General features: G+C 42.3%; 1 protein-coding gene across 12 annotated transcripts; it reads right to left on the bottom strand.

Moving 5' to 3' along the window:
* Positions 1–11,618: 11,618 nt before the first annotated feature.
* On the bottom strand, positions 11,619–30,153 carry RLIM (ring finger protein, LIM domain interacting). 12 transcript variants are annotated; one of them, XM_075068791.1, is made up of 6 exons: positions 29,923–30,125; positions 27,064–27,184; positions 26,302–26,600; positions 21,339–21,531; positions 19,544–19,627; positions 11,619–18,427 (listed from the first exon to the last, which is right to left on the bottom strand). In XM_075068791.1, the coding sequence occupies exons 4-6, from the start codon at positions 21,505–21,507 to the stop codon at positions 16,887–16,889; spliced, it is 1,794 nt and encodes a 597-aa protein (XP_074924892.1). In that variant the 5' UTR covers positions 21,508–21,531; positions 26,302–26,600; positions 27,064–27,184; positions 29,923–30,125; the 3' UTR covers positions 11,619–16,886. The 12 variants fall into 12 exon arrangements, with proteins under 12 accessions (XP_074924892.1, XP_032627713.1, XP_032627710.1 ...); XM_032771822.2 differs by having other exon boundaries at positions 26,515–26,600; positions 27,064–27,181; positions 29,923–30,120; XM_032771819.2 differs by having other exon boundaries at positions 27,064–27,181; positions 29,923–30,120.
* Positions 30,154–72,089: the final 41,936 nt, after the last annotated feature.

A 72,089-nucleotide genomic window follows, 5' to 3' on the forward strand; every position in this document is an offset into this window, starting at 1 on the left:
CCACTTGTCTTTTCTCATTCCCTTGGTTAATGAGTATTAAATACAAAAATGGAAGAATTTCAACAGGTGAGATTGAGCGCTACCCCTCCTCCCCCACACACACTCAATCCCTCATACCCAGTAACCTGGCTGTTAAGGCATGCAGTTGAAATAGGTTAAGCATCTGCTCCAGAGCATAGGCTTTGAACTCAGCTCTCCCCCAGCCCAGATAAGTGGTGTAGCTATAAGGCCGGGGGTAGGGGGAGGCCTAGAGGAGAAAGGGCTGGACTTTTTCTCTGTGTAGCTTTGGGGTTGGTTTTGTTTTTCCCCCCACAAGAAAGGGCTGATCTGAATTAAGTGCCTCATTCCAGGAGCAGGTTCACAGCTGAGAAGCCCAACCAGATACAGGCCCTTTTCTCTACTCTGTCAGTTAGGTGCCAAAGGCCCAGATCAATGGGAATTAAATACTTTTGTGGCTCTGGCCCCCTCCGCCAAGTTCCTCTGCATTTCATGCTTAACTAACTTAGGCAGCTGAATACTCAGCTTGCAAGCTTCTGAGAATTCTTTTCTTAGAAGCCTCATGTTCGGCATACAATGCATGGGGAGGCTGGGCACCTAACCGAGGCCACTTGGCAGCCATGCCTAGCCCAGGGCTCCTCAGTTAGTTATGTGCTGCACTACTGAGCAGACCACCACCACCTGGGGGTTGGCCTAGATGACCTCCTGAGGGCCCTGCCAACCCTGATATTCCTTGGGAGTTTATGAGTCTAAATACCTTTAAAAAAGAAACAAAAAAAAAAAAAAAACAGGCCTAAGTGACTGGCCAAACACCTGTGGCAGAGCAAGAGCCAGAACCTAGGTTTCTGGTTTACACCCAGCACCTGGCCCAACCTGCCCTTCTGTTAGGTGTTGCTGCTCACACCACTGTCATTGAAAAAGGTATTTGTCCCTGGGGCTGCATTATGAGCTCAGCTAACATGCATGCCCACAATGGTATGTTTGCCATAGACCTGGGCTCAGCTCCAGTTTATGCCACTATTTAGGGGACTGACAGCTTGAGCCCCACTGGCATGGTGAGGGGTACAGCCCCCAGCCCTGGCTGTAGTTGAAGGGAGGGCAGGACGGTGGCTCACAGCTACGGCCACTGACTGCTGAGTCCAAAGACGTCACGGAGGTCTGATAAAGTTCTGCAAACCTAAATGTACCTAACTCATATCCTTATCCATGAGCCAAACAACAGCCTGGTCTTTGGGGGAAGGCCAGAATTCAACCTTACTTAGTAAGGTGCCAGGTAGGTCAAGCTCGCCAAAAAGCCTATGCTGTCTTCCAGCTTATGACTGTGCTGCACATTATTCATTTAGGCGTGTCGCTGAGCTGCATTTGTTTTGGCCAGTCAGGCGCTTATTCTGACCTCCAGGCATATTGGCCAATAGGCATTGTACAGGCACAGGGCAATGACACATTTATTAGCAGTGAACACTTGTACTATTGTACACAAATGACTCCCTTTAGCATATTCCCAACCCAGTGCATTTGCCTGATATGAGGAAGCCAGAACCACAGTGCATGATAGCATTTGTTCAGGCATTTCATGGTAGTTGGCACTACATCCAGCCCTTCCTAGTAAACTCGCTTATTCATGCTCTGTTCTTGGAAGGGGAGCAAAGGGTGCAGCTTAAATCACTGACTTTGGGCTATTGCTGAGATTGGACTAGCGCCAGGTGTTTGACCCATAGACTTTAAGGTCAGAAGAGCTCAGCGTGAGTATTTAGTCTGACCGCCGGCACATTACAGGCCACAGAACCTCACTCACCCACTCCTGTAATAGACCCCCCCCGCCAACTTCTGGCTGCATTACTGAAGTTCTCAAATCATGGTTTAAAGACTTCAAGTTACAGAGAATTCACCATTTACACTAGTTTAAACCAAAAGAGATGCCAGCTCCATGTGGCAGAGGAAGGCAAAAAAAGACTTTGCCAGTGTGCCCTGGAGGAAAATTCCTTCCCGACCACGAATATGCCAATCATTTAGACCCTGAGCAGGTGGGCAAGACCTACCAGCCAGACACCTGGGGAAAAAATTTTCTGTAGTAACACAGAACCCTTCCCCAGCTAAAGTTCCAGGCGCAGATTGGCGACCTGCCATTGTAGGCAGCCTCATCATACCATTTCCTCCATAAACGTCTCAAGCTCAGTCTTGAAACCAGTTATGTTTGTTTTGCCCTCCACTGCTCCCCGCCCCTGGAAGGTTGTTCCACACCGTCACTCCTATGATTATTAGAAACCTTGATCTAATTTCAAGCCTACACTTGCTCTTGTGGCCATATTAGTGCTTAACTTAAATAACTCCTTACGCTTCATTAGCCTCATTAAAAACTGAGGCAAAGTGTTGTTTAAATGTCGAGCCATGGCTTGTTTATCTTTAATCTCCACCCCATCCTCATTGATTAGCAGTTCCACTTCTTATTTATATGGCAATAGAATCATTTACTAGTGGTTTTAATTCCCTTTGCAAGGTCCACTGCTGATTGGCTTTTGGCAGGTCTCACTTTATCCCTACACATTCTGCCCTCCAGAAGGCAGCTTTCCTCCCTCTCAGTGTTAAAGTCAGGCATGGAGCGTGCATGAACAGCTTCCAACCATCCCTGTGAAAAGCTAAAAACAACCCAGTCTGTCTAGAATGCGGACACAGGCAAAAATATAGGCCATTTTTATACAATACAATATGTTGGGGCAATGCATTGTGGGGAGTAAGGGGAAAAACAGATTTCCTGGGGATGAGGGTGATTGAGTAGAGGGTGTGTGCTGGTAAGCTGCATGTCCACAAAGGTCTATGGACTGTGTATGGCAGCATGTCACCTTGGCCTGTGACCCAACCAGTCCTTGCCTCGGCTCTCCTCCCGCCATACCACCATGAGTAGAGGCCTGGCTGGCATCACTCCACACCATAGCAAGGTCATTTGCAGGCAAAACATGCAGAAATTGAAGCCAGACGAGTCCATCCCTGCTCCTGCTAATGCAAAGAACGTGTGATAACCAGGGGCGGCTCTAGACATTTCGCCTCCCCAAGCATGGCGGCATGCCACAGGGGACGCTCTGCCGGTCGCCGGTGAAGCCATGGGACCAGCGGCCCCTCCACAGGCACACCTGCGGGAGGTCCACCGGAGGCCTGCCTGTCCCCCTCCTGGTGACCGGCAGAGCGCCCCCCCCACCCACGGCATGCCGCCCCAAGCACACGCTTGGCGTGCTGGGGCCGCCCCCGTGATAACAAACCTTTAATGTGTTCAGTGCCACTTAAAAGCTCTCTGCAAAATTGCCCTGCTATTTTAGCTTTCAGTGAATCCATATGTAACATTAAATATTTAAAGAAAGAACCCCTTTAGCAGGATACTGTCAGGACTCAGGCTCCACATTTACCCTGTCTTTTCCTCACCATGATGCATATCTCTCTATGGAGGCACACAGCTTCCAAAAAGCCGCTTGCGTGGTTAACCCAAAAATACTTTGTACTGTTAAATGCTCTCCTGAAACTGGAAATTTATCATGACCCACCTCGAAGCAAGGCCTTAGAACAGAAAGCAGAAGGCAGTGCACTGCTACTCACTGTACCCATCCTAGTAATCTCAATGTTACCTTGTGCGCCCTGCACGCCCCCCCCCCCACTGGTTTATTGTACCCAGGTGTTAGCTCTTTGGGGTAGGACAGGGGTGCCAACCTGTGGCTCCAGAGCCACATGCTCTTCAGAAGTTAATATGCAGCTCCTTGTATAGGCACCGACTCCAGGACTGGAGCTACAAGCACCAACTTTCCAATGTGCCAGGGATGCTCACTGCTCAACCCCTGGCTCTGGCACAGGCCCTGCCCCCCACTCCACCCCTTCCCGCCCCCTCCCCTGAGCCTGCCCTGTCCTTACTCTTCCCCAGCCAGAGCCTCCTGCATGTCACAAAACAGCTGATTGGGAGGTGTGGGGAGGGATGGGGGAGATGATGATCAGTGGGACTGCTGGTAGGTGGGAGGCACTGGGGAGGAAGGGCTGCTGATGTAATATTGTGGCTCTTTGGCAATGTACATTGGTCAGTTCTGGCTCCTTCTCAGACTCAGGTTGGCCACCTCTTGGGTAGAGGGTTGCCTTTCTGATGTACTTTTAAAACAACACACCACCACTTTGCACAGGTTAAAAATGACAACATGTGCACTGCGGTAAAGGATTAAGCCCCTAGAACTCAAATGAGCAAAGAGGTCCATTGAAAAGGCAGCGATAGCAGGATAACAGGGTCTCGGCTGCTACCTTCATGGTCAGAGGGAAGCAGGATATGTTTTGATTTCAAAGATGCTGCTGCAAACAGCTGATGAGTTGGTTGCTCATCTAGACTCATAGGAGAAATAGATGCACACTGAGGACAGAGGCTGGCCCACTCAGTCAGAGAAGAGAAAGTTGAGGCCTTTCCTCAGACTGCTTCAGAGGGCAACCACCATTCTGGTTGGGCTGCCTCTCTTAGCAAGAAAATCATGAACCCAGTCATGGGGAGTGCCCCCGGCAATGCAGTGAGAGCTGGGAGGGCTGATCATTCATGAGTCTTTGGGAAGAAGACACGCATCTAACATGGGACAGGAAGCTTTGAGGAAGGGCCCAGGCTGGGGGCTAGGGTAGTATAAAGAACCTGTCCGGGAGGCAGAGGTGACAGGAGAAGTTTGTTGAGGGGGAGGAGGCGCTCTTAAAACTTTTAGGTTGGAGAATGTTGAAATTTTTACTGATTTTGGATCTAGTTAGTTTTAATTTACACTTGTGTGTTTTGTAGTAAATTAGGCCTCAGGACATTAGCTTTTCGTTCAAAAGCCAGCATCAAGTCCGTCTCACGAGTCACAGCCCTGTTTGCTCCCACATTCGTAAAGTGACACACTCATTTTTGCCTCACTGTCAAACTCCCCCTCCTCCTGGTACAAGTGGTGGTGTCTGCCCTCTCACTCCTGCTCACCATTCAATTCATCACTAAGCTGAAAATGCTGTTCTAACATGCTTCTCTTACATCTCCCACATGGGAACATCAGATTTGTATGCTGCCAGCTCTCCTAGCCCCAGTCTGATATAAACAAATCCCTTTGTAAAGATTAGCTGGTGCAGGAGTAGCAAAGGTTGCCATGGCAGCATATACTATCTTCATTCATTGTTCTGGAGGGAACAGAGGTTTCTTAGTTTAGTGCCTTGGCTTTATCATCACCTTGACCAGTCACGTGGCTATGGACTGTCTCCTCTCAGCTATCACAGACATCACGAGCCCTGCACAATCCCAACATTGCTTCCAACCACAGTTGAGTTTGCTGTGCCCAAGAGTCAACTTGCCTCTGGACCTGGCCCATTTCCCCTGCAAGCTCTCAAAAAATTGCAAAGCTTAGAATATCTTCATTACAGTCAGCAGTCTGGCTGCATGTGGTTCTTGTTTAAGGATAGGTCAAGAGATTGAGAGGTGTTATTCTGCTTTCCCCCAAATTCCCTCTATATCTCAGTTAAAGCCTCAAGGAAGCACCTCTCCCCCAACTCTACACTGATCATCAGCCTACAAAGGAACTGCCATGTCGTTTAAGACCCTTGGTCCATCTAGTCCAGTATCTTGTCTTTTACAGCTGTCATTGCCAAATGCTTCAGAGCCACAATGGACAATATGCACCCTTACCTTGGGATTTGTGCCCTCTACATCCCTGCTCCTGTCCTCTGCTTTTCTTAGCTCTTCTCCCCACCCTCTGTGCTTGGAACAGTTTCTTGTCCTGGAGGTCGAATAGGAACAGCCATTCTGGATTAAACCAGTCGGCCTTCTAGTCCAGGACCAGCTGCTTCAGAAGACAGAACAAAAACTTTGCAAAAGGCAATTATAGAACCATGAAACACAAGGATTTCCATCCCTTCTAAAACTCTTGTTACTCTCAGTCTTTACTCTTGTAACTGTACGTCCTGTCATTCCCCATGTAAATACCCAACCTTTGCTGGAGTCATGTTAAACTCTTGGCCTCAGTGACATATTGCAACAACGTGGGCTAAGTGTGGTTTACATCAAAACGTATTCCTATGTGGCCAAAATGGAGCACTAGAGTGTGGTTCAGAAGACTCAGTCACTATTTCCAGCCCTTCCGTTGGCCTATTGGGTGAGATTGGGCAAGTCACTTCACTGACCCATGTCTCAGTTTCCCCAGCTGAAAAATGCAGATAATGATTCTGACCTCCTTAGTAAAATGCTATATGAGAGTTTGAGCAGTTTTAAATGTTCTGCATTTCAATTGCATTGGCTGTTCTCTAGCTCTTGGGTTATGAGTGTGGAAACTGCTGTTTACCCTAGCGGCATTCTGCACTATTGGGCACTCCTTTACTCATCTCCCTCCTTATGGGAAACAGTCCTACTCTTCTCAGCCTCTCTCTTCCCAGGGAAGCTGCTGTATGCCTCCCTTTATTTTCATCATTTCTCTCTAGCCCCCTTCTCTGGGCACTCTATTTTTAGGAAGGTGGGGTGACCACACCTAAACACGACATGTGCATTGGGAGGTACAGTCAACTCGTAATATTTTTTCAGCAGTATTTTCTAGTCCATTCTTAGTGTTTTGTTTACTTCTTCCACTGGAATTGCAAATTGAGCAGAAATCACCGTGGAGCTGTCAGCCATACAGACCTAGTCTTTTGAGAGGAGTTACAGTTTATTTAGAACCCAACCACCTCTACACAAAAAGGTCACATTATTCCAATGGACATTCATTCCCTTACATTTGTCAACACAATTTCAAATACCATCATGTAGCCATTCATCCAGCTTTGTTGGGTGCCAATTTTATTCTAAGTAGCAGGAATACAGAGTCACAACCATGTTCCTAAAATACTCAGATGTCCCATTGCCACTTAGAGGGTCTTGGCCTACATCCTTGCTTGGACTCAGGAGATAGAAATGTGTACACATTCAATTGCTTGAGTTTCAACAGGACTTTGACACAACTGGGTTAGATGCCTTTGAGAATGCCACACAGTCTCAGAGGAGATGTTTTGGTTCTTAGGCAGATCAAGTACGAATTTTTGCATGTAAATACTTCAGTGCATCTTGCTCTCTATCCAGAGCCCTGCAGCTGAGATGGTGCTGGTTTGGTTTTGTCAGAGTCCAGATTTTGTTGCTTTAAGGAGAGAATGAGAAACAGGCAGCTTCCCTAAGCAGACAATAAACCCCTTTTTTCTTTTCAACATTTCATATAGCACGCTACTGAAGCCAAAATATTTGGGTGCAGATTGCCAAACACCACAAAGACCATGCATCTACTCATTAAACTAACTGAAAGCAGGATGTTTGTGCTGGAAATGCTTGCTTGTTTGTTTAAAGGTTTCACACTATAGCCTCTTTGCTCCTTCAGTTCATATTTGACAATCCAGAATCCTTTTTAAAATTCAGGTGTTTATCAAGTGCTTATGCTGCTAGGGCACATTAGAAGGACACAAGTTTGGCTATTTGAGATCTCAAACTGCTGCCCTGAAAAACGGTTTCTGAAAACTTGTCCTAAGGCAGTAAAACAAAAATCTTCATGTCAAAATTGGTGGGTTTTCAACATCAGTAATAAATTATGGTGACATCCTTTACAGTTGCACAAGACATCCCCCTAATGGTTGACATTTGCAAGAACACTTGTTATATGATTAACAATTACTTCAATACCACTATAAAATTGCTTCACACACGACAGTGTTGCCAACCCTTAAAACCTTACCAGGAATTTCATTGCACTTGATGTTTTTCTTAAACCCCAGTTCCTGGATGCATGTGCTTAAGTGAGCTATTCAAACCTTTTAAAGCTAAGTTCCTAGTCCTCCTGGCTATTGAGAAAAGTTTGAAATCATAACCCAAACTGCACCTAAAACAAAAACAAAAATGTCCAAATTTTATAATTTTTAAGCAAGTCTCATGGTTTTTCCACAGCGTGACTCATGATTTATTGCATCCCAAATGTGTCAATATTGCATATATTTAATGCAACAATGTTTTTAATGTTGGAACGTCAATAACTTAAAATAATGCTTCCTCCAGTTTAAGCTTTGTAGGAGTATGAAGTGTTTTCATTCCAGAATTTCATGTACAGAAGGTAACAGTTTTGCTTCTGAATTAGATTCCTGTAAGTTAGATGGAAGAAAGCTGCTCGGATAACTTATATAACCCCCTATGTATGATCAAACATACCTTCGCGCAGTGCCTTCTCTTGGAGGTGGTAAATTTTGGATTCTCCCTCAAGATAAATTGGAAAGCAAAGTGGTAAGAGGCTGCTGTAATTAAAAGCCAGGCCTGTCCTCTTTCAAGGATTGTTCTGCTATATTGAGTGTCCACCTAGCCCATGGCAAGTCCACCCTGAGTTTACATTCATTACAGAAGAGGTTCCTACCTGTGGTCCAGAGTCCTTGCAACTAGTTGAGTGAGAGCTTGCTAGTGTCAAGGTATGTTTCCAAACGATAAATGGCATTAAAAGCCAAAAGTATATTAAATACTTTCCTCCTATGATTCTTCTATGTGCTTGTGGACTTGTCAAAGGTATTTTACAGGATTTGCAAGGGGAGACAGGCAGAGAAAAATAGCATTCATATTTTTCCCTGTGCCTATCCCCACCCCACAAGGAAATCTTGTTCTGCTCCTAATGCATAAGTGCAAAAGTCATTTTGCTATTGAGAGGTTTTATTCTCATACATCTGCACTGTGAGCCTGAGGCATTAGGCCACAGACTGCATAGAGAGTCCACTACTCCCTGAAGTTGAGGGCATGATGGAATGTCTTTCACAGTCCCTCATGGGAAGTTGAAACCCCCTTTAGAAGATGAGCACTTCAACAAAGCCCTGCATCAATGAAGTTACAGGAAAACATTGCACATTCATTTTGGAGTAAATTACAGTCCTGCTGCAGAGGCTAACAGCCTCAAGAACTTCAATCATCTTTCCCAGTTCACACAAGTGTTCTCCACTTAAAGCACCTACCAAACCTATGAGCAGCTTCCTTCCTTGTGTTCTATACCCATGTGAAAGCACATCACATGGGCACAACAGCACCTTCTCAGCATTCACAACCTCTGCTGCAAGATTGCGGCTCTCCCATCTCCCCTGCTCCATTGACAATAAGATAACCAACATACATACCTGGGAGGTACATTTTCATGCCACTTTTGCAAAGATGCTGAAATTCATGGGAGAGAGAGACACCGAAGTGTGGCTCCAGCCACAAGAGATGAGTAGCAATTGCACCCTTTCTGATCATATCTGGTACAGAGGAGCAGGGAGACAGTCGTCTCTAGATATTTATGTTGATTCCTTCACTGCAGTAATGGAGGACCTAGACTGCCAGGTATGCAGGACCATGTGGAAGCAAGCCTGAAGGGGAGTGTAAAAGGACAATGCAAAGTGGAAGGTCATGGGCCTGAACAGAGACAGGGAGGAGCTAAATTATATAAGGGTTTGAAGGCCAGAAAAAAGAGCTCAAAATTTGATGCAATAAAGGGACTGGAAAATAAGTTAGGTGGGTAAGACTTTTTGAGGGGGGGTTTTGAGACACAAGGGAATTCATAAGGAATAGATCAGGATTGCTCAAACGGAGGTGAGGGGGGAGATGTCAGATCCACCCTAGCCTGAGGGTTGCGGTAGCAGCTAGATGGGAGGGAGGTTCTGCTATAGAAAAAGATTGAGAAGGAGCTCAACGGACTAGACTAAAATCACACAGTATTAAAGATCAAATTTCAATCTATGAACCACTGAAACAGTTGTCCCCCTCTGGGACAACACAAATCACACAAGTCAGGATGAAGTGTATGACAGTTGGGGATAAAACACTTTCGGGCAAGGAGATCTGACTAGAAATAAAATTCCAGAGATTAGACAAATCCAAAACTAAACTATCCTTTAGGAAACACTCCAAATCCTTCCTCTTTCCACCACAGCAAGTATGTCATTTGCAACACTGACTATTCCACTCTACCAAAGCACACCTACCCAATGATAAAAAACAAAGAAAGAACTTGTAACCAACCAACCAACCTACCCAAACAATAATAGGCCAAGAAGAGTTTTTACCCCCAAAAGTGAGGGCAGACAAAGATTCCAGGATGTCACTATTGCTATTGATTTTACACGGAAAATGCTTGGATCCTATAGTGAAGGGTGCTAGTATAAAACCCTAAGATAGAGAGAAGTTAGAATATAAAGGGTATTTTTCTTTAAGAATTTAGAACTGGTAAAAAGACACCTTAAAAAATGAAGTCTGCCCTATATAGAGTAGGTACTGTACAGTGCAGACAGCAGGAGTGAAGCAAACTTCTCCTTGCAATCACATCAACACTAAGTGGGCAGGGCCAGGAGAGATCAGTTTCAATGGTCATTCTATGTAAGAATTCCAACAAGAACAAACAATGCTAATTGTGATGGTGGTTTCTATTAATGTGACTGTTGCCATTTCCCAACAGAGACCAACTCACTTCATATAATGAATATCAGTACCTATCGGAGGCACACTTGAGCCAGTCATCTCGAAATAAAAAGAGGTGGGGATTATGATCCCCATCTGTGAAACAGAAACTGGGGGAGAAAAGCAAAGTGACTTGCCCAAGACTACAAAGACTGTATCAGAGCTAGGATTAGAACTCAAGACTTTCCAATTCCCACGCCTTTGCCTTCAGAAAGATTAGATTATGTCCCTAATTAAACAGATAAATCATCCTTGAAGAGCACTGAAAGCATCTTCACTCAGAGGACTCTACAATTTCGCTCTGCAGTACATTTAAGGGTGCTTTCAGTCCAAATTGAACTCAATACTGTTAGTTTCTGATGCAAGACAATGCTTTTATCAATAAATATCTGTACAAAAGTCAAATCCATCCTTCCTCCCCCAGACATGGCTCTTATAATGTATGTCTATGTAAGCCTTCATATTATCCCACACAATCCTATCACTCTTCTCCGACTCCTCCCTTCCATTTTTACAAGGTGTTACACCTTGTTGAATGCTGTCCTAACAAACACAATTAAGACTCCCCCACCCTTTGTTTCAGATATCATCCCATGTGTCCAGGGTTGGTCATTGCTTCCTACTCATACAGCATGCATGGAGAAGCACCGATAGTTTTCCACATCCTGCAAAAGGTATTTAGTTTCCTTCTCATTCACGTGGAGAACTGCACACAGGTCAGAGATTAATTTTAACAGGAAGCCTCTGGCCATACATGACTTCATGCAAACTTGGCAGTGTTTCTGTGGCCCTCTGCATGTTTCTAGTTTGACTTTCACCACTGACACCAGGTCCCTGATTTCAGTTACTGAATAGCACCCATAAATCACAGCTACTATTTTGAAAGATGATTTAAAACTATGTCCTTGTATTCTATGCACCAACCGATTTAGTGAACTCTTGTACGTAATGAGATTTATTCTTTCAGTTTAGTAGACAAAGAGGCAAATTCTTTTGACAAAAAGCCATAGGTTCCTATTCCTTTCCTGCTCTCCCACTTCATACAACAGGAAATAATGGGGGGAAAAATATTGCTATCGTATTTATCATGAGCTGTTAACCCTGGTAGTCTCAATTACATTCCAACTACAGAATGAACATCCCTCTCCCCCCGGTCCCCAAGGAGCGATGATCAAGAACAAAATTATCACTTCATGCATTTTATTGAGTCTATTTAAATTTGCATTATGACATCTTACATAGGAAACAAACTCTTCCTAAATCTTAGCTATCAAATATGATCAAACTGTTTTATGACCTTTTAGAGTACCATTTTGTACTAAAGTCCAATATAAACAATGTAAAGCACTGTACAAAAAGGAAAATTGTTACATTCTCAGTTTAATACAGGGCTTCCCAGCCAAAAGCCTAACACTCATAGGGAAGGGCTCTTGGGATTTTAATTTAAGTGACGAAAACCAGATAATGGAACCAAATAAGGTTCAATAACAGATTCGCCCATAAGAAAAGGGAAATGTCGGTGCAAGAGAGGTTGGGAAGCCCTGGTATAACAGAATCAGACTAATTTTTACAAAACATAATTTAATGTGCTTTGAGTAAATTACATTACCATTAGATTTGCTTCTGTCTCCTTCCCCTCAGCAATGCAACCCAAACAAAAAAAAACCTCCTGTAGGTGAAAATTTGAAATATTTCTGTGTAGCTCAATTCCCTTAACATGGCTCCAAGTTAACACCTCCTGGCACAGGCATTTCCATTAGAACTGTGTACCTAATCAACTCAAGATCTGACCACATAACCCTAATCAAGTCACATAAATCCCCAGTCGTACTGAGGATGAACAGAAACACCAGATTCTTGCACAGAACACCGCATTACAGTTATAGTAAGGGTCTCAAATTAACAATGCCAAGAAAAGTTAAGGCTGCAGCTAAACAGCTAAACCCAGCCAGCTGAACCTTGATATTGCAATATATGTGCTGATTAAGAACACACACTGTTGGAAGACCCATGGAATACCTAGGCACACTGGTACAAAATGGAAACCAAGGGTCAGCTTTAACTAAATTTCTTTTCTCATCTTAAAATTAGACCCTAGTTACTATAACGCATCTCAGATCATGAACTTCATCAAAGTGTAGGCAAGTATTTTAAGATAAATTTCTTGCTGAAATTATATTGGTGAAACGGCCCTTTGGACACTACATATTCGCATAATCCATGGATAGCGGACAGTCATTACCATCCATTGTGTCAACAGTAGTTGAAAACACATTAATCTGCAAGTTGGCACAATGGCCAATCATGGCTTCTTCAAAATTGGTACAGTATCATGTTAGTGCAGCTGCTATGCATGCACACTAATACTTCCTACAGAAAGTCCTTAAACTTTTAACGAGTAGTTTCTATGCATGCAGTGCAGCAACTACCCTGTCAAATAACACTATTTTCCAAACAAGGATCAGTTAACATAAATGAACTAACTGCCTGCAAAATACTATTTGCAAAAAGCTGTTTATTTTTACAAAAGTGCAAGTAAAAGAAGAACCCCAGTAAAAACCAGTCACTACTTTTCACAGTTCTTTCACTTAATGGATAAAACCCATTAAAAATGTCTACAAATTTGCAGTTTGATTAGAACTATATACTGCACTCTTACAAAACAAAAGATTGTGCACTCGTCTACGTTTTAAATACCTACGGGTAATCCCAAACACCAGAAGGATGGCTGTCCACAATGTGCAAGTGTGTGTGTGTGGCTTTTTTTTTTTTTTTAAATCAGCTTTCCTTATACAAGCTCTAGCAGGGGAGCTCCTTCAAACACAAAACCAACTTAAACAGCAAAGAAATTAATGTTTTAATAAATAATGGAGTCAAAGATGTGTATTTCCCCAGCTTTGACGGAGGGTAAAAAAAGCTTCCTCAAGATGGCACCATAAACTAAGGAGAGAACAGCAATGTATAAGGCAGCTACCAGAATCTTTTAAATTTATCCATCTTTGTACACATGGGCATTAATCCCATCCACCACACCCTGTGCCAAACCCCCCCCAAAACAGCTGTTTTATAACCCTCTCAGTGGCCATGGGCATCCAGTAAAGTGGCTGTAAAAACAGTGCACATCCATCTACAATTCCAATGCTGAAAAAATAGGTTTAAGCTTAAGAAAGCTATAGATGCAAATATGTTAAGAATGCTTGGCACCAAAAGGATTCATATATTTTTAAGTTGATTCAAGAGAGACTAACTTTAGCTAATTGTGAGCACCTCACTAGAGACGCTTCTATACTTTACCTACAAAGCTTGCAATTTAATTTAAAACTGAAGTATTAATATTGGGTTTTAAAGCTTAACATAAAACTTTAATTTAAAAGGAAAGAATGATGCCCATAAATTTCTTGTACTATACATGAATTAACTAAATTACCTCATAATAATAGGGCCTGATCCTGCAACCCTTACTCAGATGAGAATTCCTGCTGCTGGATCAGGCCAATAATTTCCCACAGATTTGTTTTGCACGGGTCATAATATGAAAGTATTCATAAACGCCACTGAGTTACTGGGTGTAGCTCAGTTATACCATTGCTCATTTCCAGAACTATTGTGGACGTTGGTAAATGCCTCATCTACGTAAGAGTTCCTCACTAACAGCAATATCAATCTTGTCAATTGTTTAAAGTCAAAAGAAACAAACCCCAGTGCTACTGGTACAGTAAGAGTTTAAAAAGGAATTTCATTATAAATAATTAAAACATTTGAAACATTCAAAGGATTCTTAATTGAGGTGAACACTGGTTTCTGGTACCTTTTTGGGAACCTCAGACATTTAATCGTTGTTACAATTACATAAAGTTAAAACATTAAGGCATACCCCTTTTAGGCAATCATAATAAAACTACAAGATGTTTGAACTGTATAGTTCTTGGAAACCAAGAACAATCAATTAACAAAAATGTAACTGCTTAATGAGGTATTACAGTATTCCTCCACTGTGTATCACTTGTTGCTAATGGGCTCATACTCTTCTCATTTCTGTCCTTACTCCTCATAACACATCTGATTTTAAAAAGCTAAAAGTGTATTTAGAAATTAGTAGCAAATACCACTATAAAATATTTCAATTTTAATTCTACAGTCCAAGTCAGCAAAGAGTGTTACTGAAAAATGCAAGTGATTGCATACACTTACGTGCACACTACAGAAAAGATTCAAAAATCCAGGTGTCCAATGTTTGAGTAGTAGTTTTGGCTTAAGATTCATTAGCTACATTCATGAAACAAAGTCCAACCAGTAACATTAATATCTAACCTCCAATTTTATAGATGAACACATCTCAGAGAACATTTGAGAGCATGTATTTGTTTATAAATGTTTTAAACACATACGATAAGGAACACCCTTACAATGATGGAGCATTCCACCACAAGGAAAGTGAGCTCACCAGCCAGTGAACTCCTCGAACTGAGAATGACATGAAAACGCACTATTAGAAAAATGAGAGGGCTCCAGAACATCTTGGAATCCTGAACTGGCTGGTGAGTAGTTCAATTATAATGGCTTAACAGCTAGGGTGACGTTCTATGTAACCACCACTCAAACACTGAAGATTCGTTAATGTAAAAAAAGATAGGTCAAGTTTGGTTTTGTCATTTGAGTATTGAGCAACATTTTCGATCTAGCCAGCAAGAGCAGTTCATATCCCTAGTTAACAACTACTATATATTTTTTTTTACTTGAAATAGAACATTGCTCTCCTTGAGAAGCATGTAGCACTGGCAAAGCTACTAAAGAGTCAAGGTTTCTTGGGGATTGGGGAGACGGGGAAGAGGTTTCCCGCCATGTAAGGACTGCTGAGGTATGAACATTTCCAAAGCAGACTTAAAATTGTATAAATGCGTTTATAAGATTTGAATTGTGATAAGCCCACATTAACTTTTAATACAAAATGCAAGTGGAATTTAGACAGTCTTTAACAGTAAAGAAACATGCCTAATATTTTACTTTAAGGAAAATAAGTTGCAAATTCAAACAACTTGAAATTTCATTTTTTAAATGTTCTCCAGTAACCAATAATTTAAGATTGGCAATTTATTTGAGAAACTTCTGTTAGATTATTTCTCAGTTACACCTAAATGTTAATTTCTGTACCACGGCTACTTAGGTCACATGCAACTGTCATTGATTTTTGGAGGCCAGCATGTTAAATCATTAACAAAACTCCAGAAGTCATTAGGGTGGGAGGAGAAAAATTAATTTGCTAATGTTTGTCTGCTGAAAGTTACATACCGCTCCCTCAGTGATTAAAATACAGCTTAATATAAAACTTGGGCAAAATCCTCACTGTATGAAACTGGTACATGCAAGTTTGTATCATTACACATCAGTAACCATACAAAGAAAAAACCAGTCTTCAGAGCAGGTTTCTATTTCTTTTTATCACCACCTTTTTGGTGGCATTACTGAGCCAAGACACTGCAATTATAACATGCAATTTCCACCAGTTTTAATGAAATTAAGATGTCTAATTCTTAACTGTTTTGTGTTACAGTAGCTGCTCACATAAATTAAATAGTACAGATATGCACTGCTCTTGACAATAACATTGACAAAAGCAGCTCGCTTGTATTTAGTTTGCTCTGTGTGTGGTGGGTCTTATATGAAAAGCATTCTCTTCATTTCTAAGCATGGTACAATTTTAATTCTTAATGCATTAGTACAACAGTGCACTGGAAAAGTACTGAGCTTCTACAAAAAAGCTTTACAATTGTAAAACAAAAATTGTGATTTTTTTATTTAAACAAGCATAGGCAATTCTTATATTTCCACAAGATAAATATCCCGATTAAGCTATCAGCTCACTCTACAGCGTGCCACAGTGATGGGCTGGAGACAGCTGTACAATGGGAAAAGGGCTAACATTAGTGTTATCTGCACTCGTGTCCAAGAATACCCAATATGAAAATTAACCAAAATTATATTTAAGGGTGCAGTTGAATTAATTTTACATTCAGTGGGATAGCTGGGTTTGCTTTTAAAAATCCATTATGAAGCATGTGCTGTAGCTAGGATGACTTCTCAGATAAGTTCCTTACAGGGATGAGCTGAGTGCTGAGGTCTTTAAGATTCACAATGCATTGGGGAGGGGATGGGGAAGGAGTTTAACAGTCTTGATGATGAAAAAAATGAGAAATTTATAACAAATAGGTGTCTTTGGGGAAATAAAATTGTCTGAAATTTGAGACACTGAAACTGAATAGATTTGGAGATTCTAATTTAAAGAGATTCCCATTTTAAAAGCTTTAATTCTGAGAAAATGTTTCCATGAGGGACGAAGCAGCCAGACTCATTACTTTACATTGAAGCACCACTCAAAAAGTGGTCATAATGAAAGTGACTTTGTTGCCCATCACTATTACACCAGCTGTTCAGCCACAAATTCAGATCTCATTTAGACAACACTTTCTCTGTTACCAGACGCTAAGACTGCTCTACGACAAATAGGACAAGTGGAATTTTCTGATAACCAGCGATCAATGCAGTGGACATGGTACTCGTGGGAACAAGGCAGTTTACGAAGCTTGTTGCCCTCTGTGTATTCTGTAATACAGACACTACAGGTTTTCAGAGCATCGCTTTCACCAAAATTCCTCCATGCTAGGTTGTCAATTTGTTCTTTGGTGAGTCCTCTTGGCTGGTCATCATCATCCTCATTTAGTAGAAAAAACTGTGCTAGGCTAAGGAACGGTAAAGAGCCACTTTCTTCTAAAGTGACTGATCCCCTAGTATTCCGACCTTCCCGCCTAGCAGACGTTGAACCTCCTTCATTACTACTTTCATATACCTCCCCTGAGCTACCTTCAGTACTTTCACTGCGTGAACTAGTACTACCACTATCACCTCCATTCTGTAGCTCAGGAGCATCTACATTTTGGTTTGGGGCTGGGCCACTAGGATCTGCATCACCATCACTGTACATATAGTAGTTTAATTCTCCAAAACCTGTCATTATCTGCCTTAGAATGGTCTGAATTGCGACCGATGTTGTCTCATTAAAGCCCGTGTTTATGATTCTGCGAATAGGAATCCTAATGGTACTGACATAAGTTCTCACTCCAGCCCGTTCTGAACGTGAAAATGTGCGCCTAAGCCCTCCACGTTCACTTTCATAAGTGACTGTATTGTTTGGTGTCTGGGACCTGGATCGGGTTCGGCTGGCTATGCTGTCTCTCTGCCGATATTCTCCTGGACGGACTCTTCTCACTTGAAGATCAAGAACTATAGTAGGTGGCCTCTGTCCAGGAGCTGCAGATTCACTGCTGCCATTTGTTTCTGAAGAACCTAATGCTGGAGGAGCAGGTCTTGTTTCAGGGGTTGAAAACAGAACTGCATTTTCACTTGCAATCTCAGTCCCCGTTGTATGTTGCCTTAACGTCACATGCTGTCTAGTTCTAGAACTTCCCTCAGATTCGTTTACCAGGGAATGATCAAGTGTCTGAGATGGCATATTGTGAGGAGACCTGCGAGGAGTATCACTTGCTGGATTAATAGGTGACCTACTTCTATCAGTCCTAGCCCGGGTTCTTCGTTGTTCTGGGCTCCTGCTTCTTGCTCTTCTCTGGCCTCTGAGAGGAGATGCTTCCTCAGTTGCTAAATCCTCAGAGGTACTTCTGTCTGAGCCAGGCTGCCTTACAGATGGCGATTCAGATCTTGGAGTCTCAGTGTCACTTTGGCTATTTTCCAAATCCTCACCATTAGAGGGCTCTACAGATTGCTCATTTTCAGCTTCTGGGTTTGGGTTCCCATTATTACGGTTGACATTTATTTCCAAACTAAATCTGAAATCACCACTGTTAGGGTTAGTCCGGCTCACTGCCCTCCAAGACTGGTTTCCTCTTTGCCCGCTCCGTGTGGTATTTCCAGTCTGTCGTACTGAATTAAGCCAGTCTATTATGGAATCTCTATTAGAAACATCTTCTGTGGATTCTGCACCTGTCAAAAGAAAGGGAACTACCAAAATTAGAGAACTGAGGATGTTCCAAATATATAATTATTTAATTAAGCAAGTTACATTTTGAAATATTTAAGTCTTTTAAACACCGTAACGATTTCATCCTTAACAGCTTGATCAGTGTTATGTCCACAAGAGGTTTTCTTTGAGGGAGCATGAGTGGGCATTTTTCTACTGCCCATAATTATGCCTCTTTAGAAGTTGTAGCCAAATAGCAAACAAGTCATCAAAATAATTATTTCTTGTAACAACTAAATGGAAAGTCCGTTTTTTTCAACAGTAAAAAGAAATTAGATGTTTTTTACTTGCTCAAATATTGTCAATTTAATGGCCGAGTACAGCAGCACTTAAATCACAAACCAAAGCCATGTCTACAACAACAAGGTGTACAGAGGCACAGCTGTACCGATACAGTCGTGCTGCTGTAAGAGTACTTGTGTAGCCGCATTATGCCAACAGGAGAGAGCGCTCCAGCCAACATAATAAAACCAGCTCAATGAGCAGTGGTAGCTATGTCGGTGGGAGAAGCTCTCCCGGCGATATAGCGCTGTGCACATGAGCGCTTATTCTGGCAAAATTTATGTCACTCAGGAGAGTGTTTTTTTCATATCTGAGCAATAAAAATTTTGCTGACATAAGTGCTAATGTAGACATTGCCTAAGAGGCCTGGAATACTTGGTTTCCTAGTCTAGCAAACTCATTTAGCCAACAATGAACAATGACAGGGTTCAGTGGGACCTGTGTATAAACCTTTATGCAGGGAGGCAATGTGGCAACCTTGAGATGGAAAGAGTAAAGGTGAGAAAATGTGGGAACCTCAGAAAGCACCCTTGTAAGAGAACAAAACGGAGAGAAATCTAAACAAAAATAAAGAAATGCAGACGCAATCACAGTGCAGCAAAATAGAAGTATCATGTGTTCTAGCTGTAATCTCTTCAAAACTGATCTCAGAAGCAGATATCAGATAATCTTCACTTAATTCTAAAAAACTGCTCACCTCGCACCTGCCTAGGCTTAACATGTTCCATTCCTGCACTCAAGTTAAGATCTATATTGGGTGCTAAAGTTAAGAACTTCCACAAATACAATATATATACCTCTATTCTCATCACCATTTTGCTGTGGTGGACCTTCTTTAACTTGATGTAGCCTTCTCATCAATTCTTCTTCAGTAATTTCACCTTAGGAAGCAAGCAAAGATTTCTAAAGCTATTTTAAAGGCAGATATATAAAGGCAAGAATAATGCATAGCCTAAGAGTTCTTACGCTTACATTCTCTTTGAACTGCAAATACTGTACTAACAAAAATAATGACTGCTTCTAAGTGTTTGCTGAATTCTGACACACCGTGATACCTATAAGTCAGGGTAGCCAAAGTAGACCCTACAGCCCTCTAACACTCTTGCCCTTAGGTAAGACTTGCTGAGGCTCCAGCTAACACAGAGTTACAACCTGCTCAGAAGAAGATGGCGAAATGCTTGCTGGGTCTTGTAAACACGTCAGCAGTATTCTCCATCCTATAGCAATCAAGGCCTCATTTACAAGAGGAAGTTGCACTGGTTATCTAAAAGTGTTATTTTAAACTGATTTAGTTAAACTAATGCAAAAAAACCTCAGATGACACATTTCAGATTAAGAGTTGTTTATTTCAGTTTAGCACAAGTCTATTAGGAATCAGTTTTACCTCAGCCAAAATAAGCCACTCATACTGAAATAAGGCTGTTCACACAGGTTTAACTACATCGGTTTTAAAATTACACCTTTAGTTAAACCAGCGCAATCTTCTTAAGTAAAAACAGCCCAAGTGAGACTCAAATACCTGGCAAGATGCCAATGTATCCCGCAGTAGTCCAGACTTTGCAAGTACCAGTGAACACTAACGTTTTCTTAAAATTGAATTAGCATATGTAGTTTAACCTACCAAGCTCGACACTATTCATATTACCTTCAAGGAATGGCCTACTGCAGTGGTTTTCAAACTTCAGGTCATGACCGAGTACTGGGTTGCAGAATGCAAGACACTGGGTCACCTTGCTTAGCACGCAGGGAGCCTGATGGCCAGCTGGTAAAAACTAGTAGTCCCTACCTGTTCTGAGTCTGACACCACGCTTGGCACGGAAGTAGCCAGAAGCACGTCCGGCTCCTAGGCAGGGGGGCCACAGAGCTCCGCGCTGCCCCTGCTCTGAGCAGTGGCTCCACCCTCCCATTAGCTGGTTACCGGCCAATGGAAGCTGGGGGGCAGTGTCTGCAGACGAGAGACACACAGAGTCGCTTGCCCTCCTTTGCCTAGGATTCGGATCTGCTGCTGGCTGCTTCCAGGGCACAGCGTGGTCCGCGGTGCCAAAAAAGCCAGGAAGCCTGCCTCTGCACCCCGGCTGCGCTGCTGACCAGGAGCCACCAGAGATAAGCATGCACCTCAATCCCCTCCATCAAAACTAAGAGCCCCTTCCTGCACCCTAAACGCCTCATCCCCAGCCTAGCCTGCACCCACAGCCCAGAGCCCTGACCCCCCTCCTGCACCCCAAACCCCTACCCCATCCCACAGTCCCCTCCTACACCTGAACCCCTCACCCCCACACCCCAACCATCTGCCCCAGTCCTGAGCCCCTACCACACCCCAAATCTCTCATCCCCAGCTCCATTGGACTGCAGGTATCAATTTTTTTCAACTGGGTCGCCAGAAAAAAAGTTTGAAAACCAGTGGTCTACTGTGTGCTCAACTAAGCAAAAGAACCACTCTCTACAATGGCATAAAATAGTACTAAAAATGTAATAAATGCTGAAGACACATTCAGCACAACAGTGAGAGGAACCAGGTAGTCTGAAAATGGATGCAGAGGCATTCACATTTGTAAATTAAAGTTTTCATGCTACCTACGTGTCGTAACATACCTGGTGTTCCTAGCAAATTGTTATCCCTCATAAGCCTATAGTCCTCTTCATTCAGGTTATTTACAAAGTGATAGAAAGCTTCTTCACGTTCTAATCGATCCAGCTGACTCCGGCGCTGTGCTTCTGAGTGATCAATACTTGCTTTATCATTAGAATCTGAGCTTTCCATGTTGATGAAAGAGTGGGAAAGTATCTAAAAAAGGAGAAGTAAACTACATATTTTGAAAACCATACATACAAAAGTGAATAAAATAATCTGCAATGCTTATTTACACATTCAATGGAATTCAGCACAATCTGTCATTGAATGTGACCCTGACAACACACACTTAATCACTATCATCTATTTAAATTATTTAAGGAGAAATTTAGTTTGTACCGCAATTTAAATCACTCCTTGGTTCAGCATTTAAATCAATACTTTTGAAAATGCAATGTGTTTAGGGAAGCATAAAAATTACAGACCAAATCCTTCAGGCAATCTTTCGTGCACTCAACATTGCTCAGGAAGGAGACGTCTAAACCCCCTTATAGCATACCCTGATGTTGCAGCTACTTGACAAAGCACAACCTAGAGCAGCCTAAAGGCTGCCTTAAAACAATCCTGTAAAGGACGTGAGTCATCTGAATCCAACACTATGTTCCTTTAAAAGGCAATTTTAATAGGATTAAGCCTCCCAAGTTCAAGCCTATAAGGAAACTGAGTGCCTCGTGTTACTGATCAGAAATCCTTCTGGACAATTAAGCCAAAACAAGGAAGCCTGGTTATTAAATCAGTATACCTCACCAACCATGATGTAAAGCACTGTCTTACACAACTGTGGGAATGCACCAATTACTCATGTGGCTCATTATCTAGCTAGTTTTACGCCTGGTTGAATGCTCCTATACAACATTTCTACCGGAAATGTTTCCTTTTTTAAAACAGCTCCTGAAGCCTCATGAACATACTGAAAGCGAGGTTGGGGAACAAACAAACAAAACAAAAAACACATTCTGTTTTGTGCTTTTTAATCGGAGAGTTTCCATATATAATAGGATTGGTTTCTTGGCCACTTGTCTAGTGCAGTGGTTTTCAACCTGTGGACCCTGGGGGTCCGCAGACTATGTCGAAGACTTCTAAAAAGGTTGCCACTTCCATTTGAAATTTTTAGGGGTCTGCAAATGAAAAAAGGTTGAAAACCACTGGTCTAGTTCATGAAACTGATCTTGTTTTGGTTTCTAAACAAAACTGTCAAGAAAAATCATCATGTCTCTACAGATTAAATCATTACATCTCCTAAATAGAGGAGAGGTATTGCATGATCTTCAAGGCCCATTTGTTTACACACATTAAGGTAACTTACACAAGAGTTACTGTCTTTGTATTCTTCCCTCTCCAACCCCAAAATTACATGTTGGAGGTGAGAAATGGCATTATTGGAAGAAGGCCTCAGAGGAGGGTCTTGCATTTAGATTCAACACTATTAGGGTTACTCCTGGAGGTCTGTCTACATTAGGGCTTTTCACACTGGTAGCTTCACCAGTGCAAACACCTAGTGCAGACTCTGCACCAAGCCAGTTTACCCACCTCCAAGAAACAGTTCTCTTCTACCCCAGCCATTGCAGAACCCTATAAATTCTAGATGCCTATCACTAGGATACTAATAGTACTGCAGTGACAATGGGGTTTTCTTGGTTCTGCCTCGCTACATAACACCATTTCAATAGTGGCAGTAAAGCAGCACCATTACCCTACTACTATGCAACAGACTTCTATGGAAACAACAACTAGATACAGCTGTCCGTCAGGGATTTAATCGCTGAGGCACACCATCCAAATTGTGCCTTGAGTGTAGTGCACAATCTCGATGCCTAAAATGAGACCTAACCACTAAAATGTAAACATCACATTAAGATATTGTAAGCAGCATATTACCATAAAGCAAGAAATGCAAATAAGGGCAAGACACACCATGTCTGCCTATACACTATGATAGGCCTAACACTGGCATCCTATTAAACCTGCGCAGGGGAGGTCATATATAGTATGTGTCACCTCAGTGAGTTTCCTTGCTTTTGGACAACTTAACACGAGATTTTGTTCTTACCTGCGTAACACAGCCTGAAATTTCCCTTCTTCTATCAGTACAGAACTGTTGAGGGAGAGCACAAAATGTCTGGAGGAGCTCATGTCTCTAAGATGTAGTCAGAGCAGATCTGTTGATTATAGCCAACTTTAGTTTATCCAGTAATGAAACTGAACATCTTTACGGAAGCACAGTAAGATTTGTCTAAAGTTCGCTGGAAACAAGAGTCTGTACAGCTACTTGACCGAAACAAGTCAAAGTTTTCTTGAAAATGGTGATGGAAAGTGTTTTTCAGCACTGAATAACCAGATATTATTGCAGTAAACTCTTAAATTGGTATGCCCACTCATTGACAAGTCAGTCAAGTGGATTCCCTGTAGTTACTCATTAACAATCCACTCAAAGGTGCCAGGCACAAATGACTAGTGATGTCCTTACCATCAGTACAAAGCAGCAGAGTCTATGGAAAACAGTAAGCTTTAATAGCAAGAAATGACTGACTATAGTTCAAGATTTTATAATCTCCAAGGGAGCAGTTACTTTACGGTCTCTGGGGTATAAAATGATTGAGAACTAAAGATATTCATTTGGTATTGAAAAAAGTTGCCATTATCAGTTACTTTGCTCCATTACCAGTACTAAAATTATCAATTCATTGACATACTGTGACAACTAGGCCTGAGTAGAAAGTCAATCTACGAAAGAGGGTCAGGCATCACAATTCAAGAATTTACTAAAAGAGCTGTTTAAGAAATTCACTTCGGACCCCATACAACACTAAAATGCTTAAACTCTTAATTCACCTTTATCTTTACTACCTTACACTTATATGGTACCTTCTATCTGAGGATCACAAACTGCTTCCCAGAAACGTGTTAATTGAGCAGATGGCACAATGACCTACCAACTAAGTCCTCCTTGCACGAAAATAAATAAATTGTTTCAGGCCATAGTAAAATAACCCAAAAGCTATCTGAGCTGAATTAATCAAAGTCTTTACACTTTGAAGAAAAAGCAGCGATTAAAAAAAATAAAGTTGTGCTCTTCATCAGCAATATGTAGCAAGCCTCAAACTCCTTAGTAATATGAGGAAAAAAGACTATGACCAACCAAATTAATAAAACAGCAAGTAACGTTAAGAACTGGCTAGAAGGAGTTAATCTTCCCCAAAATGTCTTGTATCTAACTGATTGATATTTTAAGATGAAATGAAAATATATGGGTTTCAATATTTAAGAGTGACATCATTTCATTTGGCATGTACTGGATATTTTCTAGAAAATTAGATTCCTATACATTATGCAGATTTCTTGACTCTCTTCCAAGCAATTTAATGTATAACTCTGAATACACAAAAGGGATGGTTAATAGGTGGAAATAGTTTAGCAACTGTGCTCGACACAGGACTAATTTCTAAACAGTGATTACCTACTACAATACTTAATGAGCTATTACCAACTGACCCACTTCCATCCCACAGGAACTAGTCATCTTTTTTGGCAACCAGAGGCAAATTGTTGTATCAGTGTAGAAGTCAGAGTTGCCCTTACCTAAACCAAACTTCAAGAAACACGTACAAGACAAAACTCAGATATTGACTTGAAAATATATACATTCCCGTAAGTCTCTAACAGGACTACTGACCCTCCTTCATGATGAAAGCTCATCCCTAGCGCCCTGTCAAGAAAAGCTCTCCAACACCAGATAATTCAGATTGAAAGAAATTAAAACTAGCTGTTAGAATATTCTGACCTCCATTTCTCTCAAAGTACAAAAATATTTGCAAAACTTAGGTCATATTTTAAAGTTCCGTATTTAACATGTGACAACCAAATTAATGACTAGACTTCAAAAAACAAACTAGTACAATCTGTGCTCTAAGATGCACAAGAGAAAAAAGTAGTCAACAGTTTTAATGTAGCTATGCCAAACACCAATTACTTTATAAATAATTAGTTGTAATATATTAAGAAACCACACATTTCATGTGTTTTCAACCTTGACATTTCATCATTGTTGTATTCTGTAAATCCTTGCTCTAAAAAACAGACCATAGAAAATGACTGTTGAGTGAACCCAATTACTAAGAGCATTAAAAAAAATATATAAGCATGTGAAGGAGAGGGCTCACTGAGATTTCCATCCCAATCCTGCAACAAGATACACACAGATGGACCACTGTGAGTTTTCCACAGACACAGATGTCTGCCTGTATGCGTCTTACTGCAGGATCAGAGCCTTCAATCCATTCTGAATATCTACAATGTAGAGGCAATAGGGAATTAAATTTTCAAATTTTTGAAGGTCTGCCTTACATGTTGGGCTTATTCTTTGCCTGTTGCTGTTAACTCTAATGGATGTAGTACGAATGTGCATTCTAAGATAAAACAAAACATGTACAGAAAGCTCTTAAAGTATCCATCTGGACATTAAATGAGATGGACAGATACTCATCTTACCCCAAACATTACACCACTCAGATGTCACCAGTACACTCTTGCCTCAAAAACACAAAACAAAAAACAAACAAAACACACATATACACTCTGGAAAAATGTCAATTTGCCAAAGAACACCAAAAAAGTATTTTGTCTTTTTACAAAGTATTTGTATAAAATGCTATTTTAATAAAGGAACAAAGATGTTCCCAGAGCGCTAAGAAGTAGAAGTCATAATAATCAGAATGTCATTTTAATCATAGGTATGACATTGCAATAGAACATGTGTCAATACTTTCACATATCCAATAAAAGGTTGCACTCTTAGAACTCCACTGTCAAATCCAAGGGCTCAAAATGTTATAATTTTCCTTATTAAAATAGCATTTGTCACAAAGACATGTTGAAAATGAAAATAAATAAGACATTATGTTGCTTTTGGTCTTTAGATTATACCACAGAAGAGAAGATCTATTGGACATGAGGTATCACAAGAGGAGTCTCATGAAAATGGTTCTCTCTTGCTCTAAAAATGAGCATCCTGTAAGGTCAGCAAGCAAAACGCCCACTCTGAAGTTAGGAGGAAGTATCACTGTGGTATGTCAGCAGCCAATGTCGTCACTGAAAGGGAGAGCAGCAAAAGCAGGGTAGCATCCCGGGGAGCCAGACCCGCAAAACTGATGACCGTCGAGTAGTGCTCAAATTTCAGCAGAAACAGGACCTCCGGTTAATGGAAGCTCTAAATCAAACATAACCTGTAGAATTTCAATGCAAAAAACATGTAACTTCAACTCTTCTTTTAACTCCACTTCATCCGCAAAATTGTTGCTATTACAGATTCTACTGGAGATAACAGGCCAATGCTATGCTGACAAACAACTGCAACCAACAAATGAGGATTATTGTACAAGCCTATCCTGGTTGCTGTCTAATTCATGAAATACTCCCAAATATAAAAGTAAAAAAAAAAAAACTTATTTAATAACATTTAAGCTACATATTATGTTTAAATGTAAAACCAAGCTGTATGTAAAACTACAACCTCATCATCTGATTTTGATGACAATTAAGAAACAGAAATTCATGTAGATTATTTATGAGATTATGGATACAGATGCCTCTGACATACTGAATTTGTAAAAGATTGTTCTTGTTGGACTTTTCTAAAAAGTTATTAAAATTAAGAGGATAAAGTAAATGCATATTAGTATATCTTACCTAATCAAGTGTTGCCACTTGATTTTTTAGCAATGAAGCTGCTCAGCTTTGCAGTCCTCACTGATGGAAAGAGTTAAACATCAACACTTCAGATCAGCCAAGAAATACCAAGTGGTGTCTGCTGACATAAACCAGGACAAGATGATGAAATTGCAACCTTATATGCATTTTATGTTTTTACACACAGCCAAGCGTCTCTTACATTTTGAAGAGAAAAGCAAATCGAAATGTTGTGACACTCCAAGTTACCTTTATATACCCATGGAAAGATCCATCCCTACATTAAAGTTTAACACCGACACATTTTTTAAAAATATGGGTTGCGAGATAGGTGCCTATGCATAAGAAATTAAAAATAAGAGATCCTGAAGGTAAAAAGGTATAGATAAATGTGCTATGTTTTATCCTTTCAATACTTTGACTGGCTTAACTTTTTACAAGTTCCTGTCCCTCTTCACCTAGACTTCATCTAGAAGAGGATTTAAAGGTGTGTTAGAACATGTTGGCTAACATGCTCTAAAAGTCTAGTGTAGACTATTAAGCTACTAAGTGATCAGTTAATCTAGCTGGGTTTCAATTAAACTAGTTCAGCATGGGTTAGACTATACAATGTCTTGTCTCCACTAGATTTGTTAGAACAGGGGTTCTCAAACTGGGGGTTGCAAGGTTATTACATGGGGGGGTCACGAGCTGTCAGCCTCCACCCCAAACCCTGCTTTGCCTCCAGCATTTATAATAGTGTTAAATATATATAAAAATGTGGTTTTAATTTGGGGGGGGGGGGTTGCACTCAGCAGCTTGCTATGTGAAAGGGGTCACCAGCACACAAGTTTGAGAACCACTGTGTTAGCAAGTGTTACTAACATTCCTACAGACATCTTTAAATCTTAGCCTAAACACATTCTTAAGAGATTGTCTATACACAAGAATTGTACTGTTTAACTCTATAAGGGGCTGCACCAGTATAAATATTTTGATTAAAGAAATCATGCTCTTAACCAAACAAACGAGTGCAAAAAGATGTGTGAAGATTAGGCACCAGGCTGTTCTGAGTCTGGTGGAGAGATGAAGAGTGCTGAAACTGTCAACTCTCTCTTTTCTGTGAGGTAGTTAATATGTACTGGACAACATGTTTATTATCCAGGCTAGGGACCTGCTATTTGTTTGATGGTCACATCACCTTATATAAATACCGGTGTGGTTAATTATGGGACAGTAAGAGCCAGAAGCACACACATTTTTAAAAGCTGCTTTTACAGATCCAGACTAACACGGCTACCCCTCTGATATACACATTTTTAGTACAGCTAATTGAGGAAGGAGGGAAAAATGTAGTATTTATTTCTTTTGTAACCCATTTAATAAAATATATTTTCCTCTTTTGATGATGAGCAGTTAGATAATCATTTCTGATTCCTTTACTTTTCAAATGATGATTAACCATTCCAAAATGGTAAACCTCTGCTGGGCATACAGAGGCACTTTTAAACACTGGGCTATTACCATAACATATCCAATCCCAGACTCGGGAAGAAGATATTTAACTTTATCTACAAAAGGAAGGAGCTACTCTTTAATTTTCATCTCTACCTATCAACTTATTGTGGTTGAAATGATTAGAAGATAGATGTTACAGCATCTTTACTATTTCATAGTCACCTCCAACTTGAAATTAATCAATATAGTCAATAGTGCAGATGGGAAGTCTTAGGTGTAGTGCTGTTCACTTGATTATTGTTATTTGTGTACAACTTCAGTTTGAAAGGTTATTTATTTAACACTAAACAGGACTGTGTTTATTCACTCCAGAAAATACAGACTGTATCCAATGTTCCTATTTAATTTCCTAGGGAAGTTTTTTGTTGAAACCCCTTTTTGTAAATATATCAGATAGATAACGGATAAAAAATAAGTCCACAAGATACAGACAGAATAGATTTTGATCCTCCTTTGAGATGTATGACTACAAACAGCATAAGACATCCCAGGATGACCAGAGTTTTGAACCTCCATAAACATTCCTAAAAGTATAGATCATTTTTACAACATCCTCAGAACATTTTTGGGGTGTGGTAAATAAAGATAACTAGGAAGTAAGTGAGATTAGACAGATAAAATGGGGATCACAGTGCTTTCAGTTTTCGTGGGTCACAAAACTATAAACAACCTACTTGGAAATAGAAGGGGCCCTCACAGAGAGTCCTCTCCACCTCTCTCCTAACCATAGGGCTCCTTGTGTGGGGAGGATAAAATGAAGGTTTGGGCCTGAGACACTCTTACCTCCTTAAAAGAGACAGTGGACAGGGGAGAGAGAGGCCCGAGCTTTCCTACAAACCCAAAGGCCTAGTTTCAGGTTTCAACCCCCTTCAAACCCAGCTCGGTACAGCGGAGCGGGAAGCCCCGCAGCCCAAGAGAGGGAGCTTGGCCCAGTGCCCAACTGCAGAAGGGGTCCCCTTCCGGGCTCAGGCCGTGTGGACGGGAAGGGCCCCGAGGTCTCAGTTCTCCCCTGCCCGAGGGGATGGGGCAGGAAGTGAGGCCCCTCTGCTGCCGACAAGGATGCGCGCTCACACTTGGGGATGAAGTAGAGCGGACCAAGGAGTCGCCTCCGTGGACATAGGGGAGACCGAAAGGGCCTGCTGTCCTCCCTACCCCAGGAGCGGGGATCCCACCCACCGCCTAGGCCCTCCTCCCAGCTGTCCCGGCTAGGCAGGGCCGAGGATCAATGGGGGGCAGGGCTCGGGGACACAGACTCCCCCTCCCCGCCGGCAACCAGAGCGCCGCCACCTCCTCCTCCCCTGGGCCTGGGCCTCTCCCTTCCCTAGGCCATTTTGAAAGTCTGCGTCCAGCCCCGATACTCACCCGCCGCCGCCAGGCTCCCTCCTCCCCCCCCAGGTCTCGGTCCGTTACTTGCCCCGGTGCTCAGCCCTGGCTCGCCCTACTCCGTCCCTCCCCGAGCGGCAGCAGCGTCCCCTTCCCTCACCCTCTCAGGCGGCCATTTTCTGCTCCATTGTTACCAGGGAAGTGGGGGGCCGGAAACAGGAGCGACCGCCAGAGGAAGTGAAGGAAAACTCATTGCGCATGCTCACTCTTTTCCCGTCCGCCGTACGCGAGGCGCCTTACACAAGCCGCCATAGAGCTTGGAGGACCTGACAGAGAGAGCGGCCCACTCATTGCCTAGGCAGCCATTTTGGATGGGGCCAAGGAGGAGGGCGGGGCTTTGCGTTGCGTTGTCTCCTGAAGCGGTGGCGAGTGGCCGGTTAAATCGGAGCGGGGCCAGACTGGATACATGCAGCTCTCGCCTGCACTCCGGTGAGCGCGGGGCCGCAGCCCACGGCTCCTGCCTTGCACCCTAGCGCGGCGGTGTCCCAGGTGGCCACGTCCATCACTGGCCCTCAGACAAGATCCTGGTCTCTAAGGTGTCGGGTGAAAGACACGGGTCGGTTGGGCTCCCGCACCAGGAGGATGGGCCACGGTGAGCCTGTGGGTGCAGGAAGGCTAATCCGAATAGGGTTACCAACTTGGTTGGATGAATTCCTGGAGGTTTCATCAAATGACATTGTCTTTAATTACAGATTTCTTTTTAATTCCGGGAGACTCCAGAACAGTCCTGGAGGGTTGGCAACCCCAAGCCCAGATCTTGGGCCAGATCTGGTTTATTTCATGCACTGAAGATTGATATCCTTTGCTGGGTATGCTATAGGATGGGATGATATTAGAGTTGTAAATAAAAATGAGTGTTATAATACTGCAGCATCTACACAACCCCAAAATTTGGTCCCACACAAACTTGAATTTGCAGTTTGTTCAGTTAGTTATGCAGATGTGTGTGTGTGTGTGTGTGTGTGTGTTTATTAGCAACCAGACTAGGTAGCCATCAACACCAGGTTTTGCCATTGCTGAATGCACATATACAGGTTCGTGAATATCCACCAATTTTTAAGGTGTGTAAGGCACTTCTAGGATTTCCTGTGTCAACATAAGAAGTTTACAGTTTGGATTTCCAAACACCAGTGACCCAGAATGGCCAAGGAAGAGCAGCACTGCAGTATGAGCTAGGGGCACTGGATTGTCCCTCAGTTACTTGGGTTCTATTCCTAGGTTCACTACGAGCTTGTTGATTGTTGCTAGTCACTTTGCGTTAGATTTGCTTCACCGAACTTAGGTGCCTAGAAAATCACTGGTATTCACAAAGCCTGATGTAGGTGCCTAGGCTCCCTGCAAAATGAATGGGGTGAGATAGGCCTCTTAGGACTTGATCTACACAAGTCAACATTCTACATGGTCTGTCCTACAGTAGCCAAGGGAAGGGGTGTATCCAAAGCCCTACTGTTCTGAGGGAGTTTGGCACTTAAATCTGAGCTGCAAACCCTCTCTTGGTACTAGGTGCCTATGGCATTTCTGCAGGATGTCCTTCCTCATACATTTTGGCCTAGCACTTAGGATATTCGTCTGGGATAAGATAGTGCTCTGATTCAAGGTCACCTGGGGTGGGAGAAAAGAGATAAACTCAAAGACTCGTAGGTCAGAAGGGACCAATATGATCATCTAGTCTGACCTCCTGCACAAAGCAGGCCACAGAACCCTACCCATCCACTTTTATAAAACCCTAAACCCATGACTGAGTTATTGAAGCCTCAAAATTGTGGTTTGAAGACCTCAAGGCCAGAGAATCCACAGCAAGTGACCCATGCCCCACACTGCAGAGGAAGGCGAAAAACTCCAGGGCCCCTGCAATCCGCCCTGGAGAAAATTCCTTCCTGACCCCAGTATGGCGATCACCTAAACCCTGAGCATGTGGGCAAGACTCACCAGCAGCACCCAGGAAGAATCTCTGCAGTAACTCAGATCCCATCCCATCCAACATCCCTCACAGACCACTGAGCAAGACTTATCTGCTGATAATCCAAAGATCAGTTGCCCAAATTAACTACCATCCATACCATCTCTCCATATACTTATCAAGCTAGTCTTAAGCCAGATAAGTCTTTTGCCCCCACTACTTCCTTGGAAGGCTGTTCCAGAACTTCACTCCCTAATGGTTAGAAACCTTGTGCTAATTTCAAGTCTATAACTTCCTAATATCCAGTTTGTAACCCATTTGTCCTTGTGCCTACATTAGTACCTAAGCTTAAATAATCCTCTTCCTCCTAACGTTAATCCCTGCATATATTTATAGAGCAAGCTATCCCCCCGAAAGCCTCTTTTGGCCAGGCTAAACAAGCCAAGCTCTTTGAGTCTCCTTTCATAAGGCAGGTTTTCCATTCCTCGGATCATCTAGTAGCCCGTCTGAAACCTGTTCCAGTTTGAATTCATCCTTCTAAACATGGGACCACCAGAACTGCACACAATATTCCAGGTGGGTCTCACCAGGCCTTATTATACGGTACTAACACCTCTTCTCCTTGCTGGAAATACCTCACCTGAGCACCTAAAACGCATTTGCTTTTTTAAAACGGCCATATCGCATTGGCGGCTCATAGACATCCTGCTATCAACCAATACCCCAAGTCCTTCTCCTCCTCTGTTGCTTCCAACTGATGCGTCCCCCATGTATATCTAAATCTTATTATCCTAAGTGCATGACCTTGCACTTTTCACTATTATTTTCATCTATTACTATTACTTACAGTTTTACAAGGTGGTCCAGATCTTCCTGTATAGTATCCGCGGTCCTTCTCTGTGTTAGCAATACCCCCCAGCTTTTGTGTCATCCGCAAACTTTATTAGCACATTCCCGCTCTTTGTGCCAAGGTCAGTAATAAAAAGGTTAAATAAGATTGGTCCCAAAACCGATCCTTGAGGGACTCCACTAGTAACCTCCTTCCAGCCTGACAGTTCACCCTTCAGTACGACCCGCTGGAGTCTCACCTTTAACCAGTTCCTTATCCACCCTGTTCAAGTCCTAGGAGAAGGTTCTAACCACTTAACTTGAAGATAGTCTGATGCGGGCAATCCCTCAGGTCTTTCCTGTTGAAGCTGTTCCACTGTAGATAAATAATTCAAGAAGTCACCAGAGCAGGAGGACTGGAGGCTGGGTCTCCCACTGCCCTCAAGTGCTCTTATCAGGCTACAGATTCATTCTCGTGCTTGCTCTCTCTGTCTCTCACACACCCAATGACTTTTTCGGGCAGAATGTGCACTTGAACCAGGTCGTGTCCTAGGTGAGTACCCTAACCACGAGGCTAAACATGAGGAAAGGCTTCTTCTCATCCACTCTCCAGTTGTTTTGTTTGGGTTTGCCTACAGAGGTCCAATCCCATAAGCAAATTCTTAACATGTTCACTGGATCAGGCCCCACAGGCAAGTTCTGTGGAAGAATACCTGGCTTCCTCCTGGTTCGTGCATCATTCTGGGGGTTATGCATCCAGATACTTTAAATAAGGCTGCAGTTGACGCTCTCAGAGACAGAAATATAGGCACCTACGGAACTTTTATTGCAGTATTTAGGTGCTGAGTGAATTCTGGCACCTACAGCTTTTAAAGACAGCTGAGTTGGAATTTAGGGAATCCCGGTGGGGCCTGATTCTGGGATTTAAGTGCCTAAAATGCTAGTTGGGCACTCAAGTCTTTTTGTGAATCTTGTCCTTCAGTGCTTTGTGCCTCAGTTTCCCCATCTGAAAAACAGAGATAGTGATACTGACCTCCTTTGTAGAGCACTTTGAGATCTGCTGATGAAAAACAGTCCATAAGAGCTACAAAATGAGTCCTCATTATTTGCATCCTGGGTCTGTCATATCTTGGTCATTCTCTCATCCTGTTATGGGGAGGTACAAGGAAATACTTATTCCCACAAGGCACTTATGATGGATTATATCCGTGTGCTGTTCTTCCTTTTCCATAATAATCCATTGCCACCATGTACGAGCCTTCCAGGACAATCATGCCTCACTTGTGACATCCTGCAAGAGAAATAAATCCAGTCAAGAGAAAAACAGACCACATAGGAGTGATGGAGAGAAGATCAGGGAAAGATTTATGGTCCCAATTTTTATAGCCACATAAATTCTGTGGTCACTAAGTAGTTACAGAATTAGACCTGGGCAGGTGGGGAGGGGAAGGTTGGTCATGTTGAAGCTGACCTTAAAGAAGGGAAGTATCAAACAAATAAAAAACAGAGGGGTCCCCTAAGGCTCTGAGATGATCCCCTCTTAATGTCTTGGAAATAACACCTCAGAGATTTGGAAAGAGACAACTTCCAAAAAAAACATCCCCAGTTTTAAACAAGACCACTTGCATGAAGTGACAGGATGCTTCAGGAAATTTGTGTACTTCCAGGAAGATCACAAAGAGAGCTGTATGTATTCTGCAAAGTGGCTAGATTGTTTGTTGTAGTGGACATGTTGCTTTGGATTGTTTTTGTGTATGTGTGCGCGCTTTACTGTATCTCATTGTAATATTAAAGGGAACAGTCTAGTTTTTGGAGATTAAATTTAGACTTTATAAAAATTTAAAATGAGGAAGAAGATCGGGGGGGTCACTTAACATGAGTAGATATATTTTAAAATTGTCCGTAACATTCTCCTCTAGCTTTAAGAACCCCAAACATAATGACAATATTATGCTAGTACCAGTGCTAGAGAAAATAGACTGATCAATTTTAGTGTGTGTTTTTAATCAGTTTCACTTCCTAGTAGGTAAGAAACAGTAAATGAAATTAATTAGAATATATAGCAAAAATGACCAAGGTCCAAATTATTGTCCAAGGTGAATGAAATTTTACAAACAAAGGTAAAAAAAGGCATCTGATGAAAACTAAATTTAATATTTTCAAATTATTTTGCAGCTTTAATATGCCGCGATGTTTTAGCAATACAGGGAAGAACATATTTTTTTGAAATAGGTCTTATCTATGCACAGTAGTTTTGAATGTAAACAAGTTACAGCTCCTATAATTAACTGGGGACACTACAACCTCTACAGAAAGGGAAGCATCATGGGGTATGCATCTAAGTTTCCTCTCACCTCAAGGGCCATGCAGGAGGGGAAAGGCACCCCGGCCTGGCCTGGCCCTGCTGGAGCTGCCATAGCCCGGGAGAGGCACCTCTCGCTTGGCCCCAAGCTGCTGTGATGGGAGAAGGCTGAGGGAGTCCTCTCTCCCTGCCTCAGCCCTGGACAGCATGCACCCCAAACCTCTCATTCCTGGCCCCACTCTGGAGACCTAACCCCCTCCCACACACCCCAACCCTCTGCCCCAGCTCTGAGCCCCCTCCCAAGCTCCTCATCCCCAGCCTCACCCCAGAGCCTTCATCCCCAGCTGGAGCCCTCACCTCCAACCATCTGCCCCAGCCCTGAGCCCCCTCCCATATGCTGAACCGCTCATCCCAACTCTCTACAGACATACACTCTATATCTATATACACAGACATACAGAGAGAGAGAGACCTTCTCATTCTTGGCAGTCATTTGTGATGTAAGAAAACCCATTCCATTATAACCATCAGTAATTCATTGACCAGCATATAAGCCCATTTAACTATTTTCCCCTTTAATTTATTTTAGTATGAAAAGCTTTGTGCTGATAATACTAAAGACAGATGCTGAGTATGAGCCAATACTGGCAATTAGTAAATCAGCTTGGTATCTATCAGAGAACTCTATCAAACAGTTCTCAAAGAACAGGTAGAGACATAAGAGATGATCAGTCTGTGACAAGGCGATTTACATTTTTAAATGAATGCCGTGTTTTATTTCCTCCCTCCCCTTTCTGTGTGCTGAGTAAGGTCATACAGTGGAGGCTAGCTGTGCTCTATAGACAGTAACCTAAGGCAGCAAAATATAAGGGATAGCAGACTATTCAGTAACTGTGGTCCAATGTCTAACAGTTGAAGCGTGGTATTAAAGATCGTAGCTTCCGTTTCTGGAACTGCCACTGACCAGCTTGTGACAGATGGCAAATAATTTCCCCATCTACAAAATGGTTTTAATTAAGCTTGATAAATTACTCTGAGATTCTCAAATGAAAGAGTAGAGAAATGAAAAGTATTATTTACTGTTTTTGTGGGTGATTGCAGGCTGCTAGGCAAAGACAGTTGCCATTTTTCCAGGGGACCAAGAACCTCCTAGTACTTGCTGTGTGCAGCAGATACCTGGTCTCAACCCTTTTCAGAGCCACTAGGGGATTTCAGTACCCAATTGCTACTTTGAAAATCACAGGTTCTTTGTAGAAGCATCTTATTTCAAAGAGACTTCAGGAAAAAATAACTTCGTATAGAGAACTTCCTGGCATAGAGAAAGAATCCAAATCTACAATAAATCCAACATGTAACTCATCTTAGCGTTTTTGATTTGATGATATGTGTTCAGAGAAGGACAATTACAACACTTTTCGCTGGTAAGTTTAATGTCTTTTCCTTCTGAGCTGGTAAATACATCTGCTTTTAAATCCCCTTGAGCCTTAAAATCTGGTTATTTGGTATTCAGTGACATAAGAAAAGTGTTTTCTTCCCCCCCTCCCAAAGTATTAAAATTCTAGCGCAACTCTTACTAATTTATTCACAGTATATATTAGCTAGGTAATAATCCCAAGTGCCGTGAGGGGAAAAATCCAAACCTCTTAGGAGCTTCTAAAACTGAAGCAAAAAAATAAATAAATAAAATAAACTCAAATCATGTACACAGTAGTAACAGTAGAATCAGGAACTAAAACAGGTAAATGAAGTTGAAGAACACTAATATGGCTTGCATCTAGCACATCTCAGGATATGAATTTGTTAGATCTTGCAGACTAAGGACCTGATGGTACAAACACTTCTGTAGATACATTTGATTACTCATGTAAGCCATCCTCCTAACTTGGAGTCTAAGTAGGCCTGAGTTTGAGCAGGTACATGGCTGTAATGGCGCCAGCACCCACCTCTCACATTTCCTTTCTGGTCGATATATGCCTGCAATCACTCAGTTTTGAACGGAGTGGCACTCACCTCTCACAGGTGCCCCCTTTCTGGTTGGGTGTGAGCCTGTTTTTCTTGCTATACTTACTATAGGGTGGCACCTGCCTCTCGCAAGCAACCCCCCCCCCCCCGCACGCTGGCAGCGGCCAATGCTTCTTTTGGTGGGTCTTCAGCAACCCAGCCCTCCAGGCGAATCACACACACTGTCCCCCTTCTGAGGTATACGTCTCTAGTTCTTGCTCACAGCCCTGGTATGGGGCTATTGCACCAAGGCTTCCTCCGCAGAAATACTATCTTCTTTGACAGCCCAACAGGGACCAATCTAGTACCCTTAGTTGGTGTCCTTTTGGCAGCATTCATCTAGGCTCAGTCTTCAATCAGACCAGTAAGGCTCATCACAATATCCTGGCCTGGTCAAGCTAGGTTCTGAGGTCCCTGGGCTCAGCCTGCCTGCACTTACCTGTCCATGGTCCTGCTGCTCTTCCAGTCAACTGGTCTTCAGCAGCCCTCCGTGGGCTCAATCCTGTCTGCAGTGAGCTGTCCATGGTCCTGCTGCTCTTCCAGTCAGTCAGGCACTGAGTTCTTCCTCTTCAAGCTCTAGGAAGCAACTGACTTCTCTGCCTCTGCTGCTTCCTTTTATATGGCCCTTCTGGCCATCTGGGCTGCCTGGAGGACGTATCCTCTGCTCTTTTTTTGTGGTGGGATGAGACAGGGCCAGGAGGCCTCCAGCAGGGGGCCTATGGATCTAGTCCACCGTGTCACCGTGGCTTTGATGATTTAGTCCCCTTTCCTTTTCTCCCCAAATTGTTACTGAACCAGTGCTTTCCTGAAGTGCTAACAGGCCCAGATGAATGGACAGACATATACACATTTGGAAAATGTTCAAGAGTTATTCTCTACTCTAACACTTTAGAACAATGGAGTGAGTTAAGGACAGAGCATTAGCCCGTATTCTGAATAGGCAAGCATTGGCATTCTGTTAATATTAGAAGGCTTGACATAAATACGGTGTTCTCTACCAGCCCCTCCTTCAGGAAGAACCTTAGGAGAGGTTTAAATAGGAAGAAATCCCTACAAGCTTATCCTCACTGATCATTCCCATTAGGGAGGTGGGGTTCTCCTATGAAATAAGTCACATGCCACCCCAATGCTCCACATATCTCAGAAGGTCAGCTAAAGTAAGGTTCCACCAAAAGGTGGCTTGGCAGGCTGCATTATTCTTCCACTGACCTTGCCCCCTGCCTACTCTTCTTCCTTGGCCTGCTAAAAGAGGCTGGCTCTGAATTGTGTGAGCAGGGTGAGGGGAGATGCTACCACAGAGGTATCTGAACCACCCACCCACTTATGCCTGGGAAGGGGAGATCTGTGCACAGAAGGTCTTCTCTGAATGTAGATGCACATGTAGATAAGAGGTGCAGAGTCAGGCCTATTGTTACTGCTCTCTTACAGTCAGCACAGAAAATCTGCCTGTTGTTATACTGGCCATACATATTAGGTATAGATAACAAAAATAAATATATTTTTGAATAATAGTCTATTAAACTTTAAGTAAATGATCACACAAAACACAAGAATAGGATATATAATATTAAAGCATCACATTGCTATGGAAAAAGGTCTTTTAAAATATAGGATTCCTTTGACTTAAGGCTATGGTATTGGTCCATTACTAGATGGAAACGGTAAACTTGTCAATAATAAAATGAAAATGGCAAAAGAAGTTCAATAAATATTTCTGTTCTGTGTGTAGGAAAAAGCTAAATAATGTATTCCTCATATGATGACGATGAAATAGTATCCATTTCAACAAGAATTCCAGAGGATGTTCCAACAGCAATTAAAGTTAGACCTTTTCAAATCAGCAGGACTTGATAATTTGCATCCAAGAGTTTTAAAAGAGGTGACTGAGGAGCTCTCTGTATCATTAATGCTGATTGTTAATAAGATTTAGAACAGGGGGAAGTTCTAGAGGACTGAAAGAAAGCTTATGTTGCTCTTATATTTATAGAGGGTAAACTGGATGATCTGGGAAATTATAGGCATGTCAGCTTGACATCGATCCTGGGCATCATAATGGAATGGCTGATGTGGGACTTGAAGGCGGGTACCATAATTAATGCCAATTAACAACAGTTTATGGAAAATAGTTCTTGTCAAGCCAACTTCATTTTTTTAATTTGATTACGTTTGCTTGATATAGGTGTTGGTGTAATATACGTAGACTTCTGTAAGGCATTTGACCTGTTCCTGCATGACATTTTGATTAAGAAACTAGAATAATACAAAATCAACATGGCACACAAAAAGATTAAAAACTGGCTAACAGACAGGTCTTGAAATATAATGTTAAATCATGCTCAAGCAGGTGTGTTTCTAGTGAAGTCCGACAGGGATCAATTCTTGGCACTATGCTCTTCATTCTTATTAGTGGCTGAGCAGAAGAAAACATAAAATTATTACCGATAAAGGTTGCTGGTGACACAAAGATTGATAAATAATGAAGAAGATAGGTCACTGACACAGAGTGATCTAGATTGCTTGATAAACTGGATTCAGACAAACAATATGTATTTCAGTAAGGCCAAATGTAAAGTCATACATCTAGGAACAAATAATATAGGCTATCCTTAAAAGATGGGGTACTCTGAAAAAGACTTGGAGATCATGTTGGATAATCAGCTGACCATAAACTCCCAGTGTGACTCTGTGGCCAAAAGAGCTAATGTGATCCTTGAGTGTGTAACTGTGCCTTAGTGGGTCCCAACTGATAATGCCAAATTCAGGTCAAACTGTTGAGAAATAACAAGACTGGTGGCTAATCCCTCTTAGGATATATCAAACCAGCAACGAAAGTAAACTTCCATTTCACCACACTGGCTAACAAGAAGTCATAAAAGCAGTTTCCTCAGGCATTACAGTCCTGTATTACCTCCGAAAACACTAGACTTAGAGATGAGTGGTTCTTTAAAACCAATCTCTTCACATAAAAGGTTCTTCTGCTCCCAAAGGACCAGCCACACACCCAGGCCAATATATAAAACTCAGATCTTACCCAAAAATCATGCAGATGCCAGTTCTTTGGTATCTAAAATCTAAAGGTTTATTTATAGAAAGAGAAAGAAAGAAAGTTGAGAGTTCAGATTGGTTAAAGGAATGAAGTACATACAATAAATGCAAAGTTCTTGGTTCAGGCTTGTAGCAGAGATTAAATAAACTGGTGGCTTAAGTCAAGTCTCCGGCTGTTTCCAAATCATTGGAAGGTCCTCAGTCCATTGGTTAGAATGTATCCATTAGCATAGTCCATAGTCCAGAGGTTTGGGCAGGAAAGAGGCTGGAGCAGGATAGAGGCAAAATGGAGGGGTCTCCAGGGCCTTTTATATCTTCTGCCATGTGAAGGGAAACCCATTGTTTTAAACAAAGCCCTCAGCACAGCTGGTGGAAAATTACAGGTGACAAGATCGTGTCTGGAGTCACATGCCCATGCCTGAAGGTTCAGACACAGTAGAAGCCATTACGTATACCCCAGACAGTACGTTTGCAGGACAATCCATTTACTGCATGTGGGCGTCTCGCACGGTCCATTGCCAGTTAAGTGTTTTTTTGATGAGCCACGTAGTTTTAATAGTCCCTCCAAGATATGCAGGCTAACTACCTTCTGGGCGTTACCCCAGGAGCAAACATTTGAAATCCAGATGTAGAGCCAATACTCATTACTTCAAATACCAAAATGATACATGCATATAGATAGTATAATCATAACCAGGAAATCATAACCTTTTCATAGACATCTTACATGCCACATTTTGTACAAGATTTGTTGCAAATATATAACAGTGGTTGCAACAATGACCTATATGATCACAGTTTAATCAGATAATGTCACAGGGTGTATAAACACGAGACTAGAACAGGAGTAGGGAGATTACTACTAGCTTTGTAGTTGGTGACCGCCACTGGAATACTGAGTCCAGTTCTGGTGTTCACAATTCAAGGAGGATGTTGATAATTGAGGAGGGTTTAGAGAAAACCCATGAGAATGATTAAAGGATCGGAAAAGATGCAAGGACTCAATCTGTTTATCTCAACAAAGAGAAAATACCTACAGTGAGAACAGAAAATTGATGGAGAGCTCTTCAATCTAGCAGATAAAGGCGCTGCAAGAAGTTCCAATGGCTAGAAGTTGAAGCAGGGCAGATTTAGGCTAACAATATAGTGTACATTTTTAATAATGAGGGTACTTAACCACTGGAACAATTTACCTAAGGGCAGTGGTGGATTATCTGTCACTGGAGATTTCTAAAATCAAGATTGGAAGTTTTTAAGCTGTACTGCAGTTCAAACAGGAAGTAATTCAAGGATGTCCTATGGCCTGTGTTATGCAGGAGGTCAGACTAAATCATGTTAGTCCCATCTGGTTTTATAATCTATAAATCTTTGAATAAATACGGAGAGACTGCTACCATAACTATTGCAAACATTGCCTCCATTTCTGCATCCCCTTTCATGTACGCTTAACATTGCACATGTGAGTAACAGGGAGAGTCAGATTTTTTAAAACTGTAAAATGTTCTTTTAAAAAAGGTCACTTTTACGTTTATGCTCTGTATCAAGTTTTATTATTGAATTCAAAGAAATCGGAAGCGTTGCAAGCATTTTCATTTTGGGAGACTCTTGGTTAAAAAGACACTGATACAAGCAACAGGATATCAATATTTGAAACAACATCCAAATATAAAATGCTTTCCCAACATCTGTGTTCATGCTGCATCTTTGCACTGTAACATTATTCCTCTATTACAGGTTGCTGGGAGCCTTGTGTGAATATTAATGCAAAGTAATAGCAACTTTATTGAACACAATTTGGCTGTGTGAATGGCTAGGTTGAACTCACTGAACACTCAGAAAGCATCTTGTCCCAGGATGTGAGGTTATTATTATTTATATTGCACCAACACTGGGTCATGCAATTTATGCATGTTCTGAACCTTGTGCAAACCTGGGATTGATTTTTTTGATTTTTTTGGAGGAGACTCTTACATTATTCCAAAAATCCTCGTCAGGAACAGATTGGGGAATGTCCCAGGACATTTTACTATTCAGTCGTGATGCCCTCAACCCAGATCCTCAAAGGTATTTATGTGCTTAACTTCTGTAGAAATCAATGGGTAGTAGGTGTCTAAATTCCTTTGAAGATCTGGGCCTTCTAGCTTTGCCCCAGTTTAAACCAAAAGGGCGCTGGTCCCCAGAGTCACTGAAGAATGCACTTAGGTATCATTTACTGTTCACAACGTTATTCAGTATATATCTTGAGAGCATATAAATGAAATTTATACTGTCTGGTTAATTACACAAGTAACGGGGCAGTTCATATGGGTTTGCTTCTGCTCTGTTTTGCAGCTATTACAACAGTAAATGATAATTCCTCTCTCTATTTTGTGCTCTTTCTGGGGATATAAAAATATCTTGCTTCACGAACCAGTGCTGAGCAGCTCATATGTCCAAACAGATAGGAGTCAAATGTCTGAGTTTAGAATGCAAAGTTATCTGCTGTGGCAGTGGGTGTGAACAAGTTCCCCAAGGCGATTTTCCAGTAATCCCACAGCTGATTGAAATTAATGCAGAAAGAAATTCAGAGCAACACTAAAGAATTATATCAAAGGCCTGGACTTTGGGGAGGAAATTTCTGGATGAGCTGTTATTAATCATTTCTCTTTTTATCATATATCTTAATGGAATCTTTGAATTGCTTGATTTTATGGAATGTTGCAAGGCAGTGTGTATCCTAACAAATAAGTGTGTGTGTAGTACCACAGGTACCTGAAATGCATAAAAACAATTTAGGAGTTCATCACCTAATTCATCCTTCTCAGATCCCCTGAGGCTCAGAAAGGTGAAACAATGTACTCACGGCCATACAGCAAGTTAGTGGCAGAGGAGGAAACAGACGTCAAGAGTACTTGGCTTACACCACTAGGCCATTTCTCGGAGATAGAGGTAGCTAATATCTTGTTAGTCATTTTCATTATAGTTAGTATTTTATCATCCAATGTGATAGGCCAAAACTGAGATCAGAGTCACATGTTCAGACTCCACAATTTGTGTGGGTGCTCGATAGCATGAGTATAAAATCCTTCAGCCTGTTCTAACTCATCAAAACATTAATAAATCCTATGGCACAGCAAGAATCACATATCAGAGCTCAGGATTTACAGATTAAATGGTTTAATGCTGGAGCCAGAAAAACTGTTTTAGACCTTCCCCTCCCTCTAATCTGAGCCCTCACAGCCAGCGTGGGTTGATTTACAGTGTGGCCATTTTCCTGTTCTCTCTCCTGATTTAATTTATTTATAGAGTGAATTTCTACACTTCAAGCTAGGGGTGTAGTTCTCAGATTGAGGAGACATACCCGTGCTAGCTCTGATTAAAATAGCAGTGCCTAGCATGCTAAAATTTGAGTGTAGCCACAGCAGCGTGAGCAGTGGGAGTATGTGCCATCACCCCAAGTATGTGCCATCAGAGATGCAGCTAGGTACATACGCAGGGCAGCTAGCACTGCTGCAGCTACATTCTAGTTTTAGTGCACTAGCCCTAGTGAACTAGAGTGAGTATGTCTCCTTGCACTAGGAATCACACCTCAAGCTCAAGGTATAAATATGCCCAAAGTTCTTGAGCTTTGGAGCGTGGATCTTCTGGGGCTATAATGTTTAGTGAGTCAATTTAATAATATTGTTTTAGAATATATTGGTGATTTAACACTTTTATTTACAACTAAATGAATAATTAAAATAATTCTTATTTTTCTATTCATCCCTGGTAGGGGAGGCACAAGTGGAGTTATAAAGTCTGCACTCTATCCTGGGAGACTCAGCACGTAATTTTGGAATCCCCAAGCCTCTTTAAATGTGAGATAGGAGATTATTGATCCTGAAGCTCCTTGGAGATTTATTTGGGGTGGGGAGGGAGCCGCAGTTGGCAGAGAAATCTCAGCAGAATTTGCCAGGCATAGATTCATGCTACTGCAATATGTTAACCCATCGGAGGTTAACTATCTAACTATAAAGGCTATAGAGATATGCTGTGCAGCATGTTTTATTTTGGAATGCCTTTATTAAGGTTTTCAGCATAAAGCTACAGGGCCCAATTCACCACAGCTTGTGTAGTGATTTGAACTAGTGCAAAGGGAATCCAAATCAGAATGGTAGTGTTTTACACCAGCTTTGCACAGGTGTAAATGGCAACACAAGGTGCAGAGAACTAGTAAGCATTTGTTAAAAGAGCAATGTCAGACATCCCTCTGTATGACATGAATCTTCTGTTGATCTTGGCCCAGATTTTCATGATTGTATAATTATTGCCACTACCTGCAATCATGGCGATTGGGTTTGCAAACTAAATATACCTACTGTTCTAAAAAGTCTAGGCCCTTATCCAGTCTTTCAATATTTCTATGACAATTTATTATACAAAGTTTACTCACTTGTAATTTACAAAGATAATGAACATGTAATGATATTTTACCATTGGGGGTTAATTATTGTAAATTTCAGGAAAGTCCAGGTACTAACCATTTGAGCTGGTTGCTTGTGGTTATGGTAGTAAGTTTGTCAGTGTGTCCCAGATTAAACAGTTGTACATTTTGGTACACACTTGAGGGCAGCAGTTACTCCACAGTCCAGTTTGAAACAATTTCTGTTATAGTCTCCAAATCAGCAAAGCACTTAAGTACATGCTTAAACTTAAGCATGTAGGTAATTACAGTCCCATTCAGCAAAGCACTCTATCACACAGTAATTAAAAGTTTTAATTGGGGACTTCAGCACATGCTTAAAGTTAAGCACTTGCTTGAGTGCTTTGCTGAATAGGGATGGGATTATTACATGCTAAAGGTTTCTACAAAATTTAAGTGACTCAAGCAAGAACTTCAAGATGCTTCATAAAGACTGATTTGACTGTACTTTGGAGCTTCACCCCATCACCACCACACACACCTATAAAAGGGCCAAACAAACTGATCCTAACAAATTAGGTTTCATTATTATTCCCATTTTACAGATGGAGGAATTGTGACACAAAAATAAGTAGCTTAGCCAGCTTCATACATAACCTATGGTAGCGCTCAGAACAGAACCCTGTGATAGCCCTGTGTCTTAACCACAAGCCTATCCTTCCTTCACCTAGCTAGTTTCTGATATGGCACCCACCACCATAGTATGTGAGCATCTGATTCTTAAGAAATCATAAAGTTGATACACAAGATGCAGTTATCTGTCACCTTCCTTCCCCTCCTGTCCCCAGTCTGCAAGTAGAGGAATGTAGGTGTTTAATTTTTTGGTTGTTTGGAGAGATGCTAAGTCAAATAAGTTGGTTTTGCAATTTGTTCTGAAGGAGCTGAATTTTTTGAATATGTTGATCTGTCTCAAACATGAGTGCCGGACTTTTGGATCAGGCACTAAGAAAGTTCTGTCTCACATATACATGAACCTGATCCTTAAAACTTACAGTTCTGCTGTTCCAATAGAATGCAGCACTTCAAGAAGGTCACGATCACACAGGCTGAAGTGGTCCATTTGGTAATTTGGGCAAGCATGAGGAAGTTGTTCATGTCTGGGTAGCCTGTAAAAGGAGCAGAGTTCTAGGGCAGTGTCCTTTTGGTGGACTGCTCTGTTCTGAAACAAGTGTAGCTTTGTTTTAAAATCAGTCATTTCCTGTATTCAGAGAATTGCAACAATCAAATTTGGAAATCACCACTGTTGGATCACCCTGGCCAAGGCCAAACCTCACAGCAGGGGGTGCAGTCTTCTCACCAGCCATAGCCAGACAAGGATATTTGTCATCCCTAGGACCTTCTTACAGATATGGGAGATGGATGTCTGTGGGATCTGCACAGGTTGGGCACTGGAGATGGAAGAGCCACAGCCCATTATGTCATCTCAGCACAGTATAGCTAACCCCTGACACATAATAAATAATAAAAAATAATAATAATTGGAGATATACCTATCTCTTAGAACTGGAAGGGACCTTGAAAGGTCATTGAGTCCAGCCCCCTGCCTTCACTAGCAGGACCAAGTACTCATTTTTGACCCAGGTCCCTAAGTGGCCCTTTCAAGGATTGAATTTACAAACCTGGGTTTAGCAGGCCAATGCTCAAACCACTGAGCTATCCCTCCCCCCCACATGTCCTGGCTGGAAGCCTGATTTTGCGGGATCCAGGATATGGGCAGTATCTACCTGGAGTTGAAGATGGCAGTAGGTAATGGCTCAAGACTGGGAGGCTAGATACCAGGAAGTAGTTGGTTTCATAAGTATTGGTCATATTATACTGTGCTTTTGAGGAGGAAGAAGCCGTTTTTCTTCCTCAAAAGGTGTTATTGATGTTCTTGGTAGGAGTTCTTGACCATATGTTCTTGACCTTCACAGCCAAAAAGGGCTTGGATCAGTCTCAGGTGGTGCTTTGGCATTCCTGTTAGACTTCTAGTACTTCATTGTTGTATTAATGGGCTAAATTCAGAGAGGGAATTTGTGAACTAGAATTTAGTGAAATAGCTTATGCAGCTTTTTTAGTAATCTGTATCCCACTACAGACTGGCTTGGAAAGACAAAAGGCTGAGTCACAGAGCTGAAGCCAAGGGTCATCACTAATGCGTCTTAAGCGTGGATAACATTAATACCCAAATCTTATCACCTCCAGTAGGGACTACACTATACAAACACAATGAGCTCTACCTGATTTCATTTCTAGTGTTTTAAATTTGAGACCACTGAAAATGTAGAGGGGAGACTCATCGAAATGTAGGGCTGATAGGGACCGCAGGGTCATCTAGTGCCTCCCCTGCACTGAAGCAAAATTAAGTCTATCTAGAGCAGGGGTTCTCAAACTGGGAGTCGCCCCCCCCCCCAAGGAGGTCATGAGATTATTACATGGGGGGGGTTGCGAGCTGTCAGCCTCCACCCCAAACCCCGTTTTGCCTCCTGCATTTAAAATGGTGTTAAAGATATAAAAAAGTGTTTTAATTTATAAGGGGGGGGGGTCACACTCAGAGGCTTGCTATGTGAAAGGGTCACCAGTACAAAAGTTTGAGAACCACTGATCTAGACAGATGATTGTCTAATCTGTTCTTAAAATCTAACAATGACAAATTGATCAATACCTGGAGTACAGAATTCACCAAAATGTTCCAGGAGAATATTCACCACCCATTATATTTCTTTCATAAAAAGAGATCATCCAAGACAGTTAAAATGAGAGCTTGTTCTCATTTTGATCAATATGTCCTGATCATGAAACAGCCATTTCTGGATTTTACTTCTAAATTCATGATCGGTTTTTAACATGCTGTATAGGAGGTGCTGCATTTGTTCTTATCTATCATTGCTCCTTTTTCTCTTTGCTGTGTCAGCAAGATTAATTCACAGCCCTTCCTGATTTCTCCCCATGCAAGATTTTGGGATCATGTCCTCTCATTTGTTCCATGGAAAATAATACTTGTAGGGTGTTAATTCAGAACCAGACAACAAACCCTCTTGCACCAGTGAAAAAAGCTTAAGGGGCATGTTCCGTGGAGCACTAGACACGTTGTGGAAAGATTGCAATGCAAAGCATTCACAAGAATCCCTCCTGCATGATGGTGGAATGTGAGCACTTGCATCTTGAAACATAAGAAGCACAGACCCAGACCAAGTTACTGTATATGCTATTCCCAACCTTGCAGCCATCCGAAAACTCATCATAAGTTACTGCCACAATAACTTGTGCAAATCGTGTTTTTGTTTTGGGGGGTTTTTTTGCTTCTCAAAGCATCACCCACCATACAGGAGCAATGGAATGCTATTGTACATATGTTCATATGACAATACAGAAAATGGCTTTGGGTAATGTCTTACAAACACAACTATGCCTGGGCCTCCAGCCAGAGCGGTGGTACCATGTATTGGAACTTCGGCCTAGACAGCTTCTCCATGGCATCACTGAAAGGTTCTACCCTTGTGCAATGGATTTTTCTTTTTAGAGGTGAGCACTGGTAGCATATGCATCAGATGTCATGTGTTGCAATACCCTGTGTTTCTATTTGCACTTTCAACACTGTTTTCCTGGGAAAAGAGAAACATTTGCCCTTTAAAAATGGGGCTGTAAAAGATCTCTTCAGATCTGGTGTACCAAATCTGTGGCCACCTGGGCACTTCATGGCTTGCATTTTGCTATATAGTGTGGCCACATGGAAATACATGGGATATAAATGGCATCGTCTTGTTCCAAAAGCACTCGTTCCTGAACTAATGGAAAAATCTCTGTTGCCTCTCAGCTTTACAAGGAACATGACACATACATGAACAGTTCTAATTTAATCCAGTAGAGAGCACTGGTGCATATGAACACCTGCCAGGACATTTTATAGTACTCTTTGCATTGTCAACATTTCAATATAAAATGCTTAGTCTTTTCAGCCCTTGACACATTACATAATCTTTTCTTTCACTTAATATTTTTGGAACACCTAGCAAACAAGATGTAGCCATATTTTTTTTCTGAGGACAATAGCAGGATTAAATGTTAAACTAAAGGAAGGAATAGAAATTAGCAGCTCTCTTTGTGCTGCACTGAGATGCCCTAAAGATTCAATAATTTGGTATTTATCAGTCTGAAATGCAGAAATGTCTGATGATTATATGAAGGAAGATAAAGACATTGAATGCAAACTGCTGACTTACAGATAAGAGCATATTTTTTGTAGCAGGCAACTGCTGAACTAGAATGCAGTGCTGAGTCAGGTGTGAGAAACAAGCACCATTGAAGACTACACAGATGTAGGCCTCTGTAGAGTACTTCAATTAATCTGTGCCTGCATAATCTGTGTGTCAGAACTCAGCCCAAAATGCAGGCTTCTACCATTTCAATCAAGGGAAAATGTCCATGAATAATACTTACACTCTGTGCCTACAGGGTGACCGGGCAAGTGCTTGATGAGTTCTGACATTCCAGCCAGTAGAGGGCAGTGGTGCACACATAGTAACCTAGTGCAAAAAAGAATATGCAAAGAAGAAACCCTGTTGAGGCAATGTTAGCATAACTCTGATCAGGTGAGCCTTTTGACTCATCCATTAAACCTGCTGTGTTCAGTTTATAAGAGTCCTGCTTTGGATCTAGGCTGCAGTTAGCATTAGGGTGAAATGGTACATGCAGAGACGGAGAGACTGCATAAACCAGGACTGTTTAAGCCCAAGACGACAACGATGACTTAGGGACCCTTGAACAGGTTGTTTTAAAACATGAAGGATGTTCATGAAACTGACCAGTCCCTCTTTTGTATCCTGTTATATAATGAGTTACTTGATGGCATTCTAGACAAGGGCGTTTAGACTAGTTAAAATATGTTTTTCCTCACAGTATGTAGTCAGGGGGTCAGCCAGCCAACTTCTAGTGGTGAATTGTAAAAGAGGCTGGATAATTGTTATCAAGCATTTGTAGACATGCAAATTAAAGGTAGGTAATTACATTTTCATGCTTTGAGGCATAAACTATGAAGGATCAAGAAGGGAATCCCTCCTCCTTCCACCTCCAATATACAGAATTTCACAATTAGCTAGTTGCATTATATCCACCTTCCTTAGAAGGTGGGATACAGGACTTGATGGACCACTGGCTGATCAGGAATGGCAAATCTTATGATCCTGACTATGATGATAATATTTCATGATTATACAGAAGTTTTCATCCTTTGATCTCAAAGCATTTTACAAAAGGTGGGGTTGGCAAGTATCATTATCCCCCCTTTATAGTTGGGAAAAGTGAGAGATGAAGTCTCCTCTCACCCAGTGTGGGGGTGCCATTTCTACTGGATGATGTTCTTGAGAGTTTTGAGTTCTTTCTACATAACCCATGGCCATGTTTAATTTCCAGAGTGATTTCCCTTTTTTACACCTGTGTTTTAGCCTTGGGTATTGTATGGAAATTCACCATTCTCTTGGGGCTGAATTCAGACCTGATGTTAGCTACCATAGCTGACACTCAGTTTGGGTGAAATCCTGGCCCCACTGAAGTCAATAGCAAAACACCCATTGACTTTAATAGGGTCAGGACTACACCCTTTGCGGGACGTTGTGTCCACTTACAGCTCAGAGCTGGGTTCCCTGAGTGACAAAGCATCATTCCTGCGTAAAATGTCAAACTTTCTGCACATTTGATCCTATCCTCTCCCACCCAAAAAGACACAAGAAAATCTGCCACTGATTCACATGCCAGGGACTGAGATTTCCTCACAGATGATCCTAGGAAAACGAATTCCTGCCCCAGTAGAGCATGTGATGGGTCAGCAGACATTTAATAATAGAAGCCTCTACAAACCATGGCAGGATTATGCCTGGGCAATTGTGATCGCCTGTCCCTGACACAATTAAAATTCATTGAAGGTTAAATAGGGAGAAGAGGGAGAGCAAGTGAAATTGGAAGCAGTTTCATTATTTATTTATTTTTGTGTGGGTGGGAGCTGGGGACAGGGTTGGTAATTCAAATCAGTGTATAAGGAAAACACAATTTAAAAAGAAAGAAAGAAACTGGCCTGGAATGAACGTTGCCATTGCCAGCTTGGCTGAATGTGGTGGGACTGTCATAATTCTGATTGGACCATTCCACAGCTTATGAAGCTAAACTTAGCCGTACAGAACCGCTGTGATATATGAAAATATTGTTAACACCATTTTAGAAAGGGAAATTGAGACACAGCAATCACAGATTTGCCCAAGATCACATAGGCTCCCTTTTGTGTTCCCATCATGAAAAGCCAGGCTACAGGCCCTCAATGGCAGAAATCAATCCAGACGGATGTTGCAACTGCACCAGAAACCCACAATCTCTGTTTTGCTAGGGAGCTAGAGTTGGCCAGCACCTTCTTAAAATTATCTGGGGACCAGGCATGGCCAGATAGCTCAGGCTGCAAACAGCTTCAGTACATCTCCAGGCATAGCTCCAAATTAAAGATGACCTCACCTGGCAGAATGCCTACCCCTGCTTTGAGCAAACACTGAACTGCCATGAAGTGAATCAAGGCTACAGTATGCCAGAGGCAGGACGGAACCCAGGTCTGCGGATTCTAAGTCCTGTGCCGTAAACACAAGTTCATCCTTCCAGGTAAAATTATTCCAGACTGCATCCAGGGCAAGAAAATGTCCTCTGGGTTGCTGAAGGTTTTTGAGATCATTGTGTGTGGCTATGTAAAAAAAGAGCTGCAAAATCTAGGCACAACAGCACCAATCTAGGATGAGGCCTGGAAGGCTAAATTTATAATTTGCTTGACCATGGAATGGAAACATGTAAATGTTAAGTTGGGTAAATATAGCATTCCACTGTGCCTCCCTCCATCACAAGGGAATCGGTAAGTCTGTACCCTCAGTGGACACATTTCTTTACACACATGCACACCAAAAAAATAACCCAACTAAGTGAAAAGAACATTATTAAGGTTGCAAAGTTAATCACCCAAAAGGTAGGAAATGCTAGAATTAAGGTTGCCTGTGTAACCTTAATTTGATCCCCCTATGTGGTTGTATTATAATGCGTTAATGTAATCCTGTTTGCAGAGGCCTATGTTAATACAAATTAGGAACCTTTTAGTTTGGCCCCCCGAGTGTCCACATGGGGACGTTGCAGCACAGAACTTTGGTGCACATTGCTAGTCATACCCCTATAGACCAAACTGCAGGGCATCATAGACAAGCCCTAAGCAAGGAACAGGGAGCCAGGATCCCCTGAAGTCTAACTCCCATTCTGACACTGAATATTTCTGAGGTTTTAGGCAAATCATTTAACTCTTCTTCCTCGGTTTCCCCATGTGTAAAATGGGGATCATCGTCATTATTATTACTAGTACTAAAAGGGGTGCTTGGAGGCTTAATTATTTACTCTACCTAGCTAGCTACACATTTCTAGTATGCCAGTCCTTGTAGTATCTAGGCTCCAAATCAGAATTTTAATTTTCAGGAGGCTCCTGGTTTAGACTATGTTCTGTTTGTACGTGTGTTGCGGGGGCATGAGGGGGGAAGACTAAGGCAGCCTTGTAAAGGTGGCACTGCACTCTCACAGGGGCAAGTCATGAGTGCCCGTGGCTAAAAGTTTCCAAGCCGGATGCCTTTCGCTGGGAATGCCCTGACTACAGCTCAGCTGAGCTTTGTTTTGAGTATGAACAGCTGCATCATACCTGCCGATCACAGGTATTATGTTGGACCCAGGGGTTTCTATTCTCTAGTTGGCTGTAAAAGCTTCATGCACACCTGTGATGCTATAGAAATAATTAATAATAAAGTACTTTGAAGCCAAAAGCATATTATATAAAGCATGGATATTACTATTATTAGAATCCCCCCAATCCTTATGAAAAATGCTAGCTCTAGCAGGGAAGGCGTGCATTTGCAGCGTAGCACAGGAAAAAAACTCTTAGGGTTGCAGTTTATTAACCCTAACAACAGTTTTCTGCTTCAGGTAAAATAATGGGCTAATATAGCTGGCTGCATGAGGCATTTTCTGTATTTAGGGTTGACTTAGTAGAACTGAAATGTGACCCTTACACTGTATTCTTGCAGGCAGCAGTACGTAGATGGTCCTGTTTGCTTTGTCTGTTGGTAGTTAAATAGTTCTGGAAATGCTGTAGACACACTTGCAGCAGTATAAGCAGAGCCAGCACTGGGCATAAGCAGACTAAGCAATTGCTTAGGGCCTCGAGGAACTCAAGGGAGCCCTCTATTAATTATTATGTGTTTGGGGGTGGGGGAAGGGGTCCCCAAAATAATCCTGTTTACGGCCCTCAATGAGCTAGCACTGGCACAGAGCATAAGAGGACTAAACATTTATTGTTCATGGAAACACCATCATTTTCAACTTAGGAAAATATTTAAGGCCAGCTCCTCTGGACACCACACACATTTTTTCAAAGCGGTATAGCCAAGACTAAAAAAATCACATATTAAAAATCCTTGCCTACCACTTGAGGCCCCAATCCTGCAAACATTTAAGCACATCTAATTTTACTCTCATGAAAACTCCCAACATTGTCTTTGCTCAGTTTAGATAATAGAACTAAAAGGATGAATTTCAGTCTTTGTTTCCAGTTAGTTTCACTTTCTGGTTCTCATGCTGTTGTGTGTAGGATCACAACACTGCAGGAAAAAGGTTTAATTAGAGAGAGAGGGAGAGATGTGTTACACACACACACACACACACACACGATGCCTCAAAGTATGACACAGTAAACTGATGGAAAGAGTCAGAAGAAGAATCAAATACAATGATAGTCAGCTAAGTTTTTTTCTGTAAGGAATTACACTTATAATAAGCCCTCAAAATAAGGCAACACAGCAGAAAAAATGTAAACAGAACACTCTGCTGCACCTTGGGCTCAACTTATTCCTTTGACGCTTGTGTACCCTATCAAAGACACTCTCTGGGCCTGATTCTTCAGTGCCTTGTTTAGTCATTTATTCCTGTGCAAAGAGGATTTGAAACACTTCCATTCTGATCTGATACCATTTTACACTCACTGCATGGGTCACAATGACCACACAAGCTTCAAGGGAGTGGAAAAATCAGACCCCGATCTCCTGAGTAACCTTTGCGCATGCGCACAACGCACGCGCACACACACACACACTCTCTCTCTCTCTCTCTCCCCCAAAGCCAAGTTGAAGTTAACCCTTGTTCACTGGACAGGACGTAGTGCTTCTATTACAAGGGCATACAACTATGGAGCCAGATTCACTGGTATTCTTCTGCTTCTTTATGTTGCTCCAGCTCTAGTTAAACTGAGGTTTACAGCTGCTTTGCAAAGAGTCTGGCACATACCAATGAATCTGGACCATGAAATGTAGTTTACAGCCTATGGCTGGCACCGCTGATTCCAGTGCTCCTGAACATGTAACAGCTTTGTTGAAGGATTTTGTTCCTCACTAAACTTTCCATTTCGGTAACCAAAGCCTGCAAGGCTCCAGTCGGAGCATTTCCTCTGTCACAGCTTCTCTTACATCCGAGCCCTATGTTTTAGCATATTTTAAATCCTTTCCCTTGTGTTTTCCCTGAAGCAAACTATGTATTATATTAAGAAAAAATATGAGCAAGACAATGTGGAATGAAGGCTCCGGTTGCACACCTAAACTTGGCACTCCTTGGAGGTGTTAAAAAGCAGTGTGTAATGATATGGTGGATTGTGTCTATTATAACATCACAATATGGGGTGAAAGCAGTCTGGGAGTCACAATTATGTATGTTATTCATAGATTCATAGACTCTAGGACTGGAAGATACCTTGAGGGGTCATCGAGTCCAGGCCACTGCCCTCATGGCAGGACCAAATACTGTCTAGACCATCACTGATAGACATTTATCTATTAATTATACATAATTTATAGTGTCTTTAACAACCACAGACTTTACAGGAAGGCTGGTCCAGTGGTTTGGCTACTAGCTGAGGGCTTGGGAGACCCAGGTTCATATCCTTGCTCCACCTCAGACTTCATGTGGGACCTTGACAAGTCACTTTGCTGCTCGGTGCCACTTTTGCCCATGAGTATAATAGCTCTTCCCTTCCTCTCAGGTGTGCTGTGAGGATAAATACATTAAAAATTATGAGGTGCTCAGATAATGCAGTACTAAAGACCTGACCTTAAAATAGTCAGTCTATAGTGCCTTGCTCTTCATTTTATTAAGGATCTTCTGTTACTTAATGCAGCGGGGAAAGGCAAATTCCATGGGATTATGTTTAGCTGTGGTGTGTATGCACAGGGGACTGATCTTTCTTGGGCTATCAGCCACTTGAGGTAGAATAGTAACTCTGTCCTTAAAATAAACATATATCCTCTTCTATGAACCAACCACTAGAGGGAGACAAAGACACTGTAACTCACACTAGGCGAGAGGGAGTAACTCCTCGCTTAATGTTGTAGTTATGTTCCTGAAAAATGCAACTTTAAGCCAAACAATGTTAAGCAAATCCAATTTCCCCATAAGAATTAATGTAAATGAGGAGGTTAGGTTCCAGGGAAAAAAATTTCACCAGACAAAAGGCTCTCTCTCGCTCTTTATGTATACACGTCCACATCCACATCGTATAAGTTTTAAACAATCAATTGAATACTGTACACATCAATGATTGTGAAGCATGATTGAAGTGGAAGTCAGAGGGTGGGATATATTTCCCAGGGAATGCTTTACTGCTAAATGATGAACTAGCACTCGGCTGAATGATGAACTAGCACTCAAGGGTTAACACATTGTGGTTAATGTAGCTTCACACTCTACAACGCACCACAAATGGAGGAAGGAGAGACAGCATGGCAGACAGACATACACCCTATGTGTGTGTGAGAGAGAGATATGCATTACCCCTTTAAGTAAGCTGACTCCACTCTAAGTACATTGTCTTTTTAAGTAGATCAGCAAGTTGAGACAGCAGCTGCTGCCAGCAAGCTCCCTCTGGCCTGAGCCCTGTCATGTCCCCCCTGCTCTATGGAGATAGGGTAAGCAGGGGGGAGGGGGACACCCTGACATTAGCACCCCTCTTCCCCCCTCCCCTCCCTGCCTACACAGCAAGCCTCAGGCTCCCAGGAGTAGCTCCACGGCAGAGGGCAGGAGCAGCACATGGCAGTGGGGGGAGGGACAGCTGAACTGCTGGCAATTGATAGCCTGCTTGGCAGCTGCTGCACAGGGAACTTAGGGGAGTGGGGAGCTGATATGGGGGCTGCTGGTCCGCTCTGGTTCCAAGCCTCCACCAACTAGCTCTAACCAGCTGCTCTTTCTGCGAGCAGTGGACAAAGCAGGTGGCTGCCAACCAACATTATAAGGGAGCATCGTACAACTTTAAACAAGCATGTTCCCTAACTGATCAGCAACGTAACAACGAAACAATGTTAATCTGGAGGACTTTAAGTGAGAAGTTACTGTACCTCCTCCCCAGGTGTGCCCAGTTGTATCTGCACCCTACGCATACAGTGGCACAGTGTGTACTGCTTCTGATAAGCACCTGGTTACTGTGGGAAGTAGATCTACTGGAGAAAGTGTATTTGAGGTCAGAGCATAAGGCCTGGTCTACACCACACGTTGAAACTGAATTCAGCAGTGTTAAACCGATTTAACCCTGCACCCGTCCCGCACAATGAGGCCCTTTATATCAATATAAAGGGCTCTTTAAACTGGTTTCTGTACTCCTCCCCGACGAGAGGAGTAGCACTGAAATCAGTATTGCCATGTCAGATTAGGGTTAGTGTGGCCGCAAATCGACGGTATTGGCCTCCAGGCGGTATTCCACAGTGCACCATTGTGACCGCTAACTCTGTCCTTAAAATAAACATATATCCTCTTCTATGAACCAACCACTAGAGGGAGACAAAGACACTGTAACTCACACTAGGCGAGAGGGAGTAAAGACAGAAAGCCCGTGAACTTTTGAATTTCATTTCCTGTTTGGCCAGGTGGAGATTCACCAGCAGGTGACCACGCAGAGCTCATCAGACAGGTTAACAATGCGTCTCCTGAGAATCGAAATAGAGCTCAGCATGACGCACGGGAGTACTGGATCTAATCGCTATATGGGGAGAGGATTCTGTGCTAACAACTCCGTTTCAAAAGATAAATGAAAAAATTTGAAATATTCCAAGCCATGATGCAGAGAGCCACACCAGGGACTCTAACATGTGTGTGTAAAAGTTAGGAGCTTCAGACAAGCTACCAGACCAAGAAGCAATGGAAGGTCGGGCAGGCCAAACCTGCTGTCTTCACACTGAGGATGCAGTCTGGGTGTCCGCACCAGTTCCCCTCCCTGTCGTGATCCGAGTGGGTGGTATCTCACCATGCCTGAGGATTCTGGGATGGGGAGATGAGGAGGAGAAGAGGAGGACGAGCTTGCAGGAGCACACGCACTCCGTTCTCCCCGCAGCCAGGAGCTTTTCTCACCCTGATGGAATTACCCTCCCAGCCTCCAAGACACTACTCCCAGACAATGAAGCCCATGGTAGGACTCTGTGGTGTACCTTTGTAAATATAAAACATGGTTAAAGCAAGCTTTGTAATGATTAATGCCCTGAGGACTGATGCGTTCACGGCAGTACAGTTATTGGAAAGTCTGTTAACATGTCTGGGATGGAGCAGAAATCCTCCAGGGACATCCCCATGAAGCTCTTCTGAGATACTCCAAAAGCCTTTGCAGAAGTTTTGGCAGGGACAGCCTTATTCCGTCTCCATTGGTAGGACACTTGACCATGCCATGCATTGCAGCAAGTAACTGGTATCATTGCATGGCATCAAAGCCTAGCTGTGTACGTCTCCGTGTTTGCTGGATCAGCAACTCCGTCTTTATTCGCTGTTGATCCTCAGGAGAGTGTTTATCATTCATGGTACTTAGTTGAAATTCAGAATTTATTAAGGAACGAGATGGCCATCCTACTGGCTGTTTGCCTTGCTTAAAAAATCCTTCCTTGCGGTAGCCAAGCCGGGGGCGGGGGTGATTGGCGCTAGCTTTTTCGCGTTTGGCTAGCAGGATCTTGCCTGCTACAGCCACGTGGTGGGTGTAGGGAAGGAGGTGTTTGCAGTGATCTTCCATCCACCAGCCACGCGGTGGGGGGAGGTTAGTGATCATCCCAGAGAATTGGATGGGGGTGGTTTCTTGCTGCTGGATCTTAACAGAAGAGCACTGACGGGCTTGCTTGGTATTTGGAAAGGAGGGCACTGGGTATATGAAGGCTGCAGAAGCCAAAGACAATGGCTTACCATGGATGCATCAAGCTGAATTCGCTGCCCGGACCTGCGTCTGTGAGATCTCTAACACCAGAACGCGCAGGCATCAATATTAAGATGCAAAATGCGACCTTGTATGAATCACATGTGCTATGTAGGTAATAGTGTTGTTCACGTGAAGAAAGGAGTTAAGCATTGTTCTGTAAAATGTATCTTTTAAATATTCTCTTTTTCCTCTCTCCTGCAGTGCATTTTCAAGCCTCCCTACTCCATCTGAAGCTACTCACATAAGGCGGCAGAAAAAAGAAGATGCGAGACAAATGTTCTCGAATCATGGAAGTGACCGCAATGAAAGAGCTCATCTGAATGAGTGGAAGACGTGGTTCAAATATTAGGAAGATGCCAGTAAAATGAGGATAGGGCCAATGTTGAGAGAGGAAGACGCTCGAGATGAGAGGTGGCGCCAGGAAGATCAGAGGGTAGCAGGAAGATCAGCGTGGCATGCAAACTGTGGGCTGCTGTGTGATCAACTGACATGCTCCGCATCTGGTGAAGCTTCAGGCAACAGCAGCAGATCACAGAGTGCCGTCTGCACACGTGTGTAAACCACCGTCACCCTCACCATATTCATATTCCTCCTCACCCAGACGTGTAAGAAGCTATGGGGAAGGCTCCATGCACGCCACTCCACCCGTGAGCACCCACCAAAAGCTGTCATTACTTTCAAAAATTTTTGGCCTTTTCCTTCCTCTTCCTCTTCCCAACACAATCCGGGCTACCTTGTCAGTCTCTCCCTCTTTTATAATGAATAGTGAAGATACATGATTTTTAACACGATAGTGACTTTATTTCCTTAAGCAAGCTGTAATCGAAGGGGGTGGGTGTGCTACAGGGATGAGTCAATCAAGGTGGGTCATCAAGGGAAACAACACCAGTCAGACTCACCCTGGCCGCTGAGAAACTCGTTTCAAGTTCTCTGATGATACTGTTCCTGGTGTGCTCTATCGCCCTGGTGTCTGGTGTGTTAATCAGCGGCCAGGTGATTGCCTCAGCCTTGTACCCCGCCATAAAGGCTCTCCTTACTCTCACACAGATTGTGGAGCACCCAGCAAGGCAATAACAAAGGGACATTGTTTGGCTGAAGTCTGAGTGGTCAGATGTGCGCCGCGCGCCTTAACAGCAAATGCACATTCTCACCATTCTGCACTGCTCAGCCTGTAGTTTGAACACTCCTGACTACTGTCCGGCTCCTGTGTATGCTCATAAGCCATGGTCAGGAGTAGGCTGTCCCCAGTATAACCACAGGCATATTCAACATTGCCCAACTGTTATTTCTGGTTGGGAATAATTTCCTGCTGGAGCCATTTAAACAGAGTAGTGTTCCTGAAGACGCGAGTGTTCATGACCTTCCCGCCTCCACAGTGGTGTATGGTGACATCCCTTTGATCCACCAGTGCTTGCAGCACCATTGAAAAGTACCCCTTGCGGTTTACGTATTGGGTGCCCTGGTGCTCCGGTGCCAAGATAGGGATATGGGTTCCATCTATCGCCCCACCACAGTTAGGGAATCCCATTGCAGCAAAGCCATCCACTATGACCTGCACATTTCTCGGAGTCACTACCTTTCGTAGCAGCAGCTTAATGATTGCTTTGGCTACTTGCATCACAGCAGCCCCCACAATAGATTGCCCACTCCAAATTGATTTCCGACTGACAGGTAGCTGTCTGGTGATGCAAGCTTCCAGAGGGCTATTGCCACTCGCTTCTCAACTGTGAGGGCTGCTCTCATCTTGGTATTATGGCGTTTCAGGGCAGGGGAAAGCAAGTCACAAAGTTCCATGAAAGTGCCCTTACACATGCAAAAGTTTCACAGCCACTGGAAATTGTCCCATACCTGCAACACTATGTGGTCCCACCAATCTGTGCTTGTTTCCAGGGCCCAAAATCGGTGTTCAATGGCTACAACCTGCCCCATTACCATCAGGATCTCCAAAGTGCAGGGGCCCACGGTTTGAGAGAATTCTGTGTCCATGTCCTCATCACTCTCGTCGCCGCGCTGCCGTAGCTGCCTCCTCTTCGCCTGGTTTTGCAGGTCCTGGTTCAGCATAGACTGCACGATAATGCGCGAGGCATTTACAACGTCCATGATTGCTATCTTGAGCTGAGCAGGGTCCGTGCTTGCTGTGCTATGGCGTTTGCACAGTTGACCCAGGAAAAAAGGTGCAAAACAGTTGTCTGTTGCTTTTATGGAGGGAGGGGTGAAGCTGTACCCAGAACCACCCGTGACAATGTTTTTTGCCCCATCAGGCACTGGGATCTCAACCCAGAATTCCAAGGTGCGGGAGAGACGGTGGGAACTATGGGATAGCTATCCACAGTGCAACGCTCAGGAAATCGACACTAGCCTCGGTACATGGACGCACACCGCCAAATTAATGTGCTTAGTGTGGCTGCGTGCACTCGACTTTATACAATCTGTTTTACAAAACCGGTTTATGTAAAATCGGAATAATCCCCTAGTGTAGACATACCCTATGCATGCCCTGAGAAGGAAGTGAAATACACCAAATCCTACACCCCTTAATGTCTCAACACCAGGATAAGACCTCCGTCCTACACCAAAAGCAACAAGCACATGTGCCAACATCCATAGTTCACAGTTGTGCACACGCATGACCAGATTAGTCAGCTGTTGACTTTACTAGCCTAAATTTTGTAGATTGGTTACATGCATCCATCTCAATATCAGCTACTTGCAGTGTAGTTGTAGTTGTGTCAGTCCCGGGATATTAGAGACACAAAGTGGGTGAGGTAATACCAACAGAGAAATACCACAGAAGTTGGACCAATAGAAGATATTACCTCACCCATCTTGTCTCTTTGTTCAGCTACCTGTCAGTCTTGAGACCTGTCCTCCTGCGGCATGGAGAAGATAAACCAAACACCCATTTATGAATGTTCACAAACATTCTGCCTGACTCAAATCAGCTTTAGTTCCATTGACTTCAATGATTTACATGTGGGATGAGCAAGAGCGGAACAAAGCTATATTTTAGCTGTATCTGACCATCTCTGCTTGAGACAGTGACATGAGTCAGTTTCCTTAAGTGCTGTAATGGTTTGTTATGGCAATGTGAACTGCAGGTTTGAGGACCAAATTATGCTCTCAGTTACGGGGCTTTAACTCCCTGTAAAGTCAATGGGATTTATGTATGCTTGTCTGAAGGTAGAATTTGGCTTTTCATGTTTTGAGGGTGTGAGGTAAAGTAACTTATGGTAGGTCAGATGTTTGGGAATGGAGGACTGGAGTCCTGGCTTCGATGTCTGGTTCTGCCACTGACTCACCATGTGACCTTGGTCATTACTTATTGTCTGATTTCAAGAATCGCGTTCACAACTGTGGTTGTAAAAGCATGTGTGTAATCGTATGCCTAAACTGACCAGTTCTGTTATGGCATGCAAATGGACAAGTGCAATTATCAGTAACTGCATGTACAAATTAGGCATATTTTTGTATGCACAACTGCACGTCATTTCAAAATCAGCCCCTTAACTCTGTGCTGAGTTTATCCATCTGTATATGGTAGTGGAGATAGATAATATTTACAGTGTCTATCTCACAGGAGTGTTAAGAAATCTAAATGCAGTTTCTAAAGCACTTGGATAGTCTCAGATGAACAGCACTATGCATGATATTATTAGATAAAATAATAATCCTAATGTTTTAAACTAAAAGTCCTGTTGAGACATAAGGCTGCAAAAAACCAAAACAGCACTTTAAACCTGTTACATTTTTACTATTTCCCCCTTTGATCAATTGAAAACAATCAAACCAAAGTTGGTTTAAATAAAAACAGAAGCTCTCCACTTCCCAAGCTGAGAACTCAGCTGTTGAGCTTCCACATGATATAGAGTTTAACAACTAAGCTACAAATCCTCCACAGAAGGCTTTAGAATGGAAGTGTTGACAGATCCTTTAGCCATAGGAGTGCTTTGCAGTGCTGCTTTGATAAAATCAAGACAGACCCTGAGGGGTTTACATATAGGATAATGAATGTGGATGAGGAAGACAGGCAGACTAGCAGGGTGTAAATCAATTGAGGGGACCTGATGCTATTATCCAAAACACAAGCAGAAACTCAAGATGTCTTGTTTAAAAACCTGTGTGGGTCTGATGACTTTCATGATTCTCCTAATTAAACATTAGAATACATGGCTGCCTGCGAGCAAATTTATACAATAAATTCTTACACCTACTGACTGTTCATCTTCTTCATTTTTCTTGTACTTCCAACAGAAGCCTTAGAATATTTCTGTCCTGGTTAGAGATCTGGTGAGGACAGCAGGGAAATAAGATTTAACACATCCCATTTGCTAAGCATTTAAATAACTGAATTCTCTTTGTAAGACAGTGCATGGAAGGAAACCATTTTTCATGTCACAGCAGCTAGGATGATTATAATGGGTATTAAGGTAGCTTTGAGTCAAGGTACAGTAGAGTAGCCTCTAAGCAGGGGTAATCTCATAATAGAAAATGGTATAGGAAATTAGATTTTTAAATCTAATTCTTTCAAGAATACGTGCAGCAGTTTGGTGAGAAATGTTTGCTGCCTCTTGGACTGTGAACTCACCTGGGACTATTGCTTAGTTGATTGACATAGAGATAACTATGCTAAATATTGATGATACATTGCAAACTGATAGTGAAAATCAATTCTGCTACCATAAGATGTTCCTAGTGAGTGTTAGTGAAAGGTGCTAGACAGACAACCCCAAAGACTAAAATCCTCTCTTGAATCCACAGAATAGGTGCAGCATAGGCAGTGGCAGTGTAAGCTTTCCCCTCATAGATCTGCCAATGTGCCCCTGGAGGGACATCCTCTAGAAGTAAGAAGGTAGATTAGCTTCCACAGCCCATTCTAGCTCTCCCATCTCTCCTGGCACTTCCCTGAAGGAGCTCAACTGGTGTCAGTTATGGTGGCTGTTTTTCTGACGTGGACATCCTTTCACTGGGAAATGGGCTGAGACCCCAAACTCATTTCACACAGACTTCTGCACAGCCACTGGTTAATAACTATCAGTCACTACTGATCTGTGCTGCAAACCTGATTTTTTTAAAAACTGCCCCCCCTTCAGATAAGTGGTGATCCTACTGAGATACATTTATATAGGGCAAACTGAAAACCATATATATATTATCCTGTCATTTCTGGAAAGTCCTCTATAATTTAACAGAAAATTAAATGTTGTCTAGATTTTTTTAAACATTGTGTAGAATTGAATGGAGAATTATATTCTTGCTACAGAATTCTGTAGGGTGGTAGAAAAAAATCCTTTAGGAAAAACATCTGGTTTTCAGAGTAATTTCTATAGAACACTGTTACATTCCATAAGATTTTTCCATACAGTTACGATCATCAATCAGATGTACCTGCTCTAATTAGCAAGACTCAAAAGCCTATGATACTAAATTACATTCACACAAGATCGGATTCTGCCTTCGCTTACAAGCAGAAATCACTGGGCCTTGAGTTCAGATAGATGATGTCTGAGTCAGATTTTATGAAAGTTTTAATTACAGTACTGTGAATTCAGCAGAAATGTGTTTGTGACAGAGTGCCGGAAGTTTACAGTGAGCCAGCACTCTGATCACTTAGGCATCCATCAGTTCCCTGGGAGAAGACTGATTGAGGATATGCAGGCTAATTAGCTGATCAGGCTGGGAGGACTGATGAACCAATTAGCCCCTCGGCTGAGGTACATAAGAAAGAGACAAGAAGAAAGTAGGGGGGAGATGAACATTGAGGAAATGTTGAAAACAAAAAGAGTTCCTAGCTGGAATTTTCAAAAAACTGATTGGGCCTTTTCAAGATTAAATGTGATGAATATTTATGTAGTAACGGTATGAGTGACAACCTAGGAGAATTCTATAGCAATGTCATAAAAGGAATTACAGCATCAACTGATCTTGCCACCTACAAATCATGAAATGGCCCTTGACTTAGAAATCCATTTTCTTGAGGAATGAGGGTTGCAAATTAGCAATCAAAGAAAGAAATAAGGCAGACAGGCAAGCAAAATACACCACGAATAGTAAAGACAACGAATTATAAAAGATGTAAGGCAATGTCACAAAGGATTAGCTAAAAGACGGAAAAAAATGAAGAAATTTCCATGGGAAACTGAACAAAGATTCAAAGCTTTCAGAAATATATAAGCAAATTCAAAGAATGAATGGAATTTGAAGGAAAAAGTAAATTTTCACAATAAGGACAGGTGTACAGTGAAATTGAGGTTTCCTCCTTAGAAAGGCAGCCATTTTAGCAAAGAAATTCCAAAGGGTCAGTAGGGATATGAGAAAAAAAGGAGATTTATTAAGGAAAATGTGAACTATTAAATGGTTGGAGAAAACATACTGATGATGTGTTAAACTAAGATTTTAGTATGCAGGCGCTTATTGCAGCCATTGGAAAAAGGAAATCTACAGCTCCGGGTAAAGATAATATAAGTAATGAAATGCTTCAGTGCTTGTCAGAAGGGAGTCTAAAGGTCCTGTTGTGATTATAGAATGATATATGGGGGAAAGGACTGCTGTCAATATAATGGAAACAAGCATTGGTAATACCAATTAGGAAACCAGGCAAAGCACATAAAAGATCTGATACTTATAGGTAAGGCTATGTTTTAGTCATGAGTATTTTTAGTAAAAGTCATGGACAGGTCATAGGCAGTAACTTTTTCTATATACTCCTGACTAAAACTTGGGGGAGGGGGAGGCGCCATGGGTGCTCGGGGGCGGGGGACAGTGCGGGTGCTGGGGGAGGAGGGTTGGCGAGGCTGGGGCAGGCTCCCTACCTGGCTCCTGAGCTCCACGTGCTGCCTCCGCCCTGCCCCAAGCCCCGGTTCTGCAGCTCCCATTGCCTGGAAACCATAGCCAATGAGAGATGCGGAGGCGGTGCCTGCTGGTGGAGGCAGCACACAGAGCTAGGAACTGAGGGAAGGGAACCCCCCTTCAGGTAAGCACTGCCCTGCACCCCAATCCTGAGCCCCTCACACCGAAACTCCTACTGCTGGAGGGGTGGAGGGCGTGAGACTCCCGCAGCAGCAGCAGCTGGTGTGCCTGTCCTGGGGGCCTCCCGAGCTGCTCAGGTGGCTCCAGGGTCAGTCACACCAGCTGCTGCAGAAGTCATGGAAAGTCACGGAATCTGTGACTTTCCATGAGCTCTGTGACAAACACAGAGCCTTACTTATAGGCCTATTGCCTGCACATTGTTTGTGAGGAAAATCATGAAAAAAATGATAAATGTAAGACTAGAGGAATACTTGGAGAAAAATTATATTATAACCGAGGTACAAAGTGGTTTCAGAAAAGGAAGGTGTACAGTTGACCATATAGTGAGACTAGAAACAGAGGTAATTAAAAAAGCATAAGGCCTCAGAACTTTATGATGTCTTCCTGGACATTGAAAAAGCATATGACATGCTATGGATGACAGGCCTCCTATATAAACTAGCCAAAATTGGAATGAAAGGGAGAATGTTGCAGTGGATAAGGGACTTTTTAAGTGACAAACTATACAATTCAAATTGGGAACAGCTTTATCAAAAACCTACACACTTACAAATGGAACTCCACAAGAGAGTATTATCAGCCCTACTTTGTTTGCCATTATGATAAATGACCTCCCAGAAAGAGTGCAGACAGGAATAGGTATTTCCCCTTTCACAGATGACTGTGCTATACATACGAAGCCTAAAAGACTTAAAGTAACCATGGAAAAGACAAATGAAACACTCCAGAGAATTTCCAAGTGGGGTAATGATTGAGGATTTAAATTCTCACTTGCAAAAAATAAAGGGAATGCTTTTAACCAGGAAGAAAATTAGGGAAGCGTTAGACTTATTGGTGAAAAAATGCAGATAGCTGAAAAGTTTATGTTCCTAGGAACAGTGTTTGATAATAAATTAACTTGGAAAGGTAACATTGATATCATCATACAAAAGTGTAAAAGTAGGATGAACTTACTTAAAAGTATAGCCGGAAGCAAGTGGGGTGCCAATAAAAAGGTATTGACCAAGATGTATAGAGCATTGATAAGAACAGTTTTAGATTATGGCTGCCAAGCTTTTGGTTCAGTTTCAAAAACAACTCTTAGAAACTAGGAATTGCTGTCAGCCCAAGTTCTGTGATTGGCATGTGGCTCCATGATAATACCACCAGTGTGAGTGCTGCAGACAGCCCTGGAGAGGCACCTATAAATTGGAGGATAAAACTATTAGATCTAACCTTTTGGGCAAAGGTAAAGCCAGTCATGAAAACTGAAGTGCACAACAGATTTGTGAAGACTGCTGGAAGCTTAGTAGGCAAAATTATATGGATTGCCACAGACTTCCTCATACTATCAGGGTCAAAAAATCGGTCAAGGAGAGAACTAAAAATGTTTAGTCATGGAAATGAAGTTACAACTGAGACAGATATTCCTCCATTTATGGATTTGGAATTGTATGAAAAAACCTTGGGAGGGGGGAAAAAACACACTAGTGACATTTTCTAATTTATTTATGAAAAATGGGACCAGCTTTGCCAAGTCTGTACAAACAGATCAAAAGATGACAGCATGGGTAGAGTGGGAACAGCCTTCTAACTTCCTAGTCTTGGAAAACAGAAATTTAAAAGGATATTGAATTACGAGACTGTTCTGACAGCTGAACTAATGGGGAAAATGGCACTAACCTAGGTAAAAGATGTGCGACTGGCTGCAGCTGTAATTTTATCTGATTCCTTGTCAAGCATTATGACAATCGGAACAGGGACTTTGGAAAGCAGAAATGTAATAAGAAGTGAAATAATGTTCTTAACTATGGAAACAATGCAAGCAGGTATCTATGTAACAATATAGTAGAACCTTAGAGTTACGAGGGGAATGGAGGCTGTTCATAACTCTGAAATGTTCGTAACTGAACAAAACATGGTGGTTCTTTCAAAAGTTCACAACTGAACATTGACTTAATACAGCTTTGAAACTTTACTCTGCAGAAGAAAAATGCTGCTTTTAATCATCTCAATTTAAATGAAACAATTTCCTTATCAAATCTTTTTTTTAAAACTTTCCTTTTTTTAGTAGTTTGTGTTTAACACAGTACTGTACTGTATTTGTGATTTTGGGGTTTTTTGGGTCTCTGCTGCTGACTGAGTACTTCCAGTTTCAAATGAGGTGTGTGGTTGACTGGTCAGTTCATAACTCTGGTGTTCGTAACTCTGACGTTTTACTGTAGCATGGGTGATGGTGCATATCAGAATACCTAGAAATGAGATGGGTGACAAAGCAACGAAACAAGCTCTAAAAAAATGAGGTGGCGGCTATTAAGATGCCTTTAAGTAGACAGAGATTTAAACATGTGGTCATGAAGAAGCTCATGAAGGAATGGCAAAAGACGTACGGACTAAGAAAACAAAAGGACAAAGGTTTATGAAGTATGCTCAAAAACCAAAAAATGGTCATGATAGGAAAAAATGGAGTCATTTTTAACGTCTTAGTAGGTCATTGTTCCTTACATGATAAGTTAAACTTATTAAAAAGACATAAAGATGGGCTCTGTGATGTGTTGACCATGTTCTATGGCATTGTGGGCAATATTCTATGGTAAGAAAGTTCCTTTATGGAAGATAGAGTTGGCTTGGAATCAAAGATTTGTCCCTAAAGGAAGTAGTGAGAATATCAGGGAAATGGAATAGTTAAGAGGGTTGGGGGGGAGGGCAGGCTTGCTGCATTTCTTTAAGGATACTAGGCTGAGGGAAAGAGACTGCCCCTAAATGGATTGTAGGCTGACGGAATTTTATGATTGGATTGAGACATTGGGGGACCAGTGGAGAAAAACACCAAGTCTCTGTGAGGGTGGGAAGGAGATGGGAGAAGGGCCTAGTGGACACTGTTGCAGGGTGTTTGCTGGCTAGGAAAGATGTGGTAAAGCCACACTGGATCCTGCCAGGGGAAAAGCTGACTCTGGAGTGTATCCAGAAGGAGAGAAAACTCTGCCCAATGGCTGAGATGCCCTGGGAGGTCCAGGGAAATTTCAAATTGAAATGGGTTAGGGTAGTGGAAAGGCTGCCCCATCTGGTGGTTTTAGGGACTGGAGCCCCTTCCCCTTTAGGAAGAAAGCAGGCATCTGGGGTCTACAGCGGAAGGGAACTAAGCTGCCAGAGAAGATAGAGAAAGGGTTTAAGTAGGAGAGATGGAGAACCCTGAAAAATTTTAAATCAAAATGGGGGTCCTTGGGTTGCTCAAGTTCGAGAACTGCTGCCCTAGACAACAGGATATAAGCCAGGGGAAAAAGAGGGAAATGGAGATTCCCAAGGAGAAAATGAAGAAAAGAAAGAATTGGCTGAGCAGGCACTAGGAGGAAAAGAAAGCCTGAAAGTAGCAGAGGGGGATATGCTGTCCCCAGGATGTTCACTACCATGGCCTTGAGAGGAGGAACCCCAAGATACGTTGGTAGGAGAGAACAAGAGGCCATAGATGGGGAAAAAAAGATGATGAAGGCTTAGGACATAGCCTGACCCAAAATAAAGAGGGGTGGGGGAAGGGAAGGAGAGAAAGAGAGAGAGACAGAAGGCTAGGAGAGCTTAGCAAAGGAAGTAGATACACCTTCCCCACCACTCACCTCTTTCAGTTTTACTTCCTGTTTCTAGTCAGCTTCCCTCTCACTTTCTGGCTTGCTTGGAATTTTCCCACCGAAAAATATGTTTCCATAGATTTTGAAATTGAATCACAAAAACATTTATATTCATATTCTATCCCACAAAACTTCAATCTTGGCCTAAATTACTTGAGTGTGTCTTAAAAACATTTAATCTGTCTTTTCCAAGGGTGGAAAACAAGATTCATAACATGCCTAAGGTCAGGGGAAAAAAAGTTTATTGAAAATTAGTCAATACCATTTATGAAATGTTGTGTTAGAATTCAGTTGCTTTCGCTCATTGATCCGTAACTTCTGTTTGGAAAATTCAGATCAAAGAGTTATTAATAGCTATTTTTAGATGACAAGGCTTTGTTGTTATTGGTGTGTTTTAACATGATACCCATTTAACCTACCTTATTAGTACTGAAAATAACCAGCAACTTTTAGCTAAAGAAAAAAAATATTGAGGGTTGGGTTTTTTCCACAGTGTAAGATCTTTAAACACGTTGATCAAACTCTGGGTGACCATTTCATTGACACATGCCAAAAAGGAGAGCAGTTTTATCTGTGTCTCGCTCCAAATTACTCAGAAAGTCAACATGTGTAGTCTAGGTCTAGTTCAACAGGAGCTTCTGTAGGGTGGGGTAGGACGTAAGCTGTCAGTGGACACGGTCCGCTCTAAAAAAATAATCTGCATTTATGGGCTTCTGCAGGTGAGAACAGGCGTCCATGTTGGCCCCATTTTAGCAGGATCAATGAGTGTCTGTTTTGGGGGCCATATTATGCATTTCCAAAATGTAATTGCTTTGAAATGGGATTGCTCCGTTTCAGAATATTGATCTCAGAACTGTGATTCTGCAGGCAAACTGAGGTGGTTTCATACTGAGTGATACCGAAATTCATAAATAACTACCTCACTTTGGGCCAGGTCAATAGGGATCTGACAACGCTGCTGCTGGAAGTGAGACAGCTTGTGGAGCTCGGGCTGTCACACTAAACACCGCAATGTGGATGTTGCTGCACTGGCAGAGGCTCAGACCAACCACCCGAGCTCAGACCCAGGAGGTCTTGTGGGTCCAAGCTCAGGTGGCTAGCATGCTGCTATTTTTAACATACTAGCTCAAACTCTGCTAGCAGGAGTCTGTCTACCTGGGCTGGGAGGCTTGCTCCCAGCAGCAGGGTAAACATATCCTAGGAGTCTTGACTTTAATGGGCTTCAAATCGGGTCCTGTAACAAACAAGAAATGTGGAGAACCATTGGAAGAGAAGGATTTCCCATTGGATTGTAGATCCAGTCATTTAAAGTGTGCTGCTCTTGGGAGAAATTGTGCTAATGAATCTCTAGCTCTAATTATCATAAAACAAGGCAAATGGCCAGACTAAAAATAGTCACAATTACTGGGTTTTTACCCACAAAAGCTGATGCCCAAATAAATCTGTTAGGTGCCACCGGACTCCTCATTGTGTTTGTGGATACAGACTAACACAGCTACCCCTCTGAAAAGGAGTTTTGGGATTACTTGGCCAAAACTCCTTTTCAGAGGATCACAGAGAAATTTTAAAGCAAGATTATAACATTTTGTTAGCTAGCTTTTGACTGATAATTGATTTGCAATTTGCCAGTTTGAATACTGGGAAATGGGACAACACCAAGGAGATTCTTAATCTATTTACATGGGCTTTGAATATGGAGTGTCTCAAGGTCGAATCTTAAACCTGTACTTGCTAAGCAGCTCCTCAATTCTGTCAGAATTGGTTAATTGGAACAGATCCGATAGCTTGGAACAACAGTTTCCTTAGGTAATGCTGTAATTGTTATCAAATCAGTGTCTCTGATAGAGTCAGTAATTCTTTGCTTCATGTTGTATATTTGTTCATAAACACATGATTCAGTTTAACATGTATGGACTATTATTATCATTACTGATTTTAAATAATTAGCTCAACAGAAGTTTACAGTAATTTGACCAGTAGCTAAACTACTGAAAGTTCTGGGAGGCACTGTTGTTTAGTACAGTGGCTCTCAACCAGGGGTCCGGGGCCCCCTGGGGGGCCGTGAGCAGATTTCAAGGGGTCCCCCAAGCAGGGTAATCATTCGACTCGCTGGGGCCCAGGACAGAAAGCCAAAGCCCCACTTCATGGGGCTGAAGCCTGGAGCCCTTGAGCCCTGCAACCCAGGGCTGAAGCTGAAGCCTAAGCAACTTACTTTTGCTTTTATATTCAGAAAACAGTTGCTGTTGCACACGTGGGCTGTGGAGTTTTCATAGCACGTGGCGGGGAGAGGCGCTCAGAAAGAGAAAGGTTGAGAACCACTACTGGTCTAGTAGTCACAGCAGACAGGACCTTTATGTACTATTTCCAGCTCTGCCATGGACTTGCACTCCCTCTTCCACTGCAGCAGATACAAGTGTCTTGTCCTCACTTGAAGGTCCTTCACAACTCTGCCCTTTCCTGCTAATGTACTGTTGTATCTTAACTCATTGTCCCTTCACACCCTCCAGTCTGACAAAAATGCCATCCTTGGTTACCTATTTTTCTACCGCTCCAGTAACTGCCCTGGTGCTTTCTTCTGTCCTGCCTCTTACACATGGCACACTCTGCCCAAACTAGCTCAGAAAGCTGCTACTCTGTCCTCCAAAACCCTTCTCAAGAGCCAATCCTACCATGAAGCCTGATACATGCCAGCTGATAATAGCTAGTGAGGAGATCAGTTGGGATTTTGCCATCAGTATTTTTTTTGTTTGCTTATTCATGTCCTAAAGCTAAAACAAAAATCAAACTTTGAATGGATTTAAACAAGCTAATTGTGCACATAACTACTCTGTGTAACCATGGTGTTCTTATCACATTACTCTCATCCTCTCACCCTAGGACCTGCATTTGTTTGTTATACCCTGTTGTATTTTGTCTTAAATTAGATCGACAGCCCTTGTCCCAAAGAGCATGTAAGTACTGTACAGCACTCAGCACAATGGGGTCCCAGTTCTTATTAGAGCTTCCGGGTGCTACCATAGTACGAAGAATAATCACTAATAGGACAGTAGTGACCATTACACCCTGAAACAAGGGTTTGCAGCACCTGGCCCATGGTTTCAAAGCCTTGTCCAAGTGACTAGCAATTGAGTGATTAAAAGTTTAATTGAATCCTTTCTGGCTCAAGCAAATAGCTTTATACATTTGAACATACTGTTAGAATTTTTATTCCCCTCTCAGCCTCAGGTTGGCTAATCGTGCCTAGAACAGCATCACAGAATAAGGCAAGATTGGTTGGTGAAAATCTACACTGAATCTGGAAAAAAATGACTTGCCACTCAGATGTTAGGTGGTTTGGTTTTGTTTAATCAGTTGTTGCTTACTTTGATGGGCTAATAGACAACTAGACATTCAGAGAAAGTAACTCTGCTAGAGTTCTAAACCCTGGTCCTAACAAAGTCAAAAGCAAAGCTCCAATGAAACCAAAATTTGGGAAAAACTAGCTTAATATTTTTTGTCAAGTTTAAAAATGAGGAAAACCACCAGGCAGCTGAGATGCTTTATTGGGGTTTTGTTGGTTTTTTGTGTGTTTGTTTAAACTCGTTTAAAAAAAACCTGGGTAAACTAGTGCAATAGCAATTTCATTGATGAGGTCTGAAAGAGCAAACCTATGTAAAGCAATATAGGTATCTCCAATGGGTGTTCTATCCCATGAAGGACGAGGACGCACCAGAGGAGGAGGCTTCCCTGTCTTCATGAAGCACCAAAGTGGT

This window comes from Chelonoidis abingdonii, chromosome 8 (genome assembly GCF_003597395.2).
Source record: "Chelonoidis abingdonii isolate Lonesome George chromosome 8, CheloAbing_2.0, whole genome shotgun sequence".
In the NCBI taxonomy this organism is placed as follows: Eukaryota; Metazoa; Chordata; order Testudines; family Testudinidae; genus Chelonoidis; species Chelonoidis abingdonii.

What these genes read in the sequence shown, in the direction of transcription:
- RLIM (XM_032771823.2), bottom strand. Translation starts at nt 21,507, where the DNA reads ATGGAAAGCTCAGATTCTAATGATAAAGCAAGTATTGATCACTCAGAA. An exon ending in CAATTTGCTAGGAACACCAG is followed by an intron (nt 19,628 to 21,338) that starts GTATGTTACGAC and finishes TTGCTTCCTAAG; the next exon opens with GTGAAATTACTGAAGAAGAA. An exon ending in AAATGGTGATGAGAATAGAG is followed by an intron (nt 18,428 to 19,543) that starts GTATATATATTG and finishes TTCTTTTGACAG; the next exon opens with GTGCAGAATCCACAGAAGAT.